At 39.0% G+C, this 72,089-nt stretch overlaps 1 protein-coding gene across 6 annotated transcripts; it reads left to right on the top strand.

The window, feature by feature from the left end:
• Positions 1–23,239: 23,239 nt before the first annotated feature.
• LOC101271235 (sterile alpha motif domain-containing protein 9) lies at positions 23,240–58,916 on the top strand. Of its 6 annotated transcripts, XM_049715126.1 has the most exons (6): positions 23,240–23,394; positions 23,776–23,843; positions 26,962–27,038; positions 28,483–28,615; positions 37,854–37,943; positions 51,254–58,916. In XM_049715126.1, the coding sequence occupies exons 4-6, from the start codon at positions 28,585–28,587 to the stop codon at positions 56,011–56,013; spliced, it is 4,881 nt and encodes a 1,626-aa protein (XP_049571083.1). In that variant the 5' UTR covers positions 23,240–23,394; positions 23,776–23,843; positions 26,962–27,038; positions 28,483–28,584; the 3' UTR covers positions 56,014–58,916. The 6 variants fall into 6 exon arrangements, with proteins under 6 accessions (XP_049571083.1, XP_049571082.1, XP_049571084.1 ...); XM_049715125.1 differs by lacking the exon at positions 23,776–23,843; XM_049715127.1 differs by lacking the exons at positions 23,240–23,394; positions 23,776–23,843; positions 26,962–27,038 and adding an exon at positions 43,141–43,372 and having other exon boundaries at positions 28,565–28,615.
• Positions 58,917–72,089: the final 13,173 nt, after the last annotated feature.

Raw genomic sequence — 72,089 nt, 5'->3', positions numbered from 1 at the left:
GCAGGTTTATTCCTACATATTTAATTCTTTTTGTTGCAATGGTAAATGGGAGTATTGCCTTAATTTCTGTTTCTGAATTTTCATTGTTGGTGTATAGGAATGCCAGAGATTTCTGTGCATTAATTTTGTATCCTGCAACCTTACCAAATTCACTGATTAGCTCTAGTAGTTTTCTGGTGGCATCTTAGGATTTTCTATGTATGGTATCATGTGATTGGCAAACAGTGACAGTTTTATTTCTTCTTTTCCAATTTGGATTCCTTTTAGTTCTTTTTCTTCTCTGATTGCTGTAGCTGGGACTTCCAAAACTATGTTGAATATCAGTGGCAAGAGTGGACATCCTTGTCTTGTTCCTGATCCTAGAGGAAATGCTTTCAGTTTTTCACCATTGAGTATGATGCTTGCTGTGGGTTTGTCATATATAGCCTTTATTATGTTGAGGTAGGTTCCCTCTATGCCCAATTTCTGGAGAGTTATTACCATAAATGGTGTTGGATTTTGTCAAAAGCTTTTTCTGCATCCACTGAGATGATCATACGGTTTTTATTCCTTAATTTGTTAATGTGGTGTATCACATTGATTGATTTGCGTATATTGAAGAATCCTTGCACTCCGTGGATATATCACACTTGATCATGGTGTATGATCCTTTTAATGTGCTGTTGGATTCTGTGTGCTAGTATTTTGTTCACGATTTTTTCATCTATGTTCATCAGTGATATTGGTCTATAATTTTCTTTTTCTGTGATCTCTTTTTCTGGTTTTGGAATCAGGGTGATGGTGGCTTTGTAGAATGAATTTGGGAGTGTTTCTTCCTCTGCAATATTTTGGAAGAGTTTGTGAAGGAACGGTGTTAGCTCTTCTCTAAATGTTTGAGAGAATTTGCCTGTGAAGCCGTCTGGTTCTGGACTTTTGTTTGTTGGAAGATTTTTAATTATGGTTTCCATTTCATTACTTGTGATAGTTCTGCTTATATTTTGTAATTCTTCCTGGTTTAGTCTTGGAAAATTGTACCTTTCCAAGAATGTGTCCATTCCTTCATGGTTGTCCTTTTTTTTTTTTTTTTTTTTCCAGTACGCGGGCCTCTCACTGTTGTGGCCTCTTCTGTTGCGGAGCACAGGCTCCGGACGTGCAGGCTCAGCGGCCATGGCTCACGGGCCCAGCCGCTCCGCGGCATGTGGGATCCTCCCAGACCGGGGCACGAACCCATGTCCCCTGCATCGGCAGGCAGACTCGCAACCACTGCACCACCAGGGAAGCCCCTATGGTTGTCCATTTTATTGGCATATAGTTGTTTGTAATAGACTTTAATCCTTTGTGTTTCTGCAGTGTCAGTTGTGATTTCTCCTTTTTAATTTCTAATTTTATTGATTTGCGTCTTCTCCCTTTTTTTCTTGATGACCCTGGATAAGTATTTATCAATTTTGTTTATCTTTTCAAAGAACCAGCTTTTATTTTTTTATTTATTTATTTTTTTTGCAATACACGGGCCTCTCACTGCTGCGACCCCTACTGCCATGGAACACAGGCCCCGGATGCACCGGCTCAGCGGCCATGGCCCACGGGCCCAGCTGCTCCGCGGCATGCGGGATCCTCCGGACCGGGGCACAAACCTGTGTCCCCTGCATTGGCAGGCGGACCCTCAACCACTGCACCACCAGGGAAGCCCCCAGCTTTTATTTTTATTGAACTTTGCTATTGTTTTCTTCATTTCTATTTCATTTATTTCTTCTCTGATCTTTATGATTTCTTTCCTTCTACTGACTTTGGGCTTTCTTTGCTCCTCTTTCTCTAGTTGTTTTAAGTGTAGGGTTAGATTGTTTATTTGAGATTTTTCTTGTTTCTTGAGGTGAGATTGTATTGCTATAAACTTCTCTCTTAGAACTGCTTTTGCTGCAACCCATAGGTTTTGGGTCATAGTGTTTTTGTTGTCATTTATTTCTATGTTTTTTAAATTTCTTCTTTGATTTCTTCAGTGATCTCTTGGTTATTTAGTGGTGCACTGTTTAGCCTCCATGTATTTGTGTTTTTTACATTTTTTTTCCTGTTATTGATTTCCAATCTCATTACACTGTTGTCAGAAAAGATGCTTGATACAATTTCAATTTTCTTAAATTTTCCGAGGCTTCATTTGTGACCCAAGATGTGATCTATACTGGAGAATGTTCCATGTGCACTTGAGAAGAAAGTGTATTCTGCCACTTTTGCGTGGAATGTTCTATAAATATCAATTAGATCTATCAGGTCTATTGTGTCATTTAAAGCTTGTGTGTCCTTATTTATTTTCTGTTTGGATGATCTGCCCATTGGTGTAAATGGGGTGTTAAAGCTCCCTACTACTATTGTGTTATTGTTGATTTCTCCTTTCATGGTTGTTAGCATTTGCCTTATGTATTGAAGTACTCCTATGTTGGGTGCATAAACATTTAAAATTGTTATATCTTCTTCTTGGATTGATCCTTTGATCATTATGTAGTGTCCCTCCTTATCTCTTGTAGCAGTCTTTATTTTAAAGTCTATTCTAGGGAGGAGCTTCAAGATGGCGCAAGTGTAAGACATGGAGATCACCTTCCCCCCCATAGATACTTCAGAAATACATCTACTTGTGGAACAACTCCTACAGAACACCTACTGAACGCTGGCAGAAGACCTCAGACCTCCCCAAAGGCAAGAAACTCCCCACATACCTGGGTAGGGCAAAAGAAAAAAGAAAAAACAGAGACAAAAGAATAGGGATGGGACCTGCACCAGTGGGAGGGAGCTGTGAAGGAGGAAAGGTTTCCACACACTAGAAAGCCCCTTCGTGGGCGGAGACTGCGGGTGACGGAGGGGGAAAGCTTCGGAGCCGTGGAGGAGAGCACAGCAACAGGCGTGCGGAGGGCAAAGCGGAGAGATTCCCACACAGAGGATCGGTGCCGAGCAGCACTCACCAGCCCAAGAGGCTTGTCTGCTCACCCACCGGGATGTGTGGGGGCTGGGAGCTGAGGCTCCGGCTTCAGTCGTATCCCAGGGAGAGGATGGGAGTTGGCTGCATGAACACAGCCTGAAGGGGGCTAGTGCACCACAGCTAGCCGGGAAGGAGTCTGGGAAAAGGTCTGGAACTGCCGAAGAGGCAAGAGACTTTTGCTTGCCTCTTTGTTTTCTGGTGCGCGAGGAGAGGGGATTAAGAGCGCTGCTTAAAAGAGCTCCAGAGACGGGCGCGAGCCACGGCTATCAGCGCGGACCCCAGAGACGGCCATGAGACGCTAAGTCTGCTGCTGCCGTCACCAAGAAGCCTGTGTGCAAGCACAAGTCACTCTCCACACCTCCCCTCCCGGGAGCCTGTGCAGCCCACCACTGCCAGGGTCCTGTGATCCAGGGACAGCTTCCCCAAGAGAACACATGGCGCCTCAGGCTGGTGCAACACCACACTGGCCTCTGCCGCTGCAGGCTCGCCCTGCACTCCGTACCCCTCCCTCCCCAAGCCTGAGTGAGCCAGAACCCCCGAAGCAGCTGCTCCTTTAACCCCATCCTGTCTGAGCAAAGAACGGACACCCTCAGGTGACCTACACGCAGAGGCAGGGCCAAATCCAAAGCTGAATCCCAGGAGCTGTACGAACAAAGAAGAGAAAGGGAAATCTCTGCCAGCATCTTTAGGACCAGCAGATTAAATCTCCACAGTCAACTTGATATACCCTGCATCTGTGGAATACCTGAATAGACAACGAATCATACCAAATTGAGGAGGTGGACTTTGGGAACAATGATATGTTTTTTTTTCCCTTTTTCTCTTTTTGTGAGTGTGTATGCGTATGCTGCTGTGCATGATTTTGTCTGTACAGCTTTGCTTTTACCATTTGTCCTAGGGTTCTGTCTGTCCGTTTCTTTGTGGGGTTTTTTTGTTTTTTTTTTTTTAGTATAATTTTCAGTGCTTGTTATCATTGGTGTATATCTTTTTTGGTTTGGTTGTTCTCTTCTTCCTTTCCTTTTTTTTAATTACTTAAAAATTTTTTTAATAATTATTTTTTACTTTTTATTTTAATAACTTATTTTATTTTATCTTTTTCTTTCTTTTTTTCTCCCTTTTATTCTGAGCCATGTGGATAACAGGCTCTTGGTGCTCCAGCCAGGCGTAAGGGCTGTGCCTCTGAGGTGGAGAGCCAAGTTCAGGACACTGGTCCACAAGAGACCTCACAGCCCCGTGTAATATTAAACAGCAAAAATCTCCCAGAGATCTCCATCTCAAAGCCAAGACCCAGCCCCACTCAACGACCAACAAGGTACAGTGCTGGACATCCTATGCCAAACAACTAGCAAGACAGGAACACAACCCCACCCATTAGCAGAGAGGCTGCCTAAAATCATAATAAGGTCACAGGCACCCCAAAACACACCAGCAGATGTGGACCTGCCCACCAGAAAGACAAGATCCAGCCTCATCAACCAGAACACAGGCACTAGTCCCCTCCACCAGGAAGCCTACACAACCCACTGAACCAACCTTAGCCATTGGGGACAGGCACCAAAAACAACGGGAACTACGAACCTGCAGCCTGTGAAAAGGAGACCCCAAACACAGTAAGTTAAGCAAAATGAGAAGACACGGAAACACACAGCAGATGAAGGAGCAAGGGAAAAACCCACCAGACCTAATAAACGAAGAGGAAATAGGCAGTCTAACTGAAAAAGAATTCAGAGTAATGATAGTAAAGATGATCCAAAATCTTGGAAATAGAATGTAGAAAACACAAGACATGATTAACAAGAACCTAGAGGAAATAAAGAGCAAACAAACAATCATGAACAACACAATAAATGAAATTAAAAATTCTCTAGAAGGGATCAATAGCAGAATAACTGAGGCAGAAGAATGGATAAGTGACCTGGAAGATGAAATAGTGGACATAACTACTGCAGAGCATAATAAAGATAAAAGAATGAAAAGAATTGAGGACAGTCTCAGAGGCCTCTGGGACAATATTAAACGCACCAATATTCAAATTATAGGGGTCCCAGAAGAAGAAGAGGAAAAGAAAGGGGCTGAGAAAATGTTTGAAGAGATTATAGTTGAAAACTTCCCTAATATGGGTAAGGAAATAGGTAATCAAGTCCAGAGACTCTCATACAGGATAAATCCAAGGAGAAACGTGCCAAGACACATATTAATCAAACTATCAAAAATTAAATACAAAGAAAAAATATTAAAAGCAGCAAGGGAAAAACAACAAATAACACACAAGGGAATCCCCATAAGGTTAACAGCTGATCGTTCAGCAGAAACTCTGCAAGCCAGAAGGGAGTGGCAGGACATATTTAAAGTAATGAAAGGGAAAAACCTACAACCAAGATTACTCTGTGCAGCAAGGATCTCATTCAGATTTGACGGAGAAATTAAAAACTTTACAGAGAAGCAAAAGCTAAGAGAATTCAGCACAACCAAACCAACTTTACAACAAATGCTAAAGTAACTTTTCTAGGCAGGAAGCACAAGAGAAGGAAAAGACCTACAATAACAAACCCAAAACAATTAAGAAAATGGTAATAGGAACATACATATCAATAATTACCTTAAATATAAATGGATTAAATGCTCCAACCAAAAGACATAGACTGGCTGAATAGATACAAAAACAAGACCCGTATATATGCTGTCTACAAGAGACGCACTTCAGACCTAGGGACACATACAGACTGAAAGTGAGGGGAAGGAAAAAGATATTCCATGCAAATGGAAAACAAAAGAAACCTGGAGTAGCAATTCTCATATCAGACAACATAGACTTTAAAATAAAGACTATTAGAAGAGACAAAGAAGGACACTACATAATGATCAAGGGATCAATCCAAGAAGAAGATATAACAATTGTAAATATTTATGCACCCAACATAGGAGCACCTCAATACATAAGGCAAATACTAACAGCCATAAAATCGACAGTAACACAATCATAGTATGGGACATTAACACCCCACTTTCACCAATGGACAGATCATCCAAAATGAAAATAAATAAGGAAACACAAGCTTTCAATGATACATTAAACAAGATGGACTTAATTGACATTTATAGGACATTCCATCCATAAACAACAGAATACACTTTCTTCTAAAATGCTCATGGAACATTCTCCAGGATAGATCATATCTTGGGCCACAAGTCAAGCCTTGGTAAATTTAAGAAAATTGAAATCATATCAAGTATCTTTTCTGACCACAACGCGACGAGACTAGATATCAACTACAGGAAAAAATCTGTAAAAAATACAAACACATGGAGGCTAAACAATACATTACTTAATAAGCAAGAGATCACTGAAGAAAACAAAGAAGAATTCAAAAAATACCTAGAAAAAAATGACAATGAAAACACGATGAACCACAACTTATGGGATTCAGCAAAAGCAGTTCTAAGAGGGAAGATTATAGCAATACAATCCTACCTGAAGAAACAAGAAACATCTGAAATAAACAACCTAACGTTACACCTAAAGCAATTAGAGAAAGAAGAACAAAAAACCCCCAAAGTTAGCAGAAGGAAAGAAATCATAAAGATCAGATCAGAAATAAATGAAAAAGAAATGAAGGAAATGATAGCAAAGAACTAAAAGCTTGCTCTTTGAGAAGATAAACAAAATAGATAAACCATTAGCCAGACTCATCAAGTAAAAAAGGGAGAAGACTCAAATCAATAGAATTAGAACTGAAAAGGGAGAAGTAACAACTGACACTGCAGAAATACAAAGGATCATGAGAGATTACTACAAGCAACTCTATGCCATAAAATGGGCAACCTGGAAGAAATGGACAAATTCTTAAAAATGCACAACCTTCCAAGACTGAACCAGGAAGAAATAGAAAATAGGAACAGACCAATCACAAGCACTGAAATTGAAACTGTGATTAAAATTTTTCCAACAAACAAAAGGCCAGGACCAGATGGCTTCACAGGTGAATTCTATCAAACATTTAGAGAAGATATAACACCTATCATTCTCAAACTCTTCCAAAATATAGCAGAGGAAGGAACACTCCCAAACTCATTCTACGAGGCCACCATCACCCTGATACCAAAACCAGACAAGGATGTCACAAAGAAAGAAAACTACAGGCCAATATCACTGATGAACATAGATGCAAAAATCCTCAACAAAATACTAGCACACAGAATCCAACAGCACATTAAAAGGATCATACACCATGATCAAATGGGGTTTATCCCAGGAATGCAAGGATTCTTCAGTATATGCAAGTCAATCAATGTGATGAACTGTATTAACAAATTGAAGGAGAAAAACCATCTCAATACATCTCAATAAATGCAGAAAAAGGTTTTGACAAAATTCAAAACCCATTTATGATAAAAACCCACCAGAAAGTAGGCATAGAGGGAACTTACCTCAACATAATAAAGGCCAAATGTGACAAACCCACAGCCAACATCATTCTCAATGGTGAAAAACTGAAACCATTTTCTCTAAGCTCAGGAACAAGACAAGGTTGCCCACTCTCACCACTATTATTCAACATAGTTCTGGAAGTTTTAGCCACAGCAATCAGAGAAGAAAAAGAAATAAAGGAATCCAAATCGGAAAAGAAGAAGTAAAGCTGTCACTGTTTGCAGGTGACATGATACTATATATAGACAATCCTAAAGATGCTACCAGAAAACTACTAGAGCTAATCAATGAATCTGGTAAAGTAGCAGGATACAAAATTAATACACAGAAATCTCTTGCATTCCCATACACTAATGATGAAAAATCTGAAAGTGAAATTAAGAAAACACTCCTATTTACCATTGCAACAAAAAGAATAAAATACCTGGGAATAAACCTACCTAAGGAGACAAAAGACCGGTATGCAGAAAATTGTAAGACACTGATGAAAGAAATTAAAGATGATACAAATAGATGGAGACATATACCATGTCCTTGGATTGGAAGAATCAACACTGTGAAAATGACTATCCTGCCCAAAGCAATCTACAGATTCAATGCAATCCCTATCAAACTACTACTGACATTTTTCACAGAACCAGAACAAAAAATTTCACAATTTGTATGGTAACATAAAGAACCTGAATAGCCAAAGCAATCTTGAGAACGAAAAACGGAGCTGGAGGAATCAGGCTCACGGACTTCAGACAATACTGCAAAACTACAGTAATCAAGACAGTATGGTACTGGCACAAAAACAGAAATATAGATCAATGGAACAGGATAGAAAGCCCAGAGATAAACCCATGCACATATGGTCAACTTATCTTTGATAAAGGAGGCAAGAATATACAGTGGCGAAAAGACAGCCTCTTCAATAAGTGGTGCTGGGAAAACTGGACAGTACGTGTAAAAGAATGAAATTAGAACACTCTCTAACACCATACACAAAAATAAACTCAAAATGGATTAAAGACCTAAATGTAAGGCCAGACACTATAAAACTCTTAGAGGAAAACATAGGCAGAACACTCCATGACATAAATCACAGCAAGATCCTTTTTGACCCACCTCCTAGAGAAATGGAAATAAAAACAAAACTAAACAAATGGGACCTAATGAAACTTCAAAGCTTTTGCACAACAAAGGAAACCAAAACAAGACAAAAAGACAACCCTCAGAATGGGAGAAAATATTTGCAAACGAAGCAACTGACAAAGAATTAATCTCCAAAATTTACAAGCAGCTCATGCAGCTCAATATCAGAAAAACAAACAACCCAATCAAAAATGGGCAGAAGAACTAAATAAACATTTCTCCAAAGAAGATATACATATTGCCAACAAACACATTAAAGAATGCTCAACATCATTAATCATTAGAGAAATGCAAATCAAAACAACAATGCGATATCATCTCACACCGGTCAGAATGGCCATCATCAAAAAATCTGCAATCAATAAATGATGGAGAGGATGTGGAGAAAAGGGAATCCTCTTGCACTGTTGGTGGGAATGTAAATTGATACAGCCACTATGGAGAACAGTATGGAGGTTCCTTAAAAAACTAAAAATAGGGGGCTTCCCTGGTGGCGCAGTTGTTGAGGGTCTGCCTGCCGATGCAGGGGACATGGATTCGTGCCCCAGTCCGGGAGGATCCCCCATGCTGCGGGGTGGCTGGGCCCATGGGACATGGCCACTGAGCCAGCGCGTCCGGAGCCTGTGCGTCCAGGGCCTGTGCGTCCAGAGCCTGTGCTCCGCAACGGGAGAGGCCATGGCAGTGAGAGGCCTGCGTACCGCAAAAAAATAAATAAATAAAACTAAAAATAGAACTACCATATAACCCAGCAATCCCACTACTGGGCATATACCCTGAGAAAACCATAACACAAAAAGCGTCATGTACCACAATGTTCATTGTGGCACTATTTACAATAGCCAGGACATGGATGCAACCTAAGTGTCCATCAATAGATGAATGGATAAAGAAGATGTGGCACATATGTACAATGGAATATTACTCAGCCATAAAAAGAAGCGAAATTGAGTTATTTGTAGTGTGGTAGATGGACCTAGAGTCTGTCATACAGAGTGAAGTAAGTCAGAAAGAGAAAAACAAATACCGTGTGCTAACACATATATATGGAATGAAAAAAATATATATATGGTCATGAAGAACCTAGGGGCAAGACAGGAATAAAGACGCAGACCTACTACAGAATGGACTTGAGAACACGGGAAGGGCGAAGGGTAAGCTGGGACAAAGTGAGAGGGTGGTAGTTTATATATGGACATATATACACTACCAAATGTAAAATAGATAGCTAGTGCGAAGTAGTCGCATGGTACAGGTGATCAGCTCGGTGCTTTGTGACCAGCTAAAAGGGTGGGATAGGGAGGGTGTGAGGGAGGGCGACGCAAGAGGGAAGAGATATGGGGACATATGTATATGTATAACTGATTCACCTTGTTATAAAGCAGAAACTAACACACCATTGTAAAGCAATTATACTCCAATAAAAACGTAAAATAAAATAAAATAAAGTCTATTTTATCTGATATGAGTATTGCTACTCCAGCTCTCTGTTGATTTCCATTTGCACGTAATATCTTTTTCCATCTCTTCACTTTCAGTCTGTATGTGTCTCTAGGTCTGAGCTGGGTCTCTTGTAGACAGCATATATATGGGTCTTTTTTTTGTATCCGTTCAGCCAGCCTGTGTCTTTTGGTTGGGGCATTTAATCCACTTACATTCAAGGTTATTATTGATATGTATGTTCCTATTACCATTTTCTTAATTGTTTTGGGTTTGTTTTTGTGGGCGTTTTTCTTCTCTTGTGTTTCCTGCCTAGAGAAGTCCCTTTAGCATTTGTTGTAAAGCTGGTTTTGTTGTGTTGAATTCTCTTAGCTTTTGCTTGTCTGAAAAGCTTTTGAATTCTCCAAGGAATCTGCATGAGGTCCTTGCTGGGAACAGTAATCTTGGTTGTAGGTTTTTCTCTTTCATCACTTTAAGTATATCCTGCCAGTCCCTTCTGGCCTACAGAGTTTCCACTGAAAACTTCGCTAATAACCTTATGGGGATTCCTTTGTATGTTATTTTTTGTTTTTCCCTTGCTGCTTTTAATATGTTTTCTTTGAATTTAGTTCTTGTTAGTTTGATTAATATGTGTCCTGGTGTATTTTTCCTAGGGTTTATCCTGTATGGAACTCTCTGCTTCCTGGATTTGGGTGACTATTTCCTTCCCCATGTTAAGGAAGTTTTCCACTATAATCTCTTCAAATATTTTCTCAGACCCTTTCTTTTTCTCTTCTTCTTCTAGAACCCCTATAATTCGAATGTTGGTGCATTTAGTGTTGTCCCAGAGGTCTCTGATATTGTCTTCAATTCATTTCATTCTTTTTTCTTTGTTCTGCTCCTCCGCAGTTATTTCCACCATTCTGTCTTCCGGTTCACTTATTGTGAATTGTGAAAGAGAAAATCCCACTTAGTGGGATTGTGTTCCTGTCTTACTGGTTGTTTGGCCTGAGGCTTCCAACACTGGAGTTTGTAGGCTATTGGCTAGAGCTGGGTCTTGGTGCTGAGATGAGGACCTCTGTGAGACCTCACTCCGATGAATATTCTCTGGGGTCTGAGGTTCTCTGATAGTCCAGTGGTTCAGACTTGGGGCTCCCACCACAGGAGTTTCCGCCCAACCCCGGACTCTGAAATCAAGATCCTGCAGGCCGAGTGGGGTGGCCAAAAAAAAAAAAAAGAACAATAACAAAGTAAAAAATAAAATTAGACTAGCAAACTAACAGATATGTTAGAAAGAACATAAAAATAGAGATGAATCAACAACCAGAAAGTACATCAGTACCACAATAGTAAAAAAGAGTAGGAGGGAAAAGAAAAAAAAAGGGTAGGGGGAGGGAGAGGCCTTGGCCATGGTGGGCAGGGCCTAAGCCAGGGCGAGGTTTGGACAGTGGGGGGCGCGATCCAATGCTTAGGACCCACAGGGCTGGAAAAGGCCCTGGGAGATGTGGGAGCTGGGGCTTAGGCTCAAGGAACAGAAGGGGCCCATGTGTGCCCCCACCCCTGGTCTCAGAGTGCAGGTGACATCACCTGGGAGCCCAGCAGGCTTCCTGGGCTGGAGTGGGTGAGGCAAATGCCTTCCTCTCCTCTCTTGCTCCTCTGGTCTGGGAGAACCCCTCCCACCTGCCTCTCCTGATCTCCCCAGCCTCCTCCCATGCCTCCAAGGATCCACGCAACCTGGAGAGGGCTTTGGAGGGCAGGGGACCAGCCTGGGAGCTCAGCAGGCTCTGTGGGTCAGAATGGGTGGGGCAGTCGCCCTCTCCTCCTCTCCCGCTCCTCTGGATGGCTCCTCCCACCTGCCTCTCCTGATCTCCCCAGCCTCCCTCATATGCCCCCCAGGTCCCATGCAGCCTGCACGGGGCTTTGGAGTGGGGGTACTGGCTTGGGAGTTCAGCAGACTCCCTGGACCGAGTGGGCCAGGTGATCACCCTCCTCTCCTCTCCCACTCTTCCCAGAGAGTCCCTCCTGCCTGCCTCTCCTGATCTCCCTGGCCTCAGGGGCACCGATCCTCTCTGGCTTCCACTTCCCCTCCCCCCTCAGTCCCCCATGTCCTACCAGTTCACTTTGGGGTTCCTCCCATCTTCAGTGTCAGAGTCCCCCACCAGCAGCTGGCAGGTGCCCCAGTTGTGGGGAGATGCTAACTCCACATCTTCCCATACTGCCATCTTGCGTGTGCCTCCCTTGTTGCGTTTAATGATTTTTCTTTGTCTTTAATTTTTGTCAGTTTGATTACTATGTGTCTTGGCATATTTCTCCTTGGGTTTATCCTGCCTGGGACTCTGCACTTCCTGGACTTGGGTTGCTATTTCCTTTCCCATGTTAGGGAAGTTTTTGACTATAATCTGTTCAAATGTTTTCTCGGGTCCTTTCTCTCTTCTCCTTCTGGGACCCCTGTAATGCGAATGTTGGTTCATTTAATATTGTCCCAGAGGTCTCTTAGGCTGTCTTCATTTCTTTTCATTCTTTTTTCTTTATTCTGTTCCGTGGCAGTGAATTCCACTATTCTGTCTTCCAGGTCGCTTATCTGTTCTTCTGCCTCAGTTATTCTGCTATTGATTCCTTCTAGTTCATTTTTCATTTCAGTTATTGTATTGTTCATCTCTGTTTATTTGTTCTTTAATTCTTCTAGGTGTTTGCTAAACATTTCTTGCATCTTCTCGATCTTTGCCTCCATTCTTTTTCCAAGGTCCTGGATCATCTTCACTATCATTATTCTGAATTCTTTTTCTGGAAGGTTGCCTATCTCCACTTCATTTAATTGTTTTTCTGGTGTTTTATCTTGTTCCTTCTTCTAGTACATAGTCCTCTGCTTTTCATTTTGTCTGTCTTTCTGTGATTGTGGTTTTTGTTCCACAGGTTACAGGATTGTAGTTATTATTGCTTCTGCTGTCTGCCCTCTGGTGGATGACGCTATCTAAGAGGCTTGTGCAAGCTTCCTGATGGGAGGGACTGGTGGTGAGTAGAGCTGGGTGTTACTCCTGTGGGCAGAGCTCAGTAAAACTTTAATCTGCTTGTCTGCTGATGGGTGGGGCTGGGTTCCCTCTGTTGGTTTTTTGGCCTGAGGTGACCCAGCACTGGAGGCTACAGGCTCTTTGGTGGAGCTAATGGTGGACTCCAGGAGGGCTCATGCCAAGGAGTACTTCCTAGAACTTCTACTGCCAGTGTCCTTGTCCCCGTGGTGAGCCACAGCCAGCCCCCACCTCTGCAGGAGACCCTCCAACACTAGCAGGTAGGTCTGGTTCTGTCACCTATGGGGTCACTGCTCCTTCCCCCGGGTCCTGATGAGCACACTACTTTGTGTGTGCCCTCCAAGAGTGTAGTCTCTGTTTCCCCCAGCTCTGTCAAAGTCCTGCAATCAAATCCCACTAGCCTTCAAAGTCTGATTCTCTGGGAATTCCTCCTCCTGTTGCCAGACCCCCAGGTTGGGAAGCCTGACATGGGGCTCAGAACCTTCACTCCAGTGGGTGGACTTCTCTGGTATAATTGTTCTCCAGTTTGTGAGTCATCCACCCAGCGGTTATGGGATTTGATTTTATTGTGATTGCACCCCTCTTGCCATCTCATTATGACTTCTCCTTTTTCTTTGGATATGGGGTATCTTTTTTGGTGAGTTCCAGTGTCTTCCTGTCGATGATTGTTCAACAGTTAGTTGTGATGTTAGTTCAACAGTTAGCTCTCGCAAGAGGGAGTGAGCACACGTCCTTCTACTCTGCCATCTTGAACCAATCTCCCTATCTTTTCTTATTTAACTTCTACATTTTTCATAATTTCTTGTTGTATTTGTGGATATTATCTCTTCATTTCTCTTTGATAATCCTAAACATGCTTATCAAAATTCTAATTATTTTTGTTTGGAATGTATGTATAGTTAATTTTGTTGTCCGTCTCTTTGACATTAGCTGCTTTCTGTGTTTTGGAATCTTGGTTTGTGAATTCATTTTAAGTGAACTCGTTCCCTCTCTCTCTCTCTGTCTCCCTCTATCTCTTTCTTCTCCAGCTTATCATTACCACTTTGGCAAACTTGCAGTTGCTTCCACCTGGCATCCAGAATCCCACTGTGGTGATGAAGTTGTCACTGATGGAGTCCTGGGCCAGTTGTGTTGGCTCAGTTCCTGGTTGGTTTCTGGTTATGAGACGATATCTGTGTTCTCCCAGTTCCCTGAGTAGGCTCAGCTTCACAGAGAGTCTGATCCCATTCCTGCCTTATGTGCTGTGGCTGTGCAATTACCTTGTGGCCTTTTCTTTCTGTGTGGGTGATTCTCAGTGTTAGCTAGAGAGTGGCCCATGGGATTTCCTCATAGCTCCCTGGTGGGAGTGATCTTGAAGAGTGGGCAATATAAACTGATCCCCCAACATCACCTCTTATTTATCAAGTCACCTCTTGGTGCTGGCACAGGGGAACCCTTTGCCAGCTCACTTCACAACGCTTGAAATTACAATCCCTTGGGGGCCAGAGCCTATTCCTTCCTGGCTATCAGCCCTCATGCCCTGGGCTCTACTCCTACTATCCCAGGGAGTAGGAGGGAGCTTCTCCCTGCCCTTCACTCTCTCTCCTGAGATTATCTCAGGAGATACTTTCCTCCAAACCCTTCTCTACCTTCTCCCATCCAACTCCTAGATATCCTTGATTCCAGAGAAGGGTAATTTTTGAAAAATGATTTGACCTGATGCCATCTAATTTTAAATTCTCAATAGTCTGCACTGTCCTTTGAAGCCTGACACAGGAAAATTGAACTTTTTTGAACATTGAAGCTAAAATGAGTAGTACCTTTTGGTTGCTGGGTTCTAATAGTCACCGCCCTCAACATATGCTCCAGGGAAAATAGTGATAATGGATCCCCTTTCCTCCAAAAATCATGATTTGGCTGGGAAACATCCTTGGCAAGGAAGAAAAGTACAGTAGATCATTTTATTTTTCCAGTTATTTGTTTCTACATAGCTTAGCTTGCCATTTAAATAAAACATGCACAGAAACTCACATGAAAAGTTTGATACATGCCATGTTTAAAACTGTCATGTTTTCTGAGAGGGTATTAATACATTTATTTATTACATTTAAATCGTTGAGTCATCTGCAATGTAATTTAATGTAAGGAGATTTAAGTGATCTAATTTTATTTGGTCCTATATCAGGAAGCATGTTATGTAATGGACACCATATGGAAGGGGTACTATTAGTATAATTCTCTTAATCAAGTTAAGCCCAGAAACATTGATTCCAAGAGAGACCATCCCCATCTACCCTGAGATAGATTCCATAGTTATTGTATTTCAAGTATATATACATATTTTTTTTCAGAGTATTAGGTCACCTTTAAAGTGCCTTTTTTTTCACTTGACTCTTCATCAACTGTTCTCATTCTCTTCATAGACAAAGAGAGAAAAAGAGGTGAAACCTATAGATTATAATTACTGATCTGAACTGTGTGTGAAAAGATACTTAACAGAAGCTCTCCGTGTACCATGCTTTCCAGTGTGTAATGCCGTCCATGGATCTTACCTATTACTTTCCTTTTTCGGCTTTCATTGCTAGAGATATTTCACTGAAGTAAAAATCTGATTTTTCTGCCATCTCTTTACTCTCTGGTTAGGGTAAGGATGAAGACATTGAGATGATAGGAAAGGGCTTTTTCTGCATCATTCCTCTTGGTTGCCTGCTGACCTATTTGGTTCTCCATAGGCTAATAAAATTTTCCAGATTTATTATACTCATTCTTCCCTCATTTTGAATTTTAAAAGCAGATGCCACATGTAAATTCTTTTATTATTGTCTCTTTCTCTTCATGATTAACACTTTAAGTTTATGGAATAAGCTTGTACCATTTCCTTTGTCTGTATGTGGTTAGAGATTTTTCCTCTGGTTTTTATTTTCTCTTACTCATTTTATTAAGCTTTGAAAAAGGAAAATTCTTTAATTTGGTTTAAAACTTCTATACACAAAATTTTAAAAGTCCAAAATAGCCAAGACAATTAAAAAAACACACACAAGCTAACAAGACTTTCCTTACCTGCCATCAACACATAAAGTTGTCATAATAAAGTCAGTATGATTTTCATGCAGTGGTAGTCAATATACAATTGAACAAACTATGAAGCCTGGAGATAGGCCCACAAATATTTTGATACTTGAAATATGGTATGACTTTGCAGGTCAGTAGGAAAGGGATGGATTTTTAAAGATATGGTGCTGGGAAATTTTGTTAGCCACGTGGAAGTGAACCCCTTACTTCATGCCCAGTAGAAGGCAAAACTAGAAAGCATTTACAAAATAACATGGGAAAATATTTTATGACCTCAAAGTAGGGAAAATGTTCTAAATAAGACACAAAAAGCATAAGCCACAGGAAAAGACTCATAAATTTAACCACATTGCAATTAAGAACTTCTGTTTATCATCACAAAGTAAGTGAAAAGAGAAACTAAAAGCTAGAATTAAAATTGCAACACATATAGTGAATAAAGGATTAGGATTTAAAACATCTGAAAACAAAACAAAACAAAACAAAATATGACCAAACTGATTTAAAAATGTGCAAAGAACAGGAATTAAGAGGAAGCATAAATAGCCCCAAACATATGAAAAGATTTTCAGCCTATTAGTAATGAGGGAAATGGAAATTAAAATCACAGCAAGATGCAGTTTCACACCCACTTGAATGACAAAAGTTAGAAAGTCTCATAATACCAAGAATTATCAAGGACGTAGAGTAAAGAGAACTCTTAATCCACTACTAATAGGAATGTAAACTGGTACAACTTTGAGAAACACTCGAGTATTATTTAGGAATGTTGATTGCGTGCATCAACCAGGATTCCCCTCCAGGCAATATTTTCTAGAATAGCTCTTGTTCATGTGCATCAGAAGACATGCACAAGAATGTTCAAAACTACATTATTCCACCTTAATATTCATCAACAGAAGCATGGATATGTCAATATGACAAAGTCAAACAATAGAATATTAAATAGCAATGAAAAAAATTAACTACAGTTACATCAATGTGGATGAATCTCAGAAGAAATGCATGAATACAGACAATCCAGTTCCAGTAGACAAAACTAAGCAGTGTATTGTATGTGGATATTTTTATGGGTGGTAAAATCTCCAAAGAAAATCCAGGAATTCTAAACCTCAACCTATTTGCATACTGATGGGAAAGATGCCATTTAAAGTGAGAAATTTTAATTTGGAGTTAAGTCCCTGAGAGTGAAGGAGAGAATGAACTTCAGTTTACTTCTTTCTTTTATTGGGGATTATGAGTGTTATTATACAGGTGATAATTGTATGATTCCTTTTTTATTTTTAATAATCACCAACTTGTAACCCACCAATCAAAAACTTATAGATTGATAGGAAATGCAAGGACAAAACTTTTTAATGAACAGTTGAGTAAGATATTGAATCACTCTCCAGTATTTCAGTGTGTATTTCAACAAACAAGGAAATTCTAGCCACAGTATAAGGAAAGCTAATCACAACACAACCATCCAAATCAAGATGGTTAACTTAAGATGGACACTTTTATTTTTTTTGGTTTGGTTATATTTTATTTCTTAAAAGAAAAATCTGAAGCAAATAATGCAAAATGTGCAGATTTAACAAAGCTGGATTGTATTCGCTGTTGGTTATATAATTTCTGAACACTTGACACATTTATTTTCTTTTGAATGCATTCCTTTTATTTTTTTATTTTATTTAATTTATTTATTTTTTATACAGCAGGTTCTTTTTTTTTTTTTTTTTTTTTGTGGTACGCGGGCCTCTCACCGCTGTGGCCTCTCCGTTGTGGAGCACAGGCTCTGGACGCGCAGGCCCAGCAGCCATGGCCCACGGGCCCAGCCACTCCGCGGCACGTGGGATCCTCCCGGACCGGGGCACGAACCCGTGCCCCCTGCATCGGCAGGCGGACTCTCAACCACTGCGCCACCAGGGAAGCCCAATACAGCAGGTTCTTATTAGTCATCCATTTTATACACATCAGTGTATACATGTCAATCCCAATCGCCCAATTCATCCCACCACCACCACCAGTGCCGCCCTCCCCACTTTCCCACCTTGATGTCCATACATTTGTCCTCTACATCTGTGTCTCTATTTCTGCCTTGCAAACTGGTTCATCTGTACCATTTTTCTAGATTCCACATATATGCGTTAATACACGATATTTTTTTTTCTCTTTCTGACTTACTTCACTCTGTATGACAGTCTCTAGATCGATCCACAACTCTACAAATGACCCAACTTTGTTCTTTTTTAATGGCTGAGTAATATTCCATTGTATATTAACTTAGATATTAATGTTGCTTGTGTTCATCTAATCCTCACACTTCACTCAGGTTTCACCAATTGTCTCAACAATGTCTTTTATAACAAAAAGACCCAGTTTGGAAGCACATGTTACACTTAATCTCCTCCAGTCTGGAACATTTCCTTAACCTTTCCATGATATTTATGACCTTGACACTTTTTAAGATGACAGGCCAGTTATTTTGCAGAATATCCCTCAATTTAGGTTTGTATGATATTCCAAGATCCTTAGATTTAAGCTATGCATCTTGGCAGGAATATCACAGGAGTGGTGCTATGTACTCATTGCATCCCATTAGGTGGTACATTATTCTCATTTGTCCCATATTGATGTTGTTTACCTCAGTGACTTGAAAATACCACTGAAAAAAGAGCATACAGGCCAGACTTCTCCACTGTAAAGTTGTCTTTCCCCATTTGTCATTGGTGGAGAGGTAATTTGAAACTTTGTAAATACACTATTTCTTACCAAATTTTCCATCTATTCATTTCCTTATCTGTATGGACTCGTGGTTTTCCATTTCATTCAGTGAATTATCTGATTATTCAGTGGATAATCTGTTACTATACTATTTATTTTGATGCTCCAATTGTCCTAGATTTGACTAGTAGGAGCTTATACAAGTTGACTAGACCTTTTAATGTTGTCCATATCTTTCTTTGACTTCTTCCTTGCTTTCTGAACAAAAGATGTTCCAAGCTTATCTAATACTTTCTCTGTCCCATCTCTGGAATCAGCTGTCTTTCCAAGGGGCCCTGGTTCTTCATAGAGAAAAATGGCATTTAGAAGACACCATCTGAATTCTAGTTGTGTTCATTGCTATTGTGGTGTCCCTACTCCCTCTCAATCAGCAAGCCTAGACAATATATTCACAGCTATATTTATTTCTGTACATAAATATATTAAAAAACCATGAGTTCACACAGATATCTCCAATTGTAGTTCCATACTGCAAGTTACTCTCTTCTCATATTTGTAAGCCACTTCTCCAACAGTGAGAAATATGGCTTTCATTTCCTTATATATTTCTTTATTTGAGCAGTCCCTCTGTGTAATCTTCTATCTCAATGCCCAGCAATCCCTTGCCCATCACAAGTGTGTTCCTCTCTCAACTCAGATCTGACTCTTGACCAAAGTGGCCTTTAACAATCCCCTAAGCTTTACTAAACTTTGGACAGGCATCTTCTAGATTATAGGTCCCTGACTAAAGGCCTCCCTTTCCTTAGAGCATTTACTTTAGAAAATTTGTAATTGCAAATTTTTTCTCTGTCCCTTTAAAATGTACATAAATCTCGGGACTTCCCTTGTGGTCCAGTGGCTAAGACTACACACTCCCAATGCAGAGGGCCCAATTCAATCCCTGGTCAGTGAACTAGATCCCACATGCCGCAACTAAAGATCCCACATGCTGCAACTAAAAAATATCCCGTGTGCCAAACTAAAACCTGGTGCAGCTAAATAAATAAATAAATATAAATTTTTTTTTAATATTAAAATGAATGTAAATCTTCTCCCACCCTGTTGCCAGTTTTATAACCCAGGATTGTCTTTCTCAAGCACCAGGGAACCAGGTATTTGAAATGTAAACATCAAAGAAGATAGCACCCCTGTCTCCCAGTATCAGTAGGAGGGTGGAAACCTGACTTGGATGCACATCAACTAGCAAACCCAGGTGGCCTAATCACAGAGAAAAACGTTTGCAAACTGAGGAGCAATCCATGCGCTTGACACACCCCACTGACCAACCTACCTGATAGTACTCCAGTTCTTTTCCACTAGTTCATTCCAGGGCTTAAAATCCTTCCCGGGCTTTCCTGGTGGTGCAGTAGTTGAGAGTCCGCCTGCCGATGCAGGGGAGATGGGTTCATGCCCCGGTCCGGGAAGATCCCATACACCGCGTAGCGGCTGGGCCCGTGAGCCATGGCCGCTGAGCCTGCACGTCCGGAGCCTGTGCTCCTCAACGGGAGAGGTCACAACAGTGAGAGGCCCGCATACCGCAAAAAAAAAAAAAAAAAAAAACCTTCCCATGTTTTACTTCAGCTGAGTTGAGTTCTGTCTATCTCCCCTCTATCACCATAGTCTTGAATAAAGTTTTCCTTGCCTGTTTAACTTTGCTCAGTGCAATTTTTGACATTCTTCATTTTAGGATCTTCTCCCAGAAGAACATTGTCTTTTCTGCTTGAGCTCTGATATCCCACACCAGGCCAACCCTCCATTTAGACACTTTGCTCACTGTGCTTGGGCTCTGACACCCACACCAGGCTGCCCCTGTACACCCTCCACGCCTCCTTCAGGCTCTTATTCCCAGCACTGGCTCACTCTTGCAGATGGATACTCCCTTCACACTGTCCAGGTTCTGACTCCTCACCCCAGGTCACCTCTCTGAAGGGCCACCTTCCTGGGCCCTGACTTCCCCACTCTCCCACCACAGACACCTGCCTTTCTCTGCATATGTAATGATTTTAGGACATAATTGTTTGAAAATGGAAGAGAAATAAAAAGGTAAGGGGAAGAGGAAGAGTTCATTTTATTCCAGACATTCTTGCCCTGTCTACATATTAGAACTGCTTAGGAAGCTTTTAAAAATTTATTGATATTTGGCCCTATCCCTAGAGATATGATTGCCCAATAGCAGTCCTGGGCATCATCTGCCTTTTTTTTTAAAGTGTTTCTTTTTTTTTTTTTGGTTGCGCCAGGTCTTAGTTGCAGCTGGCGGGCTCCTTAGTTGCGGCAGGAAGGCTCCTTAGTTATGGCATGTGAACTCTTAGTTTCGGCATGCATGTGGGATTTAGTTCCCTGACCGGGGATGGAACCCAGGCCCCCTGCACTGGGAGTGCAGAGTCTTAACCACTGTGCCACCAGGGAAGTCCCATCATCTGCTTTTTTTGAAAACTCCCCAGATGGTGTTATTGTGGAGTCTGAGTTGAGAACTGCTCTATTAGGTACAGAGAGGAGAGGAATGTAGGGGTGCACGTTTAGGGATCTGGAGAATGGAGCATGTGAGAAAGCCCACCTGATACCTTCAGTTTTGTTCGTTAGGTAGGAAGAGTTGTCATCAGGTGAGAGTGATGGAGGTCAAAATTTTCGGGGGGTGGGAAGTGGAGAATCTAGGAAACTATGCTTATTGAGAGAGGGAGACAAACTGAAATAAGAACGAAAGACTCTGAAAATAATGAATTTGACAAAAACTGTAGCAAGAGTCTTACTGGGGTGAATTGTTCATCTTTAGAATGTTGTAGTACACAGGAGCATGCACATTCTGAAGACCCACGCCTCACTTGGCTTTTAAAACAGCCAGCCAGTTTGGTAAAACAACTGGGAGTATCAGTAGACATTACAGCACCTCTAACAGCTATAAAAATTATCTTCATTTAATAATGAAAAAATGTTCAAAACATTCTTAGAGAATTTTGTTTCTTAACAAGCTAACCAAGATTGTGTGTGTGTGTGTGTGTGATTCAGATTTTATTGCTTATTAATTATATCATTCCATACAATTTTAAGTAAACAGACTGAGAAAATATACTGGGAGTATTAAACAGCTGATGGCAATATTGATGAAAATGTTCAAGTGTTTTACATAAGGTAGTAAGAGGCACCACTGCCACTATCACTCCCCCAAAATTTGTGCATTTCATATAAATGAGTAAAAATAATTCTTTGGCATTTAACTAGCATTATTCTTTGTAATCTATGAACCATGATACACCTGAACAATTTCAGAACTTCAAAGCAGAACAAAGTATTTTCTTCCACTAGCAGATGTAGCAGTTTGTTTCTTTAAAAAAAAAATTAACAAAAACTGTACACACAACCCCAAAACAAAAGTTAGCATATTCCAGTGGTCCTGAATTTTGATGTTCATATCATATTAATTCAAGAAATAAAATGTAATTCAGCTTTTAGCAGGCACTGTTCACTACCTATTTGAAGTTATATGTTTCAAGGTTTGGTAAAATTTCCCAAATATTAAATTTATATATTTTTTAATGTATGAATAGAAAAAAATATAGTGGAAGATAGAGATTGCACTTGGATAATATGGTTCTCCCCGCTTCTTTCCATATTCTGTATTTCTTAAGTTTGAAAATGAATTTTAGTTCATGTTCATAATGAAAAAACTAATGCTTTAATTTTCAAAAAATAATGAAATTAGTGACGACCCAGCACACAGAAGTATTAGTTCGCTGGAGCTGCCATAATAAAGTACCACAGACTAGGTGGCTGAAAAATCAGAAATTTGTTTGCTCACAGAGGCTAGAAGTCCAAGATCAAGGATTTGGCAGAGTTGGTTTCTTTTGAGGCCTTCTCCTTGATTTATAGATGGCTGTCTTCTCCCTGTGTCTTCACCCAGTCTTGTGTGTGTGTGTGTGTGTGTGTGTGTGTGTGTGTGTGTGTGTGTGTGAGAGAGAGAGAGAGAGAGAGAGAGAGAAAGAGAGAGAGCATGCAAGCACCAATCTCTTCTTACAAGGAAACTAGTCATATCTGGATTAGGGTCCACCCTAGTGACCTCATTTTAACTTAATTAACTCTTTAAAGACATTATCTCCAAATACAGCCACATTCTGAGATACCAAGGGTTAGGGCTTCAACATGTGAATTTGGGGGCGGGGCGCAATTCAGTCCATAACAGGCACTTGGATCACACTGAGTTTTTAATATTTTCCCAGTGTTTTTTTCTATAGGTGTTTTTTCACCTTGATTTCTTAACTCTTATAACTTGAAACTCTGGTGAATAGTTTCTCAGCAATGGTTCAACTTTATTGGTAATTTTTTGTGATGTTAATCTTTTAATATTTTATAACCATTAAAATATATTTACATATATTATAAATATATTTAATATTTTATAAACCTAGATAAATACATTCTGAAGCAAAACTGAAACTGTTCGCATTTCTACTTCCTCATTCTGCATCAGCACAGGGGCAGGGCCTCAGGAGACCAGAAAACTTCACAACTTAAAGGCTTATTTTTTAAAAAGGATCCTTACAATCATACATCTCCTACCCATTAGAAGAGGAATAAGAAAGCAAAGATTAAAAACCAACTATTTCAAGTTTCCGACATAAGAAGAGGAAGTTTTCAGAAAAATCCGGGTAAGTTTCTGAATCATTACACTTTTATTTTTTATGCTTGTGAGGAGACAGCTATTTTCATAAACTCCAGCTGTACTTCTTTTTATAATAAAACATGTGTTTGTGCATAAGCCAATTACTTGTAAAACTAATGAAAGTAATTAGAAATTTCAATGGGTTAAATACATATCAGTATATCTAATTGAAGCTAACTTTGTAAATGCTCTTCTACAAAGAAATGGATCATTAAGTATATACATAAGGTGGCGAGAGTGTTTCTGGTCATGTAGGGCAGTGGGAAAAACGATACAGAAACAATGCAAAGAAGTTCAGGAAGTTAAGCATAAAAGATTGTAAAGGAACCTGTGGTTGTGTGCAATTATGCAAAATTCTGTCTTCCAGAACTTGAGATGTTACTAGAAGTTTTACATGTAATCAAAGATAACGTCCTCCAGAGGCTATTTTTCAATGTAAGTGCTTCCTTAACATCCATGTCATACAGCAATCTGGTTTAAAAATTAAAACAAAAACTTATCCTCAGGAAAATAAAACCTAACTTGGCTTATGTGTGGTTTCAGTTCATCAGACCATCAGAGGAGTGTGTGTGTAGCCTTCCTGGGCAAGAGCCAGGATTCTGAATTGTCTCTCCCCACTATCAGCTCTAAGTCCTGTGGAGCAGAACAACTCCTCAGGGCATGGATATCCGGGGTGCTACTGAGGACGCCCCTGAGATGAGGGTGGGTGGACTTACCCCTAAGAGTACTTGTCCCTAAGAGCTCTGCTGATTTGTTACTTCTTGTTTAATACCTCAAGAGAGAAAACTGGAGGAGTCACTTGAGAATGGCATCCTATAGCTACTTTGCCAATAATTAGTTACTACTAATAAGAAGATTTGTGTTCGTGATTATTTCAAAACAGGAAGATGAGGGCCCTTAGGAAGCCAAGAGTTATATCAAGGCATTCTCAAAATTTGTCCAACCCAGTCATTTTAATCTTTATTTATCTCCAATAATATATATACATATGCTCTTAAAATTAATAAAGTATAAACTAGTTTAAAGGCATTCCTGATAGGACTTCCCTGGCAGTGCAGTGGTTAAGAATCTTCCTGCCAATTCAGGGGACATGAGTTCGATCCCCGGTCCGGGAAGATCCCACATGCCATGGAGCAACTAAGCCCATGCGCCACAACTACTGAGCCTGTGCTCTAGAGCCCGCGAGCCACAACTACTGAGCCCACGTGCCACACCTACTGAAGCCTGTGCACCAAGAGCCCGTGCTCCACAACAAGAGAAGCCACTGCAATGAGAAGCCCACGCACAGCAGCAAAGACCCAACACAGTCAAAAATAAATAAATAAATAAATATATATATTTAAAAAAGCATTACTGATAGAATAGGTTCAAATCTTTATATGTTCGCAACAGCTGTCATGTGGGGAGAGGGAAGTTGAGCAACTTTTGACATTATAATCAGTCCAAGGATATTATTGAAGTTTAGTATATAATATTGAGACCAGGTATTCCTGATGTTTCCATTTAACAGAAGAAAAGACTCCATACTTGAGGAATAAATGTCAGTGACCTTATTTGAGAAGAATATTTCTATTTCCCTGGTATCTATTGGCAGAATCAGAACAAAAGGAAGTAACAGAAAACTGTCACCTGTCAGATGGCACAAAGTTCCCTTTGCAACATCCCCTATGTTAGACACAGCACACAGTCACTGGTGGTATGAGGCCAAAGAGCTGTAAGAATAAGGGGCAGACTGCAGAGGGAAATTCTTGATGCACTGCTTCATTTCCAGAAGGTTGGACCCTATTGGAATTTTGTAGTCACTGGTTAAACCAAAAGAGAATATCTGGAGTCTGTCCTCTCAGTCTTTAGGATGTGCAGAGAGAGGGGAATGGTTAAATTACTGAAAGAAGACTCTGGCTAAGAGAAGGTATTGCATCAGACCTAAACAGAGTGTGTCAGTGGAAAGGGGCAGGCCCCTCACCTGGAGATCAGCTTCCCAGAGCAGAGGCAGGAGATTAAAACAGCCGAGGTGCTGAGGACCCAGAGGAAAAAGGAACCCATGCCGGGGAAAACCTGGTATGACAAATGGCTTCATTTGGGGACTGAGAATGACACAGCAGAAAACTGATATGGGCTATTATGGAACTGGGGTATCTAGAAGGACTGGGGGAGGAAATATATTCATTTTCTTTTCCTTTTGATAAAAACTTATTTTTCCTTTTTTTTATATCTTTATTGGAGTATATTTGCTTTACAATGTTGTGTTAGTTTTTGTTGTACAACAAAGTGAATCAGCTATAAGTATACATATATCCCCATATCCCCGCCCTCTTGAGCCTTCCTCCCATCCTCCCTAATCCACCCCTGTAGGTCGTCACAAAGCACGGAGCTGATCTCCCTGTGCTATGCGGCTGCTTCCCACTAGCAATCCATTTTACATTTGGTAGTGTATATATGTCAATGCCACCCTCTCGTTTCATCCCAGCTTCCCCTTCCCCCCGTGTCCTCAAGTCCATTCAATAAGCCTGCATCTTTATTCCTGCCCTGCCACTGGGTTCATCCGTACCGTTTTTATAGATTCCATATATGTGCGTTAGCATACGGTATTTGTTTTTCTCTTTCTGACTTACTTCACTCTGTATGACAAACTCTAGGTCCAACCACCTCATTAAAAATAACTCAATTTCATTCCTTTTTATGGCTGAGTAATATTCCTTTGTATATATGTGCCACATCTTCTTTATCCATTCATCTGTTGATGGACACTTAGGTTGCTTCCACATCCTGGCTATTGTAAATAGTGCTGCAATGAACATTGTGGTACATGTCTCTTTTTGAATTATGGTTTTCTCAGGGTATATGCCCAGGAGTGGGATTGCTGGGTCATACAATGGTTTTATTTTTAGTTTTTTAAGGAACCTCCATACTGTTCTCCATAGTGGCTGTATCAATTTACATTCCTACCAACAGTGCAGGAGGGTTCCCTTATCTCCTCACCCTCTCCAGCATTTATTGTTTGTATGTTTCTTGATGATAGCCATTCGGACCAGTATGAGGTGATACCTCACTGTGGTTTTGATTTGCATTTCTCTAATGATCAGCAATGTTCAGCATCTTTTTTCATGTGTTTGTTGGCCATCTGTATGTCTTCTTTGGAGAAATGTGTATTTAGGTCTTCCACCTATTTTTGGACTGGGTTGTTTGTTTTCTTCATACTGAGCTGCATGTGCTGCGTGTATATTTTGGAGATTAATCCTTTGTCAGTTGCTTCGTTTGCAAATATTTTCTCCCATTCTGAGGGTTGTCTTTCTGTCTTTTTTATGATTTCCTTTGCTGTGCAAAAGCTTTTAAGTTTCATTAGGTTCCATTTGTTATTTTTGATTTTTATTTCCATTACTCTAGGAGGTGGGTCAAGAAAGATCTTGCTGTGATTTATGTCACAGAGTGTTCTGCCTATGTTTTCCTCTAAGAGTTTTATAGTGTCTAGACTTACATTTAAGCCTTTAATCAATTTTGAGTATTTTTGTGTATGGTATTAGGAAGTGTTCTAATTTCATTCTTTTACATGTAGCTGTCCAGTTTTCCCAGCTCCACTTATTGAAGAAGCTGTCTTTTCTCCATTGCATATTCTTGCCTTCTTTGTCAAAGGTAAGGTGACCATATGTGTGTGGGTTTATCTCTGGGCTTTCTATCCTGTTCCATTGATCTATATTTGTGTTTTGGGGCCAGTACCATACAGTCTTGATTACTGTAGCTTTGTTTCAATCTTTTGTGACTAGATGATTGAAGCTAGAGTTAGTTCTGGCCTAACAGGCAGCAAAGAAAAGAAAGTTCCCCAGATTTCAGTCTGGGATTCAAGCCACATAAAATAATTGACCTAGTGAAATGAGCAAAATCCCTTGACCCACAGACACTGCTAACTCAAGGGCTTTCAAAAATTCATTATTTTTTACTACTCTAAGAAAAATATGTTATTTATTTGACAAATTTTTGTTAAGAAGCTACTATGTGTTAAGCACTGTAAAATAAGTGAACAAAACACACAAAAATGTTTGTCCTCATGAATCACACAGCATAATGGGTGGGGCAGAAAATAAACAAGGCAAATACGTTAAAATATATGGAATGGAATAGTTGATTGTGGTAAGTCTTAACTAGATTTTTTTAAAAGCCAGATGAGGGATAGGAGACCTTGGGAGATGGGATAGTTTTCAGTAGGCTGGCAGAGCAGTGCCTCCGTGAGAAGGTGGCACTTGATAAAAGACCCGAAGGAAGTGAAGGAGTGAGCCCTGCAGGTGTCTAAGGACATTCCAGGGATAGGAAGCAAGTATAGTGCTGGAAGCAGGAGCAGGTGCCACATGTGAGGAGCAACAAGGCAGCCAGGGAGCTGTACCAGATTTACAGAGAGGAAAAATAAAACTAAGATTTTATATCAGAGGGGTAACAGGGTGCCAGGTCATATGAGGCCTTGTAGTTCCTAATAAGGAGCTCAGCTTTCACTCCAAGTCAAACGGAAAGCCACTGGAAGGAGTGAACCGAATATTGGTATGTTATTTACATTTGAAAGGATCACTCTAGCTGCTATTTTGAGAAGCTCCCAAAGAGATCAATAACAGCAAGAGGGAAACTCGTGAGACAGCCACTCCTATAATTCAGGAGAGAGACATGGGGACTTGGACCAGCTGGTGGGAAGTGGTAGCTGGTAATCAGATGCTTGTTTTGAAGCAACCTATAGGATTTTCTCCACACTGAATGTAGAATGTGGGAGAAGAGAAAGAGAAAGTATGCCTGCAACATGTTTTGAATGTTTATTTTTTTTATTAAAAGTATCAGTATTTAGGAATATAGGAAGAGATGCCATCTAGCTGAAGGATGTTCTTTTAAATCTTCTATGTTCGAAAATTTTTATAGTAGAAAGTTAAGGGGAAAATCTGTGCTGTAAACAATTTCTAAGCAACAGTCCAATCAACTACATTTTAATTTTGCTGTGATATCTTTTTTTTTTTAATGTAGTAGATTCTCAACAAATATACCCTCAGGTAAACTAGGAAATGACCAGGTCTATTCTTCTCACATATCTACTTCCTCATAGATGCTTTCCGGGATGTGACTCCTGAAAATTCACAAGAAAATGCAACTCATCTAACTGCTGGAGATTAAAGAATCTCTTGAAGAACTATTTCAAGTTGCTGATATGAAAAGTAGAAGTTTTCAGAAAAGCTCTGGTAAGTTTCTAATCATTAAATATATCTGTTTCATCAACTTTCTTTGAAAGCTATCTTTAAAATCTAATTCTAAAAACTAAAGCAGAACTTTGGAAATGAATATACTTCCAAGTGTACATAAGCCATTTCTAGCAAAATGGTTCTAAAAGGAATGAGAAATCTCAGTGCTTTCATATACATATCGCCAGATGCCACTTGTGCTGACTGCAGAGTTCTTCAAAAAAAGAAATCTTCCAGCAAGCAAGGTGCAGAATGTTTGATGGTGGAAGGCTCTGGAGATGAAGCTAGAAGACCTAAGTAAAATGTAGTTCAGAAGATCAGGAATTCAAGCATATGAAACTGTGTAGAAAATTGTGACCACATGCAGCTATGCAAAATTCTGTCCTATGTAACTCAAGATGATATCAGAAGTTTACATCTAGTTAAAGATGAAACCCTCCAAAGTTTAATCAACATTTTATTTAAGGCTTTCCTTCACAATTAGCTTGTACAGAGACTATGAGAAGAATTACATAATTTTAATGTAGTTAAATATAGTTCCAGAAAATGAAAGTAGCTAGGTTTGTAGTTTCAGTCCGGAAGAACATTAGAGCAGGGCATGAGCCTGCTGAACTCCAGCCAGGACTTCGAGCATCCTTCTCTGGAGGTATGACTACCTGCATGCTGCCAAGGCCCAGCCTCCTAAAGATGGGGGTGGGCACTGGTTCTCACCCTGAAAGCTGCTAGTTTGATCCTTCCTTCTCACCCCCCAAATGGAGAAAGTACAAGTCCTTAGGGAATGGATCCTGAAAGTAAGTACTCATAAGGAGACCTCTAGGGTTCAAAATTTTCCCAGAACAGAATAAAGAAGGTAAAGTGTAATTCTTCCCCCAGTTCCAACCAGAGCATTTCCACCTTTACCCATTTAGACACAGAAGTTTCATGTGCATTTCTTTTGAAGAAACAAAACAAACAACGAACAGCACTGGTTCTGGTCCAATTCCCCTATACGCACAATGAATGGGAAAACAGGTTGGCTGAGAGGACACATAATTTAATTATGACATAGTTTTCCTGATCACAACTCCTCCCCCTTTACTTACACTGTGCAGCTTCTTGCCAAACATAAAGGTCCCTCATGTTAAAAAATATGCCAACACTCCAGAACATAAATCTGATCAGATAATGTTCATGAAAGGACTTGGTAAGCCTCAGAACAGTGAACTATATTAAAGTTCTATATAAATATTAACAAACCATCACTGAAAAAAAGGTTGAAGACACTGATGTGCCAAGGAGTTATGTCAAAGCATTATAACCTTTTTGCTCAAATCATTCTCACCTTGAATTAAATACATAGCTCCAAACCAAACATAGATCAGAGACCACATAAGTTGCTCATGTAATTGACAGAGTACAAAATTCATCTGAAGGGGTTACCAAATGTATAGTAGCTTCAGATCATTATATATCTTCTCAGCTCCCATCATAGGAGTGGCAGCTGAGAAATTTTTTAATGTTATAAAGGGTCTTCATCTTTGAATAATGGGGGAACCTTTGAGATAAGGTAGAGATAAAAAGACAGGCTTGGGCTTCCCTGGTGGCGCAGTGGTTGAGACTCCGCCTGCCGATGTAGGGGACACGGGTTCGTGCCACAGCCCGGGAAGATCCCACATGCTGCGGAGCGGCTGGGCCCATGAGCCACGGCCACTGAGCCTGCACGTCCGGAGCCTGTGCTCCGCAACGGGAGAAGCCACAACAGTGAGAGGCCTGCATACCGCAAAAAAAAAAAGATAGGCTTGCGGAGAACAGATGTCAGTCACCCTATTCCATCTCCCTGGATAGAATTCCTCGGAGAATTGAAACAATAAAGGAGAAAGCAAGAAGGAACCTGTTCCCCTGTGAGGTGGCGCAAAGACAAGCCCTCCCACCATCTCCATGTTACACACGGGCACATGCGCGTGCCCATGGGCGCGTGCGCATACGCACGTACAATGTCTCTGGGCAAGTATAATAATAGCCAGTAAGCCGGAAGTCCTTCATACGCTGTTTTTTGTAGAATGCTGAGCTCGGGGGCAATTGCTGCAATCACTGGCTCAAACAGGAGAGAAAACCTAGAGCTTCTCTTTACAGTCTTTGGGGCGCCCATTGGAGCCGGTGGGTAGCTTACTGAGAGAAGACTCTGGCTAAGAGAAGATAGTGCCTCGGACCTGGGCAGAGCAAGTCTGTGGAGAATGATAAGAGCATGTCCAGAGGAAAGTCCGTTTGCCTAGGACAACCAGAGCAGTTCAAACGGCAGAGGATAACGCAGAGACCCTGTGAGTCGAGCTCACTGAGGACCTGGAATATAGAACTCTGAAACAGGGTGAACCAAGACAGCCAGTGGAAGAAGCTTATACTTAGAAAATAGGCTTACAATGCAAGCCCACCTGTGCCAGTCATCCATAAAGTGAGCGTACACAGGTTAAGTTAGAACCCTGTTTTCTCATTTGTCAAATGATAATAAACTTCGTTTGCAGGCGTCTGATGAGGATTAAATTGGGTAGCATAAGTTACATATCTGGCACTTGGTAGGTTCTTATTAGGAGGCAAATTTATTGAGATAATTCACATACCATAAAGTTATACAATTCAGTGGTTTTTGGTGTATCCACAGAGTTGTGCACAATCAATCTTAGAACACTCTCATCACCCCAGAAGAATTCCTGTACCCATTAGCCGTCAATCACCATTTACCCCATCCTCCAGCCCCTGGCAACCACTAATCTACTCTCTTTCTCTATGGAGTTGCTTATTTTGGACACTTCATATAAATGGAATCACACAATATGTGTTTATTTGTAAATGGCTTCTTTCACTTTGCATAATGTTTTCAAGGTTCACCCATGTTGTTTTATCATGATTTCATTTCTTTTTACTGTCAAACAAATTCCATTATATGGATATACCACATTTTGTTTATTCAGTCATGAAAGGCAATTTATTTTTATGAAGCACTAAATGAATATTGCTTTATTGATCTAAGATGGGTGTGTTTTACCAAGTTTGCTGAGGCCTTCTTGAATTTAAATAATAGCTGTCCTTGTCACTCCATTTCAGTCTTTGGTTAAAGAAAGTTATTCACTGACACTCTAGTTCAAGCCCTTTCCCCTAAACATACAACCTTAGTTTTCTCAAACTGTATTGTTTACCCCTTTTCCAATACTCATCTTCACATGTAGATATGTTGCAGTACATCAGTTTATATGATTTTAAATAAAAACAATATTTTCCAAGTAGTTGGAAGACTAATTATCACATTGGAAACAGGGAAATGAACAACTGGATGAAAAAACAAAAAACAAACCCATAGGGTTTTTTTAGTTCATTACTCATACCTAAATTAAGTATAAAATGAAAAAACAAATATACCCCAGAATGTTTCTTCAAACCATTTAAATTTTTTATTTTTTCATTTTTATTTGAGAAAATAAATATCATTCCTGAATATCAAATATGCATGAGTTATCTAAGAGCCAGAATATCTTTAAACATGGTTGGCTTCTACTGAGCACTGTGAAGCCATGTTACAACACTTCCTGAAGGATGGATAAATATAGGCCCTTCGGATCAGCAAATCCTTTAGGGAACAATCATTCTATTTTCCAATATTAACAATACTTCCAATGTTTCTGCAAAACACATGACTAGATAAACAAAGAGACTGGATTAGAGAAAAACTTACAGTAAGCTTGGTATCACTCTGAAGGGATAACTGGTATATTAATTTGGAAATACCTATAATAAGAAATGCACGCCCAATGTGGAATTTTAAATCATGTAAATAGTATTTTAAGTTACCAAAAAGACTCTTAGCAAAGAGATATGTAACAAGAGGCAAGAAAAAAATTTTTTTTGGCTGCACCACACGGCTTGCGGGATCTTAGTTCCCTGACCAGAGATGGAACCCAGGTCCCGGCAGTGAAAGCACCGAGTCCTAACCACTGGACCTCCAGGGAATTTCCAGGAAGAAATTTTTTAACAGACATCAAAGATCAAAGGTCTCTGCTTAAAGCTGAGTAACCTTTGGTAAATAAAGCATACCTATATGCTCTGAGTTTAACCAATTTTTTTTTTAACATTTTGTGGAATAGAGACTCTGTTGTCCAAACATGCCTAGTCCCTGTGGGAAAATTGGGCCTTCCAGGTGGACAGGTGGCAATGCATTATCTATTGCTCATAGGATATAAGCCAGTTCCTGAATGGAGTCAGCTCTTCAAGAAGCTTCATGTGTCCAAAAGACTGAAGATGTGTATTGGGTATAAATAGCCACAGGAAGATTCAATTTGTTCTTACAGTCTTAGAAAAGTGGAAAGTAGCATTCAAATGAGTCATGGCATACAATTTATAAGTCCATCCAGAAAGAAAAAATTAGTAATAGTTAGAGAGTTAATAGGAAATATCCATGTGGTCTGCGGTTATTTAAAAGATATCCATTGTGTGCAAAGGAGCAAGAACTGCCTAGTAGGATCCAATATCCATATGTGACCCTTATAATGTCACTTTACTTTGTTCTTTCAACCAATTGTATTAAATTTCCATCTGCCTGCTCAATATGTATAAAGCAGATTCGCTTTGCTGGCTCATCTTGGAAGTCCTGAAATGATGTTCATTACAGCTATTGTAAAAATATAAAAATTGACTAATGAGTGCCACATCTGACCACTCCTAAGATGGTGAGAACATATTAGACAGTTCTAACATCAGGCCAGATATTATGGGTACCAATTAAACTAAACCCCTTGTACTCACAGGTGTCGTGGGGTAAAATTGTGATGTCTGGCAGCCTTAGACTTTTGATACGGATGTGCCAAGTATCATTATTTCTTTATTCCTAAATTTGCCAGGTGAGATTACACCAGTTCCTTATTTCAGTTTGACTGATAGAGTCGCCTGATACAAAGACTCACCATGCCTTAAAGAGTATTGCTTCTGGTACCAGTTTGGACAAAGGCTTAACAGTTTTTCATAAAGTTAAACACACACCTATTTGATCCAGCAATTCCTTGCCAAGGTTATTTACCTAAGAGAAATGAAGATATATGTCTGCACAAGACTTGTACAGAAATAGTCATAACAGCTTTCTGTGTGATTGCCAAAAATGGAAATAACTCAAATGTCTCTTTAAGGACATTAGATAAGTGTGGTATGTTAATAAAACAGAATACTATTCAGCAATAAAAAGAAACAAACTATGGATACATGCAACATTTAGACCAATCTCAATGACATTATGTTGAATAAAAGAAGCCAGTCACAGAAGAGTATATTCTATATGATTCCAGTATATCAACACTTGGATCAGGTAAAGCTAATCTATGGTGAAAAAAAAAAATCAGCAGAGCGGTTTCCTCTGGAGGGGGTTAGGAGTAACTGAGAAGGGACATGGGGTAACAGAAATGTCCTATATCTAGATTGGGGTGGTTTGTCAAAATTTTACATTTAATATATGTGCACTCCAGTTTTACCTCAAGAGTAGCAGAATGTAAAAAAGAGAGAATGGCAGAAAGCTAATAGCTTTGAAGCTGAGTGATGACTACATGGGGATTCATTATGCTGTCCTGTTTACTTTGTTTGTATTTAAAATTTTCCAAAGAAATTATGCCATAAAAGTCTATTTCATGATGTGGGGAAACAGAAGCCATATTTTGCTAAGTAGAAGAACAAAACATTATAAGGCATATACTTCTACTATTGGGCAAATATTTATCTGAGAGATTATCTATAAAGGACCGAGAGATTGTATACCAAAAATGTTCATAACAATGAATGGGGGATGGGATTCAGGTAGAGCTTGTTTTTCTTCTTTTTTCTAGTTGTTTCTGATGTTTTTAATTGAACACATATTAGCTTTTTAACTAGAAAAATATACTGTAAATATTACTTTCTTAAAAATGAACAATAATAACAACCAAAAAAAAAAAAAGACTCAGTCCTAATTACTCTGAATCAATAACAACAAGGGAAATGTGCTCCGGACACTTGCAAAAATCCTGTCTCATGGACTAAGAGCCTTCTTGGTATTATAATGTGGCAATACTTCCTTCATCTGAGAGAAAGAGGAACATGATCGAATGTAAAATTTTTGCTGGTTCTGTTCCTAAGAGAAATTTTATAAAAAAGAAGGAGAATGGAATGAAAGCATGAGATATTCTACAGAGTGTTTCTAGACCATGACACATTTTTCTGTGCTTGCTACATTATAATAATTTTATTAGAGCATAAGGACCCCAAATGAGTTAAAAGAGAAACATTGATCAGATAGTATCCAGGGAGCTTAACTTTGAACACTCTTCTCTTAAGAAAGGGATCCTCACTCTTTGGATCATTGAAATAATTTAAATAAAAGAGTTTAAAAGAAGGCCTGGAAAAGAGAAGGAACTTCCCCTGATCTTCACCAGAGAATTCCTCTCAAATATAGGACGTGTCCTCTAGTGAGACAGCCCACATCCCAGGATTATTCAGAGGCTTACTTGAAGGAGAGGACTGATGGGTGAAGAACCAGACTGAGATCCTAGAGCACAGGAGGAGAGGGGGAGCTAGGCAACATCAGAATTCACCAGCAGAATCCATCCCCTCAGGTGGAAAGGCATAACTGGTTTCCCCTTTTCATAGGACCGTTTCAGGAAACAGTTGGCCCAAGAAGTTCGTATGCAATAGCAGGACTGAACCAACATGGTGGGTGAAGTAATGAGGAATCCAGGCAAACAATATATGCAAGTCTAGATCATGCATTCTCAACTGGGACACTATCACCTCCAAGGGAGTAAAAATTTGTTCTTGGAAGCAAAAAAAAAACCACAAAAAACCTTTCTTTAAAATAGACTTTATTTTTTTAGAGCAGTTTTAAGTTCATAGCAAAATTGAGAGGAAGGTACAGAGATTTCCCATATACCCTCTGGGGGAGAGGGTATATATTTTCAGAGTGTTCAAAGTTAATCTCCCTCACTATCAACATCCCTCACCAGAGTAGCACATTTGTTACAATTGATGAACCTACACTAACACATCATCACCCAAACTCCATAGTTCAAATTATAGTTCACCCTTGGTGTTGTATCTTCTATGGGTTTTGGCAAATACATATATAATGGCATAAATCCACCATTATAGTGTCATATAGAATAACTTCATTGTCTTAAAAATCCTCTATGCCCCACCAGTTCATTCTTACCTCCTCCCTAACTCCTGGCAACCACTGATCCTTTTGCTATCTCCAAAGTTTTGCCTTTCCCAGAATATCATATAGTTGGAATCATATAGTATGTAGCCTTTTCAGATTGACTTCTTTCACTAAGCAATATGCATTTAATATTCCTCCACATCTTTTTATGGCTTGACAGCTCAATTCTTTTCGGCACTGAATAAAGATTCCATTGTCTGGATATACCAGTTTATTTATCCATTCACCTACTGAAGGACATCTTAGTTGCTTCCAAGCTTTGGCATTTATGAATAAAGCTGCTATAAGCTTGTGTGTGCAGGTTTTTGGTGTGGACATAAATTTTCAACTCCTTTGGGTAAATACCAAGGAGTGTGATTGCCAGATCATACGGTAAGAGTAGGTTTAGTTTTTTTAAGAAACCACCAAACTGTCTTCGAAAGTGGCTGTACCATTTTGCATTTCCCCCCAGCAATAAATGAGAGTTTCTGTTGCTCCATATCCTCACCAGCCCTTGGTGGAGTCAGTGTTCTGGATTTTGGCCATTCTGATGGGTGTGTATTGGTATCTCATTGTTTTTTTGCGGTACGTGGGCCTCTCACTGCTGTGACCTCTCCCGTTGCGGAGCACAGGCTCCGGGCGCGCAGGCTCAGCGGCCATGGTTCACGGGCCCAGCCGCTCCGCAGCATGTGGGATCTTCCCGGACCGGGGCACGAACCCGTGTCCCCTGAATCGGCAGGCGGACTCTCAACCACTGTGCCACCAGGGAAGCCCAGTATCTCATTGTTTTAAGTTGCAATTCCCTAATGGCATATGATGCTCTTTTTTATGTATAAAGCACAGATATACATAAACAGATATACAGCATATCTGTAGTATTACAGTTTCAAGGGAGGGGACAACTAGGTTAAAATTCCCCTCCTTAAGGGGGAAATAGTCTAATAAAGAAATGGAAAAGCACTGTCTGGGTGGTCAGAGAGGCAGCGTGAGGAGGGCGACACAGGATAGAAGAGAAAGGTTGCTCATGCTGAAGATCTGGAACCTGGCCTCACACAGGGAATGTGAGCAATGAGATAAGCTAGGGGAATAAGACTGCTCTGAGACAGCAGAGAAGTTAATTTTTATAACCTGTTTGTATTAGGGTTCTCCAGAGAAACAGAACCAGTAGTACATATTGGAGAAAGAGAAGGAGGGAGGTGGGGGGAGAGAGAGAGGTTATTTAACGTCTCTGCACCTCAGTTTCTTTAGCTGTAAAATGGAAATAATAATAGCATCTACCTCAGAGGATTGTTGTGAAGAGTAAATAAATTAATATAAAGCACTTGGAACAGTGCCTGGTACATAGTATGTGCCCAATAAATGTTCATAAAACATATGAAGCCAGTGTGAATCAACAGTGGAATGTGGAAACCAAATGCTAACTGAGCACACACAATAAATTTTAACACTTGATATCAATTTTTTAAATGCTCACTATTTTCTTCACTCTCACTCAGGCTGTTCTGTGCCTGTCCCTGAGGCTGACATTAGAAAAGAAAATCCCTGCAATGTGGCCACTAGGGGTCCCACCCTGGTCTGCCCTGCAGAACTAACCCAGAGGAATTTAGCATTTATAGGGAGCTCCAAAAAGTCCCCGAAAGCCATTCCTTTACATTATCTTTAGGAAAACAGAGATGGATGGACAGTCCACCCAGGAAGGCCAGTGAAATGCCAACATAAGCTCTTCCCTACCCAAGTTCTGGGCTCTCTGCAGCCCTCAAAACTCTCAAGCAAAGAACAGATTTTAAACCTTTGGCTTCTAACCAATCACACCAGAAGGTGGAAGAATAATGGCTTACCAAAAAAAAAAAAAATCATTTCAGAGAGAAAAGTCATATCTAGGAAAGCGAAACTGAAATCAATTCTGCAGGCTTCCTCCTCCCCCACCTTCCAGTTTCGGCACACCCATTACTGAGAAACACTGTCCTTTCTGAGCCGATTAGAGTTCAGATTGAAGTGGAAGCAGAGGAGAAACTGTCATAAAAACTGGAGTGAAAAAAGTATTTTTATCTAACACAGTAGGAAGAAGAACACAGACGTTTGTTTCCTGCACTGAAATACATGGTTTTCCCCTCATTTATGTAGAAGAACTTGGCAAGAAAAATCTGGGTAAGTACAATATCTGTTATTTATAGTATTATTACTCTCTATAGCAGCATTTTATTGACTAGGAAGGAATCTACTTCTTAATTAGAAAATTGAAATATACTCAAAAAAAATATTTTAAACCTAAAAATATTTTAAGCCTAGACTGTTCATTGCTGTGACAGAGTCTGCTTTATATTAGTTGAGGAAGGAGTCATAACATTCCATAAAAGATGCATGCAGTGGAAAACTAGAGGCACTTTTATTGATGAAATCCCCCAAGGCGTTAGGAGCATCTTCAGAAAGAACATATAATGAAAATTTAAAGATGTACTTTACATTAATCAAAGATCCCTTCCAGCCCTGTGGATGAAAGGCTCTTGGTGCTGCAGCCAGGAGTCAGTGCTGTGCCTCTGAGGTGGGAGAGCCAACTTCAGGACACTGGTCCACAAGAGGCCTCCCAGCTGCACATAATATCAAACAGCAAAAATCTCCGAGAGATCTCCATCTCAACGCCAGCACCCAGCTTCACTCAACGACCAGCAAGCTACAGTGCTGGACATCCTATGCCAAACAACTAGCAAGACAGGAACACAACCCCACCCATTAGCAGAGAGGCTGCCCAAAATCATAATAAGTCTACAGACACCCCAAAACACACCACCAGACGTGGACCTGCCCACCAGAAAGACAAGATCCAGCCTCATCCACCAGAACACAGGCACTAGTACCCTCCACCAGGAAGCCGACACAACCCACTGAACCAACCTTAGCCACTGGGGACAGACACAAAAAACAACAGGAACTACGAACCTTCAGCCTGCAAAAAAGGAGACCACAAACACAGTAAGATAAGCAAAATGAAAAGACAGAAAAACACACAGCAGATGAAGGAGCAAGATAAAAACCCACCAGACCTAACAAATGAAGAGGAAATAGGCAGTCTACCTGAAAAAGAATTCAGAATAATGATAGTAAGGTTGATCCGAAATCTTGGAGATAGAATGGACAATAGAATGGACAAAATGCAAGAATCAGTTAACAAGGACCTAGAAGAACTAAAGATGAAACAAGCAACGATGAACAACACAATAAATGAAATTAAAAGTACTCTAGATGGGATCAATAGCAGAATAACTGAGGCAGAAGAACGGATAAGTGACCTGGAAGATAAAATAGTGGAAATAACTACTGCAGAGCAGAATAAAGAAAAAAGAATGAAAAGAACTGAGGACAGTCTCAGAGACCTCTGGGACAACATTAAACGCACCAACATTCGAATTATAGGGGTTCCAGAAGAAGAAGAGAAAAAGAAAGGGACTGAGAAAATATTTGAAGAGATTATAGTTGAAAACTTCCCTAATATGGGAAAGGAAATAGTTAATCAAGTCCAGGAAGCACAGAGAGTCCCATACAGGATAAATCCAAGGAGAAATACGCCAAGACACATATTAATCAAACTGTCAAAAATTAAATACAAAGAAAACATATTAAAAGCAGCAAGGGAAAAACAACAAATAACACACAAGGGAATCCCCATAAGGTTAACAGCTGATCTTTCAGCAGAAACTCTACAAGCCAGAAGGGAGTGGCAGGACATATTGAAAGTGTTGAAGGAGAAAAACCTGCAACCAAGATTACTCTACCCAGCAAGGATCTCATTCAGATTTGATGGAGAAATTAAAACCTTTACAGACAAGCAAAAGCTGAGAGAGTTCAGCACCACCAAACCAGCTCTACAACAACTGCTAAAGGAACTTCTCTAGGCAAGAAACACAAAAGAAGGAAAAGACCTACAATAACAAACCCCAAACAATTAAGAAAATGGGAATGGGAACACACATATCGATAATTACCTTAAATGTAAATGGACTAAATGCTCCCACCAAAAGACACAGATTGGCTGAATGGATACAAAAACAAGACCCATATATTTGCTGTCTACAAGAGACCCACTTCAGACCTAGAGACACATACAGACTGAAAGTAAGGGGATGGAAAAAGGTATTTCATGCAAATGGAAACCAAAAGAAAGCTGGAGTAGCAATTCTCATATAAGTTATATATATATATATATATATATATATATATATGTAGTTTGCTTGAGTGCAGTGTTTTTTGTTTTCTGTACTGAATTCATTAGCATGGGTCGGTATAAAATTTAGCATATGTCAATATGTAATTTGTAAACTAATAAGGTCTTAAAAGTGAGGAATTAAGTCTTTTAAATTTAATTATTTATTGTAAAGAGCAGAATAGCATACATAAACAGGTGCCTAAGGAAAACTTGTATTCTAATATGGAACTCTCATGAACACCTTTTTTTTTTTTTTTTTTCTTCTAACGGTATGATAGTAGGCCATTTGATTATTTTTATGGCTTTAACTTTACAACAATGAAATATTCGTGAATTTTAAAAAGTATTTTTCTTTATTTGATGCGGGTGGGATACTGGAGAAATGAAAGGTCAAACATTTATTGAGGAATCCATACTTGTCTATATATTGTGTACTTTTATTTCAAGAACTGATTTAAAATTCCTAAAAGGATGCTATAATAAGTTATTATGCCATTTTACAGACTGAATTAAGTAAATTTCAGGGAGGTATGAAACTTGCCTAAGGCTATCCAGCTACCAAGCGGTAGAAGTGAGAATTAAATCCAGGTATACCTATAAAAAAAAAAAAAAAAAAAAAAAAAAAAAGAAGGCGAGGGCAGCACCAGGGTATGGGGTTGTTAGTTTTATAGGGGTGAGTAATTTCATACGCTGATGAGTGGGAGGAGTATTCCAGCTATTTTGGGGAAGGGGTGGGGATTTCTAGGAATTGAGCCACCGCCCACTTTTTGACCTTTATGGTCATCCTTGGAACTGTCGTGGCACCTGTGGGTGTGTCGCTTAGCTTGCTGATGTGTTACAATGAGTGTATACTGAGGCTCAAGGTCTAGTGGAAGTAGACTCGTCCGCCATCTTGGACCTATTTTGTTCTAATCAGTTTATGTTGTGTCCTCGGGCTATGTAATTCTTTTAAAGGTTGTGCCCTGCCCCCTTTCCTCCTGTTTCATATTGAATATATAATATTTACCAGAGTATGTTTTAATAATTAATACATGATATATTGTATAATTAATTTATATATCATATATATAATGATATCTATAGGTATTTGTTCCAATAAGTCATTAAAAATAAATGAATATTCAAAAAAAAAAAAAAAAGATCCCTTCCACCATCTACTCTAAGGAGTTGCCAGAAAATAAAATTCCCTGATAACTTCTCAGATATTAGTGTCAAATTATATGTATAATAGACAGACAGACAGACAGACAGAGACAGAGACAGTGACAGAGATGAAGACAGACTACTACAGGAAGTACTTGAAATTATGACAGCTTTCTTATTTCTTCCTAAAAATCCTGGGTTTACGTCTGATTTCCCCCAAAGTAAGGAACAAGGTAATACAAAGAGTTGGGGGAAATACAGTTTAGATTAAAGGCCTGCTCCTCAACTTCCTTTAGTAAAGCTAAAAAGCCCTACAGTTAACCCTACAGTTCATAAATATATGTAGGTTTGACCAATCATGTAACAAATTATGTTTCCATTTTTTATGGGGTTGCTAAGAAGCTCAGAATGAAATTTTCAGGCCAATTCTAGTCAAGTATATAGAATTGAAAAGTTATTTTAGGCACTGACTTTACTCCATGGCTTCACCTTCTTTCCTCTTCTACCCATATTTAGCCTTCTCCCTGATTATTTTTCTGACTTTTTAATTTCTTTCTTCCAGTTTATTAAGATATAACTGACATATCTTATATGTCATATAAGTTTAAGGTATACAGCGTAATGATTTGACTTACATGCATCATGAAATGATGAGCACAATGAGTTTAGTGACATCCATCATCTCATGTAGATACAAAATAAAAGAAAAAGAAAACAATATTTTTTCCTTGTGATGAAAACTCTCAGGATTTACTCTCTAAACATCTTTCATACATAACATACAACAATGTTAATTATATTAATCATGTTGTACATCACATCCCTAGTACTTATTTATCTCATAACTGGAAGTTTGTACCTTTTGACCACCTTCAAGCCACTTTACCCATCTCCTCTGGTAACCAGAAATCTTATCTCTTTTTCTATTAGTTTGTTTTTGAAGTATAATTAGTTCCTGGTACACAACATAGTGATTCAATATTTCTATACATTACGAAATGATCACCACTGTAAATCTAGTCAGCAAAGATATTACTATTGATATTATTATTGACTATATTCCCCGCACTATGCGTTTCATGCCCAACACATTTATTTTGTAACTGGAAGTTTGTACCTCTTAATCTTCCTAACCTATTTCACTCATCCTCCCACCCCTCTCCCATATGGCAACACCAATTTGTTCTCTGTATATATGACTCTGTTTCTGTTTTCTTAGTTTTCTGGATCTATTGGGATGATCATATGATTTTTATCCTTCATTCTTTTAATGTGGTATATCACATTTATTGATTTGCATATATCAAACAATCCTTGCATCCCAGAGATAAATCACATTTAATTATGGTATAAGATCTTTATAATCCTTATAATGTTCTGTTGAACTTGGTTTGCTAGTATTTTGTTGAGGATTCTTGCACTTATGTTCATCAGTGATATTGGTCTGTAACTTTCTTTTTGTTGTACTGTCCTTATCTGGCCTTGGTATCAAGGTTATGCTGGCCTCATAAAATGTGCTTATAAGTGTTCCCTTCTCTTCTATTTTTTGGAAGAGTTTGAGAAGTATTCACATTAATTCTTCTTTAAATATTTGGCAGAATTCACTGGTGAAGTCATGAAGTCCGAGGCTTTTCCATCTTGGGAGGTTTCAGTTACTGATTCAGCCTCCTTACTCATTATGGGTCTGTTCAGATTCTTTATGCATGATTCAGTCTTGGTAGTTTGTATATTTCTAGGAATTTATTTATTTCTTCTAGACTGTCCAGTTTGGGGGCATATAAATATTCATAGTACTATCTTATGATCCTTTGCATTTCTGTGGTATCAGTTGTAACATCTCTCTTTCATTTATAATTTTATTTATTTGAGTCTCTGCTCTTTGTTTCTTAATCTAGCTAAAGGTTCATTAATTTTGTTTACTTTACAAAAAACAGCTCTTAGTGGTAAGAGAAGATGGATGCCTTGGTCATTAATTTGGCTGGTCTCCTTTTCTTTCTGCAGTGTTATTTCCTTCATGCCCAGCTGCTCTGAGATACAACTATTTTTAAGAAACTTGGTATCAATGGGAAGGTCTTCTCTTGAAGAAGGTGGAGTAGAAGGACCCTAAGCTCATCTCGTCTCAAGAGGACACCCAAATCACAACAATCCGCAGAACAACCATCATTGAAAAAGATCGAAACCTACCAGAAAAGATCCTCTACGACTAAAGACATAAAGAACCACAGTGAGACTGGTAGGAGGGGAGGACTAGTGATATAATCAAACCCCATCCCCCCCAGGTAGGAGACCCACAGACTGGAGAATAATTATATTACAGAGGTTCTCCCACAGGAGTGAGAATTCTGAGCCCCATGTCAGGCCCCGCAGCCTGGGGGGTCCGGCACCAGGAAGAGGTGACATTTTCTATTGTTTTCTAGTTTCTATTTAATTTATTTTGCTCTGATTTTATTATTTCATTCCTTCTGTGAACTTTAGGTTGAGTTTGTTCTTGAGGTGTAACATTAGGTTGCTTATTTGAGATCTTTCTTTTTTCTTAAAGTAGACATTTATCACTATTAACTTCTGTCTTAGAACTGTTCTGCATTTCTTAAATTATGGTATGTTGTGTTTCCATTTTTAAAAGTCTCAAGATACTTTTTGATACCTCTTTTGATTTTTTCTTTGACCTGTTGGTTTGTCAGAAGTGTGTCATTTAACTTCCACATATTTATGAATTTTCCAATTTTCCTTCTATTATTGATTTCTCATTTTATATCATTGTGGTCAGAAAAGACATTTGATATGATTTCAACCTTCTTAAATTTGTTAAGAGTTCTTTTGTGGGCTAATATATGATCTATCCTGGACAATGTTCCATGTGCACTTTGAAAGAATGTGTACTCTGTTGCTATTGGATGGACTGTACTGAATGTGTCTGCTAGGTCTATTTGATCTATGGTGTTGTTTAGGTCTGCTGTTTCCTTATTGAATTTCTGTCTGAATGACCTATCCATTGTTAAAACTGGGATATTGAAGTCACCTACTCTTATTGTATATGTCTGTTTCTCCCATTAGTTCTGCTAATATCTGCTATATTTTTAGGTACACTGAAGTATCTAAGTTTGGGTGCATTATATATTTACAATTGTATATCATCTTGATGAATTGACCCCTTTATCATTATGTAGTACCCTTCTTTGTCACTTTTGACAATTTTTGACTTGAAGTCTATCTTGTCTAATTATAATCACTCCTGCTGTCTTTTGGTTACCATTTGCATGGAATATGTTTTTCCATCCCTTCACTTTCAGTGCATGTGTGTCCTTAAATCTAAAATGAGTCTCTTGTAGGCAGCATATTACTGTTGGATCTGATTTTTTTAATCCATTCAGCCACATTGTATCTTTTGATTGGATAATTTAATCCTTTTACATTTAAAGTAATTATTGATAGGTAAGGATTTAATATTGCCATATTGTTCATTATTTTCTGGCTGCTTTATAATTCCTTCATTTTCCTTTCTTCCTTTCTTGCTGTCTTCCTTTGTGATTTGATGACCTTTTGTAGTGATATGCTTTGATTCCTTTCTCTTTATTGTTTGTATATCTGCTACAGGTTTTTTATTTGTGGTTACCATGAAGTTTACATTATTCATCTTATAGATATAACAGTCTGTTTTACATTTATAACAATTTAATTTAACCACGTACAAAACCTCCACACTTTAACTTAACTTCTTTCACATTTTTATGTTATTAATGTCACAGTTTACATCTTTTATATATGTTGTATCCATTAACACATTATTTTATTTTACCTATAGTTATTTTTAATACTTTTGTCTTAAACTTTTTTAAAAAAGATTTTTTTTAATGTGGACCATTTTTAAAGTCTTTATTGAATTTGTTACAATATTGCTTCCATTTTATGTTTTGGTTTTTTGGCCACAAGGCATGTGGAATCTTAGCTCCCCAACCAGAGGTTGAACCCACACCCGCTGCATTGGAAGGTGAAGTCTTTAACCACTGGACCGCCAGGGAAGTCCCTATCTTTTACTCTTATACCAGAGTTAAGAGTGATTTATCTACCACCATTACAGTATTAGAGTGTTCTGAGTTTGACTATATTCTCACCTTCACTATGTTTCATACTTTCATATTCTTTTCATGCTGTCAGCATACTTTTGTTACAACTCAAAGACACCCCTTTAGCATTTCTTGTAAGACAGGTCTAGTGGTGAAGAACTCTACAACTTTTTTGTTTGTTTGTTTGTTTGTTTTGGTCTTGGAAAGTCCTTATCTCTCCTTCATTTCTGAAGGACAACTTGTAAGGTTCTTAAGTATTCACGGTTGACAGTTTCAGCACTTTGAATATATCATCCCACTCTCTACTGGCCTATAAGGTTTCTGCTGAGGAATCTGTTGATAGTCTTATGGAGGTTCCTTTGTATGTGGGAATTTTTTTCTCTTGCTGCATTTAAAATTCTTTGTCTTTGATTTTAGGTAGTTTTATTATTATGTGTCTTAGAGAAGATCTTTTTGTGTCGAAACTTTTGGGGCACCTATGAGCTTCAGGAACTTGGATGTCCAAATCTCTCCCCACATTTGGGAAATTGACAGCCATGATATCTATAAATAAGCCTTCTGCCCTTTTCTTCCTCTATTCTCCTTGAACTCCAACAATAGTAGATTTTACTGTCAATGGTATCCCATAATTCACATAGGCTTTCTTCACTCTTTTTCATTCTTTTTTCTTTCTTTGCTCCTCTGAATGGAGAATTTCAAATGTACTGTCATCAAGTTCACTGATTCTTTTGCTTGGATGAGTCTGCTTTTGAAGTTTTCTGTTGAATTCATCAATTCATTCACTGTGTTCTGCAATGCTAGGATTTCTGTTTGTTCATTTATATGTTTTTAATGGTTTCTGTTTCTTTGCTGAACCTCTCATTTTGTTCATGCATTGTTTTACTGATTTTGTTTAATTGTATATCTGTGTTTTCTTGTAGTTCACAGACTTTCTTTATGAAGATTATTCTGAATAATTTGTCAGGTAGTTCATAGATCTTCATTTCTTTAGGGTCATTTATTGGAGCTTTATTAGTTTCCTTTGATGGTGTCATGTTTCATTGATTATTGGTAATTCTTCTGGCCTTGCATGTTTCATTGATTATTCATAATTCTTCTGGCCTTGCATTATTGTCTGCACATTTGAAGAAGTAGGCACCTCTTTCAGTCTTTACAGACTGGGCTTAGGCCAGAAAAGCCCTTCACCAGTCAGCTTGTCCAGAGATTGTGGGTGAATTGTCTGGTAGATTCTGAGGATGAGCTTGATCCTCAGGTGGGAAGGTCTGCTGCCTGGGTCAGTGTCTGGGCTGGACTAGTGCTTGGGTCTACAGAGGTAGGCTGGCATTTGGGTCCATGGGGTGGACCTGGCCCCTGAAGTGCTGGTGGTGGGCCTGGATTCTGATGCCCACAGGAGTTGGCCTATAGCCTTGGGGTACAGGTGCTGTCCTGAAGGTTGGGTCCATGAGGTGTAGCCTGACAGTGGGGCTGGCCATGTGCCTGGGTCCTCGGGAGCCAACCTGGAGGCTGGGGCAAGCCAGGAGCCTGAGACTATAGGAACCAATCTGGAGTCTGTGTCCTTGGAACCCAACCCAGCACCAGGGCAGGCAAAGAGCCTGGGTCTATGGGAGCTGGCCTTGCACTGGAGTGAGGCAGGAGCCTGGATCTGCAGGAGACTGCTTTGAGCCTGGGGCTTCAGGGACTGGCTTGGCACTGGGGTGAGGCAGGAGTCTTGGTCCATGGGAGCTCACCTGAAGGCTGGGTTTGCAGAGGCTTTGCTAGTAGGGTAATACGAGCTTCATAAAATGAATTGGGAAGTATTCCGTCTTTTACTGTGTTCTAGAAGAGATTATATAAAATCAGCATTAATTCTTTAAATGTTTGGTAGAATTCTTCAGTGAATCTGTCTGGGCCTGGAAATTTTTCCTTGTAGGGAGATCTTTAAAATTAAAAATCCAGTTTTCTTTAAAGTATGGGACTATTCAGATCATCTGTTTCATACTGAATGGACTGTGGAAGTTTGTTTTTTGAGGAATTGTTCTATTTCATTTGAGTTGTTAAATTTGTGTGTGTGAAGTTATTCATACTACTCCCTTGTTCCCTTTTGATGTCTATGCAGTTCAAAATTATATCCACTGTTTCACTTCTAATATTGGTAAGTTGTGTCTTCTCTTTTTTATTCTTTGCCAGTTTTGCTAGAGTTTTGTCAATTTTACTGATCTTTCAAGGAAGCAGATTTTGTTTCATTGATTTTCTCCATTGTTTTCTGTTTTCAGTTTAATTGATTTCTGCTCTTATCTTTATTATTTCTTTCCTTCTGCTTGCTTTGGGTTATTTTACTTTTCTTTTTCAAGGTTTTCTAAGTTTTTGAAGTAAGATCTTAGATTATTAATTTGAGACGTTTCTTCTCTAACGTATGCATTTATTGCAACAATTTTTTCAATACTGCTTTAACCACGTACCACAAATTTTGGTATGTTGTATTTTCATTTTCATTCACTGCAATGTATTTTTTTAATTTCACTTGAGACTTTTCTTTGGCCCATGAATTATTTAGGAGTGTAGTTTTAGTGTTTAGTGAGTTTCCTCTTATCTTTCTGTTATCAGTTCCTAATAAGATTCCATTGTGGTTGGCAAACATATTCTGTATGATTTCAATTATTTTAAATTTGTTGAAGCTTGTTTTATCATTTAGGTTATGGTCTATTTTGGGCACTTAAAAAGAAAGATTTTCTGCTGTTGTTGAATGGAGTGTTCTATAAATGTGGTTTGGTACCTGTTGGTTGATGGTGTTGAGTTCTTCTGTAACCTCACTAACATTCTGTCTAATTTTTCTTTCAATTATAGAGAGAAAGGTGTCAAAATATCCAGCTATAAATGTGGATTTGCCTAAAACTGAAAAGTTCTGTATTTGTTTCAAACATTTTGAAACTTTCTTGTTTGGCACATACACTTTTAGGATTGTTATGTCATCTTGTTGAATTGAACATTTTATCATTATGTAATATGCCTTTGTCTCTGGTAATTTTCTTTTCTCTGAAGTCTACTTTATCTGACATTAACATAACCATTCCTGTCTTTATTGATTAATATTTGTATTATATGTATTTATCCATACTTTTTTTTTTCAACCTATTTATATAATTTTATTTCAAGTGAGCATCTTACAGGCAGGATATAGTTGGGTCATGTTCTTAATCCACTTTACCAATTCTGTCTTTTAACTTCTGTATTTAGGCCATTTATATTTAATGTAATTAATTATTTATATGTTAGGACTTATGTTTTTCAATTTTCTTTCTTATTTTCCTGATGTCCTGAGGGTTACTTGAAAGTTTTTTTACAATTCCACTTTTATCTAGTGGAATTGAGTATATCACTTTTGAGTATATCACTTTGAGTGTATCACTTCGTATGGCTTTTTTATTGATTGCTCTAGATGTTTCATTATACATACATAACTTATGACAGTCCAATAGTGTTTTTTTTACCAGTTTGAGTGAAGCATAGAAATCCTACTTCCCTTCATATCCCTTTACCCTATCCACATATAATGGTCTTAAATATTTTCACTACATACATTTAGAACCATATCAGCCAGTGCTTCAAAAATCAAACGTAATTTTCAAAACCAAAGAGGAGAAGTCTATTATATTTACCAATATTTTTGCTTACTGTGTTCTTTTTTCTTCCTAATGTACCAGGGTTCCTTCTTTTATTATTTTCTTTCTGTTTAGAAAACTTCCTTTAACCATTCTCTTAAGGTAGGTTGTGTAGGTTGCATCATTTTACATTCCCACCAGTAGTGCACAAGGGTTCCTCCAATTTCTCCACATCATCTTCGCTAATGCTTGTTATTTTCTGGGGTTTCTTAAAATAGTAGTCATCACAGTAGATGTGAAATGATATATCACTGTGTTTTAGGTTTGTATTTCTCTAATGATTAGTGATATTGAACATATTTTTATATGTTTGTTGGTCATTTGTATATCATCTTTGGAGAAATGTCTAAATCCTTTGCTCACTTTTAATCAGGTTATTTGTCTTGTCATTGAGTTGCAGGAGTTTTCTAAAATATATTTTAGATATTAACCCCTTATCATATCTATGATTTGAAAATATTGCAAATATTTTCTCCCATTCCATAAGTTGCCTTTTCATTCTGTTCATTGTGTCCTTCAATGCATAGTTTCTAAGTTTGATATAGTCCCACACAAGGGGCTTACTTTAAAAAGTAGTACACTTAAAGCAATTTCCCACCTCCACTCTTTTCTCTCTCCCCAGCTTATTTTAAATTTGAGCTTCTTAATCTCTATAGGGCAAATAACTGAAAGAAATTTCACCTAGTTCAGTTTTTTTAGAAAGCATTAAATCTCCATGGTTTCTGATTGTCATAGTATTGTAATAGAGTAAAATTTCCATCAGTTGTGCATATCTTTGCCTATTTTTGTTTTAATGTAGCTGTAAGGTATATCTTTTATTCACTTAATATGAATGCAGGAGTTACTAACCAAAAAATAATAGCTTTAACATTGGACAATTGCTCTGGCAGCTTTATGTCTGGACGGGAAGGTAAATCCTAACCTTGATCTTTTATGTACCACTGGTAGGTAATATTCCTGTGTATTATTTCATGGAAGTGTGCCTATATAGTCTATTTTCCACTATTCTCCAGGCTTATCTTCTCTGTTGATTTGATTTCTCCCATGGTGATTTTATAGGAATGGCTCACATTATTTGAGCCATTTTTGGATTGTACTTAAAACTGACTATTATTATCTGGATTCTATTGTGTTTTTTTCTAACCATTGCTATATTTCTGCAACCCAGATTGCCAATAATTTTTCCAAATAGTAGTCTTTCAATCTGAATACCAAATAGTAATGCCATTTGTTACTGCCCAGGAATTAGCTATTACCAAATATTATGTGAAAATTTACATGGATATAATAGTAGCCCCCAAGTTCACTACCCAGCAAGCTATCCCAGAAGTCATGGAACAGAATGGCTCACAGATCAATTTAAGGTATTTGAGGCACATCTTTATTAAATCAATTAAAATACACAACAAAAAGCAGGGGGAAAGAGATGGGTAACACACTTTGGATAAGGTACAAGAGGGGTGGAAGGATCTCATTACCTGAGTTATACAAGTTCACATATCCTCTCTCTCCCTCTCTGCAGTATCAGCATTCTCCACTGATTGTGTGATTTTGAGAACCAGAGTTGAGGTCTGTCCAAGAGGAATCAACAGATACAAGACACCTGTGTCAGTGGCATACACTTGCTCCAATCAGAGAGATGCAGAGGGGCATATATGCCTGACCACAGCTCTAACTCATCAGTTAGCCTGATAAGCTACTCTGGATTTTATTTATGTCTTTTAATTAGAGTATACAAAGGATCAGAATGGGTGTCAACAGTAGGTGGCCCAATTAAGATGTCAAAAATATAAAGTGCTTCAAGTGTGCCGCATGAATATTTAATATCTATTTGGCCCTTCTTTCTCTTCCTAACTATGTTTAACGCTCATATGCTCTATTTACTTTATCTATGTCTATCATAACATGTTTCCCAAACTACTTGCTTCTATACCTTGTTTCATGTATCCTCCTCATATCATAATCCTTCTCTCTTTAGTTTCATATAGCCTCCTTTGGTTTTCTTATTTTCTATAGCAGAATTGAATATTTATAAACAATAGAGCTAACACACATTATAGAAAACAACCATTAAGAAGGATGAAACATCTCTCTCTATATATATATTGACTGGAAGCATCCCCAAGATACAGTTAGTGAATAAAGCAAGCAAAGAGAATTGAGTATAGTATGTTGCCATTTGAATGGAAAAAAGTGTTTATGCTTTTGTATTTGGTAGTATTTCTCTAAAAGGATATAGAAGAAACTGATAATGGTAATTTCCTCTCAGGAGGGTAATTAGTTGGAATGTATATCCTTTTGAGCTTTTTCAGTTTTATAAGACATGTACATATTGTCTATTGAAAAATTAACTGATTAATTTTAAAATTTACTTATAAAAATACTAAATAATTTTTCTTTTTCTATACATAGGTATCAGAATGGCAGCACAACTTAACTTACCAGATAATATAGATGAATGGACAAAAGAGGATGTAAACCGGTGGTTAGAAAGTCAAAAAATTGACCAAAAACACAGGGAAATTTTGACTGCACAAGATGTGAATGGCGCAAACTTGAAGTACTTAACTAAAGATCACCTTGTTGATATGGGCCTAACATTTGGACCAGCTATCCAAATAGAACATCTCTTCAAAGAGTTGCTGGAAACATCCTCTGAAGATCCTTTTCAGACAAGTACGAGGGGGAAAGGCAGTAAAAATGTTCCTAAGAAACAGGAGAAAAATGGAGAAACTTCAAAGCAAAAACAAAAGGAGAAAGAGAAATCAGACATGGTTAATGACTCTACAATGAATACAGTTACTAAAGGTTCTAAGTCACTAAAACATGAGTTCATGAACGATGAAATAGATGACACAGAGGAAGAGCAGCCATCCATAGAACCAACATGTGCATCATACCCTTTTGATGAATTCAGTGATCCATATCGTTACAAATTAAATTTTAATCTACAGCCTGAAACAGGACCACTCAATCTCATTGATCCAATACATGAATTCAAATGCTTCACGAATACAGGAACAGCCACAGAAGAGGATGTTAAGATGAAATTTAGCAATGAGGTTTTCCGGTTTGCTTCAGCTTGTATGAATTCACGTACCAATGGCACTATTCATTTTGGAGTCAAGGACAAACCCCATGGAAAAATTGTTGGTGTGGAAGTCACCACTGTCACCAAGGAAGCCCTCATTGACCACTTCAATCTGATGATCCACAAATATTTTGAAGACCATCAGGTCCAAAAAGCAAAGAATTGCATTCGAGAGCCAAGATTTGTAGAAGTTTTAATGCCAAATAGTACTCCATCTGACAGATTTGTTATTGAAGTGGATGTTGTTCCAAAATATTCTGAATGTGAACATGATTATTTCCAGATTAAAATGCAAAATTGCAGCAAGAAGACATGGACACAAAGTCCAAAATTCTCAGTCTTTGTGCGCGATGGGGCCAGTACTAAGGACATCATGAAAAATAATGCATATTTCACATCATTTAAATTAGATTTAAAAAGACTGGCAGAATCTAGGAAAGAAGCAGAAGAAAAATGCAGAGTAAAAACAAATAAAAAAGAGAGTGAGGGACCAAAGCTTGTTAAACTGTTGACAGGAAATCAGGATTTGTTAGATAATTCCTACTATGAATGGTACATTCTTGTAATAAATAAGTGCCATCCAACTCAAATAAAACACTTAGATTTCCTAAAGGAAATTAAATGGTTTGCTGTGTTGGAGTTTGATCCTGAATCTGTGAGCAAGGGTGTGGTCAAAGCTTACAAAGAAACCCGAGTAGCAAACCTTCACTTCCCAAGTTTATATGTGGAAGGGAAAACTACAAATGAGAAGATTACTAGTCTGAATCTTTATCAACAACTCAGCTGGATTTTCTGCAATGGCAGGTTAGACCTTGACAGTGAAAAATATAAACCCTTAGATCCAAGTTCCTGGCAAAGAGAAAAAGCGTCTGAAGTCAGGAAACTGATTTCATTTCTTACACATGAAGACATAATGCCAAGAGGGAAGTTTTTGGTGGTATTTCTATTACTCTCCTCTGTGGATGACCCAAGAGACCCCCTCATTGAGACCTTCTGTGCTTTCTACCAAGATCTCAAAGGAATGGAAAATATATTGTGTATTTGCACACATTCACGCATATGTCAGGGATGGAAAGATCTACTTGAAGCAAGATTAACGAAACAGCAAGATGAATTATCAAGCCAATGTGTTTCTGCTTTAAGTCTTGAAGAGATAAATGGAACTATTCTTAAGCTAAAATCTGTGACTCAATCTTCAAAGAGATTTTTACCATCTATTGGTTCATCTACTGTCCTTCTGAAAAAAGAAGAAGATATCATGACTGCCCTGGAAATTCTCTGTGAAAATGAATGTGAAGGTACACTCTTAGAGAAGGAGAAAAAAAAATTACTTGAATTCAAAGCATCAAAAGAGGAAGACTTCTATCGAGGTGGCAAAGTATCATGGTGGAACTTCTACTTTTCTTCTGAAAACTATTCTTCCCCTTTTGTCAAAAGGGATAAATATGAAATACTTGAAGAAATTATTCAAAACTGGGCAAATTCTTCAAAGCCAATATGTGTCAAAATTATTCATCTGTTTCATCATCCAGGCTGTGGTGGGACTACCTTGGCCATGCATATTCTCTGGGAACTAAGGAAGAAATTCAGATGTGCTGTGCTGAAAAACAAGACAGTGGATTTTTCTGAAATTGGAGAACAAGTGACTAATTTAATAACCTATGGGACAACAAATAATCAGGAATACTTACCTGTACTACTGCTTGTTGATGATTTTGAAGAACAAGATAATGTCTATCTTCTGCAGGCCTCTATTCAGACAGCTGTAGCTAATAGGTATATTCGATATGAGAGGCCTCTAGTGATCATCCTAAATTGCAGGAGATCACAGAATCCTGAAAAAAGTGCAAAGATCTCAGACAGTATTGCCCTAATACAAAAACTATCTCCCAAAGAACAGAGAGCTTTTGAGCTTAAACTGAAAGAAATTGAAGAGCAACATAAAAACTTTAAAGATTTTTATTCCTTCATGATTATGAAAACCAACTTTAATAAAACGTACATAGAAAATGTGGTCAGGAATATTCTGAAAGGACAAAATACTTCCACCAAGGAAGCAAAGCTCTTTTCTTTTCTGGCTCTTCTTAATTCATATGTGCCTGATACCACCATTTCACTATCACAGTGTGAAAAGTTCTTAGGAATCACAAACAAGAAAGCTTTCTGGGGAACAGAAAAGCTTGAAGACAAGATGGGCACCTACTCTACAATTCTAATAAAAACAGAAGTGGTAGAATGTGGGAACTACTGTGGAGTACGCATTATTCACCCTTTGATTGCCATTCGCTCATTGGAAGAATTGAAGATAAGCTATGACTTAGATAAAAGTCAAATTATGCTGGATATGCTAACAGAAAATGTGTTCTATGATACTGGTATAGGAAAAAGCAAATTTTTAGAAGATATGCATACACTGCTGCTCACAAGACAGCGCAACGAACATGAAGGTGAAACAGGAACTTGGTTTTCCCCATTCATTGAAGCATTACATAGAGATGAAGGGAATGTGGCAGTTAAAAATGTATTACTTGAAGGTATTCGTCGGTTCAACCCAAATGCATTCATTTGCCAAGCCTTGTCAAGACATTTCTACATTAAAGAGAAGGACTTTAACAGTGCTCTATGTTGGGCAAATAAAGCAAAAAAGATAGAACCTGCCAATTCTTACATCTCAGACACACTGGGTCAAGTGTACAAAAGTAAAATTAGATGGTGGTTAGAGGATAATGGAAGAAACAGGAACATTTCAGTTGATGATCTATCTGATCTTTTGGATTTAGCAGTGCGTGCCTCAAATGCATTCAAAGAATCTCAACAGCAAAGTGAGGATAGAGAGTATGAAGCAAAGGAAAGATTTTATCAGAAGTCGAAAAGGCGGTATGATACTTACAATATAGCTGGGTATCAAGGGGAGATAGAAGTTGGGCTCTACACAATCCAGATTCTCCAGCTCATTCCTTTTTTTGACAATAAAAATGAACTATCTAAAAGAGATATGATCAATTTTATATCAGGAAATAATGATATTCCTGGAGATCCGAGCAATGAATTTAAAGTAGTCCTCAAGAACTTTATTCCTTATCTAACCAATTTGAAATTTTCTTTGAAAAAGTCCTTTGATTTTTTTGATGATTACTTTGTCCTTCTAAAACCCAGGAACAATATTAAGCAAAATGAAGAGGCCAAAACTCGGAAAAGGGTGGCTGGATGTTTTAAGAAGTATGCAGATATATTCGGTCCCTCAGAGGAATCACAGAACAAAGATCTTGGACCAAAGCTTAGTTTGCCACTTCAAGTAGAGCTGTATCGGAGAAAGCTAGAAGTTCTAAAAGCAGACAAGTTTTCTGGGCTCTTGGAATATCTTATCAAAACTCAAGAAGATGCTATACACACCATGGAAGATATAATGAACAAATATACTTTTCTCTTTGAGCAGTGCACTGTCAGAATCCTGCCAAGGGAAAAGCAAAATTTCATCTTGGCCAACATCATTCTCTACTGTATTAAACCTACCTCCAAATTAGTGAAGCCAATTAAAAAACTGAAAGATCAGCTTCAAGAAGTCTTGCAACAAGTAGGAATGAATTATCGATTTTCAGAACCTTATTTCCTAGCCTCCCTGTTATTCTGGCCAGGAAACCAACAACTAGATCAAGATTCTAAACAAATGGAAAAGTATGCTCGGTCACTGGAAAATGCTTTCAGGGGGCAATATAAGCATATGTATCGTACAAAGCAACCAATTGCATATTTCTTTCTTGGGAAAGGTAACAATATGAACAGACTTGTTCACAAAGGAAAAATCGACCAATGTTTTACAAAGACAGCTGATATTAATTCCTTGTGGCACAGTGGAGATGTATGGAAGGAGGAAAAAGTCCGAGAACTTTTGCTTCGGTTAAAGGGAAGAGCTGAAAATAATTGTTTATACATAGAATATGGAATAAATGAAAAAGTCACAATACCCATCACACCTGCTTTTCTTGGTCAACTTAGAAGTGGTAGAAGCATAGAAAAAGTATCTTTTTACCTGGGGTTTTCCCTTGGAGGCCCACTTGCTTATGACATTGAGGTTATTTAAGAGTTTGATCTTCTCCCTCCAGGAATGTGGACGCAAAAGCACTTAATTTTTTTAGACCCAAGATCTATACTTTAAATTGGCAAATTTATAGATACAGCCTCTGACTTTTCAGCCCTGTACAGACAATATTTATATTTCCTCTTAAGCATGTTGTGAGTCTCAAATTAGACTGTGTTGGAAAAGGAAGGAATGAGAGATGTGGAAACTATCAAATATCTACCTTGGCTTGGACAACACCATCAAGGGCAAAATAAGGAGCTATGGATGGAATTAGGAGCGGTGAATGTAATCATTCAGCCACACAGAATCCCACCACCTCCCTCAATTAACCAACCAAGGCATGGATTGAGGAAGACTGTCTACTTTCTTCTTAAATGTGAAATTTTTTCAGAATTGAAAAACAATAGTTACGGTACCAAGACATTACAATATCTGGGAAACCGTTTCACAAAAACAGATGAAAACTCTCAATATAAACATTTATTCCTACCAGGCAGACCAGAAAGGTACCATGTACTTGGCACTGAAGGGTCTTTCAAAGGAGAGGACCAACCAGTTCTCTGAAGGTCATACCCATAGAGGTCTGCAGATCTTACCAAAGTAAGTAGGCTGGAGAATTAGGCTTCCTTTTCATGCAGTAGCAGGCAGTTGAGCAAAAATGAATTTTGTTTCTACAGCTGACAAACTCATAGACCTCCAAACAAACAAAAATACACCAAAATTCCAAAGCTAATGAATAAAAAGGACTCTTGTGAAAAGACTAATGAGTCTCCAATCCAGGGGATCCCAGTGTTCTAGCATGTATACATATAGCCTATGCACAACCAGTGAGAGGTAATCAAAATGTAATTTTTCCTAATAAAATTATGGATATGGGAAATCATCCGTGGTTGCTAAAACTGATAAAAAGCTGATAAAGAACTATAACAGATGAATCAAACTGTCCTAAATCCTGATCAATATTAACATTGCTGAGAGAGAACCAGACATCATGGGCCTGGAAGTCCTGTAGGAGTGCACACAACACCTGTGAGACAGTCTCGCCAAATAATTGAAACTGAATCTGATCAAGCCTCTGGATCCTACTTCCAAGTTAAAGGAAATACAGACATTGGATATGCTTCAAAGTAATTCTGTGTATGGGGTATGGTGATGGTGAAAGGAGAGTAGGTGGGCAGTATAGTTGCAACAAGATTCGACAGGAGTTAATAATTGCTGCATTATGAGGACATGGGAGTTCATCAGACTCTTCTCTCTTCTTTGGACTGTGCTTTTGAAGTTTTCTGTTATAAAATACTTATAAAACAAAACAAACAAGAAATGCTATTTGTTTTGTCTTTACAATCCCATTCAAATTTTTTCACTGGAGGAGGTTTTTCCTTTGCTCCTGCATGAAATTTCAGCTTCATAACTTACCAATTCACTCTTGGCATAAAAAAATCCTCTGCTCAAACACAGTCTCAATTTAGAGATGAGAATGTCCAGTTGCATTTTTTTCTCTGGGGCCACTTCCCACTCTGCTCCAGGTTTCGTTCTACTCTAAAGAGGATGGTCTCTGTTGGAGTCCTCTTACCTTCCCAGGTTATCCTTTTGAACTCAAATTAAACCAGCTTAGGCAGATGCTCTCTCCCCCATGATCTACCTGGGGTGCATGAGAAACACTCATGGATGTTTGTTCTCCCATTGGTAGGGAGTGCAGCTAACGTCCAGTCTTGGGAACAACGTGCCCCATAGAGTCAAGAGGATGCATCAAGCACTCCACGTGGTCCTCTTGTAGCCCCCCTCTCTAGGCTCAGGATGAGGTTCTCGTGGTGGTTGGGAGAACTTTCACCAAAAGAACCTCTTCATAAACCCTCTCTTCCTCAGTGCCAGCAGTGGGCAAACTACAGCTCGTAGACCAAATGCAGCCTGTCTTTTACTTTTAAATACAGTTTTATTGGAACACAGCCACACTCATTTTTGTAAGTATTGGCTTTGGCTGCTTTTGCATTGCAACAGAGTTGAGTAGTTGCAACAGAGACCATACAGCCCACAAACCTAAAATATTTACCATCTGGCTCTTTACAGAAAAAGGTTGCCAACCCCTGCTCTATGCTATCAATGCCTTTATGTCTTTATTGTAGGTCAATTGTTTCTTGGACATTTACTTTGAAAGTACACATTTTGGTGTATCACCTAACTTTGGTATTTCTATCATTTTAGGGCCAAAGTTAAAATTTAACAACATTTTGTCTCACTGAATCTGTTTTTCACAGATAAATCTGATTATTCTTCAGGCAGGGGCTCTGTCTGTATGCCTTACTTGTCCACCCTCAGAAAGTCAGAGCCCCAGGCCAGCCCCATGCTACTGTCTCTCCCTGTTTTGGAATTGGGAGGTGGCCCTGCCAGTGCATCTCTCCCTTGCAAGAAACTGTAGATCATCTCTGGAGAGCAAATGGCTATGATGGGGTGGGGTGGGGTGGGGGCTTGTAATGATGTGCCAACACATCCACTTTTTAGGCTGCTATTTACTGAGGTGGCTTTGATGGACCCTCCCTTGCAGCTGCAGTAACTCATGGGTCCTTATCGAGGTGGTGGTCTTGGGGTAGAATCCCTCTTTTATTTTACCACTTGATATAAAACATTTATTTTTGACTAGGCCTGTGGCTTCCATTAGCAATATGTTTCCTTCCCCTAATATGCAGATACTGGCTTTATTTGCTCAGTTTTGTGAGTGCTTTGGAAGTTAGATGATTGTATAACTCAAGAAGATCACGATCACTTTTTTATCTTGCTCAAAATAATAATGATGATAATCATCGTCATCATCATCATCCAAGCCCACTTTACCAAGGAACAGCAGAGTGATAAGTGTGTCAGTTTTTCTTTTGCAAATAAAGCATAGCTGAACCATGCTGGATAAATTTGACAAGCATATTGATTTATCATAATTCTCTTTATTTAGCTTTATATTTTCCTTAGGTCCATGGAATTTGGTCTTGAAAAATAGAAATTTGGAATGTAAGATTTAAATATTAATAATTTACTATTCATAAGCCAGCAGTTCTCAGCTGAACAGAATTCCCCGAGAGGTCTTTCCAAATTGCCTATTCTGTCTCCCAATTCAGATAGAGCCTACCTAGAGTGAGAAGGCATCAGATATTTTTTTAATTTGAGAATCATTGATTAGGTCATTGTAATACAAAAGTTTCACAACTCAGTGTTCAAAAGGAAATGTTAATCAACACTCTCAAAACAAATGGTGACCAGAACAAATGAGCTTTGGAAACTGCATGGGATTCTGCTTCTGGCTGTTTGGAATGTAGATTAGCAAAGAAAACTCTCAGAAAGTAATCCCAAAGGGAAGTTCACTTATTGTATAGACTAAGTTATTTCTCTTAAAAAATTTTATTTTCTCTTTTTTTTTTTTTGTGGTACGCGGCCTCTCACTGTTGTGGCCTCTCCCGTTGCAGAGCACAGGCTCCGGACGCGCAGGCTCAGCGGCCATGGCTCAGGGCCCAGCCACTCCGCGGCATGCGGGATCTTCCCGGACCGGGGCACGAACCCGTGTCCCCTGCATCTGCAGGCAGACTCTCAACCACTGCACCACCAGGGAAGCACCTCACTTATTTTTATATTTCTTGCTCCTCCAAAGGTCTTCCTGCTGCACAACTTAAAACATACTAGAAAAGAGTTCATATGCACTGAAATATTTATAGATTTTTCACCTTCTCTACTGTCAAGAAGCCCAGCTCTAATTAAAGTATGTGTACTATAATTCTCTGTTCTTTTCTGTATTTTTAAAACTTAAATATGTATGTATACCATCATCATAACGTTGTATACGAGTTTCCAATTCCAAGGCAGGCTTTATAGCCTGAGAGTCCTATGTCACCACTGAATACATTCCAAGTAAGTAAAAACTTGCATCTTCTTTCATTAGTGGAAGGAGACAATTGTTCAGTTTGAAATCCAGAAATTTACCCTTTAGGGAAATGCTATCATCATCTCATCCTTGTTGCCGAAAATATAGTTTAAGCCCATATTTTAGTGATTTACTTAAGACGTGTGTCAGTTGGCTAGGGCAAGGTACCCAGATATTTGGTCACCCACATATTATATCAAACAGCCATCTAAATGTTGCTGTGAAGGTAATTTTTTTAAATAAATTTATTTATTTACTTATTTATTTATTTATTTTGGCTGCGTTGGGTCTTTGTTGCTGCGCGCAGGCTTTCTCTAGTTGCGGCGAGCAGGGGCCACTCTTCATTGCGGTGTGTGGGCTTCTCACTGCGGTGGCTTCTCTTGTTGCGGAGCACGGGCTCTAGGCACGCAGGCCTCAGTAGCTGTGGCACATGGGCTCAGTAGTTGTGGCACACAGGCTTAGTTGCTCTGCAGCATGTGGGATCTCCCCCGGACCAGGGATTGAACCCATGTCCCCTGCATTGGCAGGCAGATTCTTAACCACTGCGCCATCAGGGAAGTCCAAAGGTTTTTTTTTTTTAAGATAATGTTAACATTTAAATCAGTAGACTTTGAGTAAAGCAGCTTGCCCTCCATGATGTGGGTGAGCCTCATCCAATCAGTTGAAGGTCTTAAGAGAGAAAAGACTGAAGTCTTCCAAGGAAGAAGAAATTCTAGAGAGGCTGCCTTCAGACTCCAGCTGCAACATACACACACACACACACACACACACACACACACAATATGTGAGTGTGGAGTGTGTGTGTATACATCTCTCTCTATAAATATATATACATCCTATTCTGTTTCTCTGGAGAACTGACTATCACAGTCCTTAAACCAAAAAATCAGCCATCAGGAGTCTCAGATATCCCAGAAACCAGCCTTCCTTAGTATTCTTGCTTTGATAAATCATTGGCTGCAAGAAGCCCATGGAATTTGCCTTGGTTCAAATGTAGGAATGGATTTCAAAGCCCAGCAGCAAAGGCCCTTGGTCAGTTAAGCTCCCTATGGTTAGAGATCTGCAAAGTGCATTCCCATGGCTATCACAAACACCAAACTCAAATAAAACAAAATTAAAGCAGTTCCAAGTCCTAGATAAAAACAGATCCCATTTACTAAACTAAGACAATCTGATTTCTGAATATCTACAAAAAGAGATGTTTCCAAATATAAATATCTGTAGAGAAAGCTCCAAGTGAGCTAAGTGTTTAAAAATAATTTAGCATTAATTCAAAACCATGATACAGAAAAAAAAACATTATAGCTAGTTTATTGGATAAGAAAGAAGTTGATCTGCACATAGTTCAGATTCACTGGCTCATGGTAATGACTAGGTATAGGATGAGAGTGATCATATAAAACAAGGAAAATTAGCCATTCACAGAAATGGGCTGTTTACTTCATTCTGTTAGTGTGTTTCATTCAGCATTATATTCTGCGATCTGAAGTAGGGCTTTAGGATTTCATTGGTTCTTTGAACAAATCCAAACACAGGATCAGCAAAAGAAAAATGATAAACAAAAAGGTAGCAATAATGTTCTTTTAATTTATTTTAGCCTACATTAAATATGGCATCAATAGTTCAGGTACCTTTAGAGTTAGTGAGAAAATCTGTTGCAGTTCACGTTCTTCTGAAAGCAGACTCAGACACATTTTACTGATGTGACCAGTCCCCGAGTCTTCAGAGTGTTTATCTCCCATCCTCTGGGGCACTTGTTTCTTACCAAACCTTCTAATGTGCTGGCCAGCTTGTGCTCATCTGACTTGATTAGCATGATGTTGTCAACATAAGGGATCACAGTGATGTTCAGCAGGATGTCCAGATATGTGCAACTGGTATCATGACAGACGGACCAAGAATTTATGTAGTCCTTGGGCAAAACTATTGACTGTATACTCCTGTCCATTTCTGATCCTTTTTTCTGATAGGGTTAGAATATAAGGCATTGGTTAAAACAGTGCCCTCATACCATGTGCCTGAGATCATTCTAATCTTCTCTAGGAAAGATACCACAACTGTCAATGAAATTGCAATTAGGGCTACTAGTTGGTTGAGTTTCTGGTAATTTATTGTCTAGAGAGGAGGTCTTATCAACTTCAAACAATAAGCATAAGCGATGCACATTCTTGGACTATAATGCAAGGAAGTCTGAAGTGGATAATAAAAATAACTAAATAGAAACACCCTTATATATTTGGAAATTTAAAATCAAACCAAAAAACTTATACACTAAAAAAAGAGGAAATTTTAAAGCACTTATAACTGAATAAAAATTAAAACATTACATTTCAAAACTTGTGAGATGAGGCAAAAGTGTTGCATGGAGAGAAATGTATGGCCTTAATTGCTTATTCCAGACAATAAAACATAACGAAAATCAATTAGGTATAAACTTAGGAAATTAAAAAAATAGAATATCTCAAAGAAAAATTTTAAATATGTTACAATACAGATAAAAGCAGAAATTAATGTTATAAAAAAGAAGAGGGCTTCCCTGGTGGTACAGTGGTTGAGAGTCCGCCTGCCGATGCAGGGGACATGGGTTCGTGCCCCGGTCTGGGAAGATCCCACATGCCGCGGAGCGGCTGGGCCCGTGAGCCATGGCCGCTGAGCCTGCGCGTCCGGAGCCTGTGCTCCGCAACGGTAGAGGCCACAACAGTGAGAGGCCCGCGTACCGCAAAAAAAAAAAAAAAAAAGAAGAAAACAGAAGAGCTCAATAAACCAAAAACTGGCTTTTTGAAACAAACTAACAAAATACACAAACTTCTGGTATGATTGATCATAAAATAATTAAAGAAAAAGAAACATAATTACAGATAAAGCTAAAAATACAGATTTCAGCTTTTATGAAGATGGGTAGGTACATTTTCCCCTATTCTTTTCACTAAGTACAAAAGATGTCAAAAGATGGCTTTTAAAAGTAGAGAATGGAAGGTAAAGTAGCTAGGGACCTAGAGATAAAAAGAAACAACAAGATGCAGGGTGTTATCAGCACCAAATGGGAAACCGGAACTCTCACCCTTGTTCAGTAGTAATGCCCCACTCAGGTGTTAATGGAAATCAAGTGGGAAAGCTGGATTTTTATCCCCAACTGGGAGGAGCAAGGCAAAGGGCACCGCCATTTTCCCTGACAGAGTGATGTCACAAAAGCCAATTAAAACAGAAGCTTTAAATAAGATTTAGATCCTCATAACAGAGTACCCAAAACGTACAGGTTTCAATAAAAAAAAAGTCACTGGGAGAAGGCGGAAGATGGCGGAAGAGTAAGACGCGAAGATCACCTTCCTCCCCACAGATACACCAGAAATACATCTATATGTGGAACAACTCCTACAGAACACCTACTGAAGGCTGGCAGAAGACCTCAGACCTCCCAAAAGGCAAGAAACTCCCCACGTACCTGGGTAGGGCAAAAGAAAAAACAGAGACAAAAGAATAGGGACGGCACCTGCACCAGTGGGAGGGAGCTGTGAAGGAGGAAAAGTTTCCACACTCTAGGAAGCCCCTTCGCGGGCGGAGACTGCGGGAGGCGGAGGGGGGAGCTTCGAAGCTGCGGAGGAGTGCACAGCAACGGGTGCGGAGGGCAAAGCGGGGAGATTCCCGCACAGAGGATCGGTGCCGACCGGCACTCACCAGCCCGAGAGGCTTGTCTGCTCACCCGCCGGGGCGGGCGGGGCTGCGAGCTGAGGCCGGAGCGCAGGGAGAGGACTGGGGTTGGCGGCTTGAACATAGCCTGAAGGGGTTAGTGCACCACAGCTAGCCGGGAGGGAGTCCGGGGAAAAGCCTGCACCTGCAGAAGAGGCAGGAGACTTTTCCTTCCCTCTTTGTTTCCTGAGGCGTGAGGAGAGGAGTTTAAGAACGCTGCTTAAAGGAACTCCAGAGACGGGCGCGAGCCGCGGCTGGAAGCACGGAATCCAGAAACGGGCGCGAGCCGCGGCTGAAAGCGCGGAATCCAGAGACGGGCGCGAGCCGCGGCTGAAAGCGCGGAATCCAGAGACGGGTGCGAGCCGCGGCTGAAAGCGCGAAATCCAGAGACGGGCGGGAGACGTTAAGGCTGCTGCTGCCGCCACCGAGGGGCCTGTGTGCGAGCACAGGTCACTCTCCACACCCCTCTTCCGCGGAGCCTGTGCAGCCCGCCACTGCCGGGTTCCCGGGATCCAGGGACAACTTCCCCGGGAGAGCGCACAGCGCGCCTCAGGCTGGTGCAAAGTCACGCCGGCCTTTGCCACCGCAGGCCCGCCCCGCACTCTGTGCCCCTCCGTCCCCGCCGGCCTGAGTGCGCCAGAGCCCCCAATCAGCGGCTCTTTTAACCCCATCCTGTCTGAGCAAAAAACAGACGCCCTCCAGCGATCTACACGCAGTGGCAGGGCCAAATCCAAAGCTTAGCCCTGGGAGCTGTGAGAACAAAGAAGAGAAAGGGAAATCTCTCCCAGCAGCCTCAGAAGCAGCGGATTAAAGCTCCACAATCAACTTGATGTACCCTGCATCTGTGGAATACATGAATAGACAGCCAATCATCCCAAATTAAGGAGGTGGACTTTGGGAGCAAGATCTATGATTTTTTTCCCTATTCCTCTTTTTGTGAATGTGTATGTATGTGTATGCTTCTGTGTGAGATCTTGTCTGTATAGTCTTGCTTCCACCATTTGTCCTAGGGTTCTATCCGTCCATGTTTTTTTTTTAATCTTTTTTTCTTAATAATTAATTTTAATAACCTTATTATACTTTACCTTCGTTCTTTCTTTCTTTCTTTCCATCCTTCCTTCCCTCCTTTAGACAACGAATCATCCCAAATTGAGGAGGTGGTCTCTGACGGCAAGATTTAGGATTTTTCCCCATTTACCTCTTTTAGTGAGGGTGTATGTGTATGCTTCTGTGTAAGATTTTGTCTGTATAGCTTTGCTTCCAACATTTGTCCTAAGGTTCTTTCCGTCCCTTTTTTTTTTTTTTTCTAAATAAGAAGTTTTTAATTCAATAACTTTATTATACTTTATTTTATTTTTACTGTATCTTCTTTCTTTCTGTCTTTTTTCCTTCTTTCCCTCCTTCCTTCCTTCCTCCCTCCCTCCCTCCCTCCTTTCTTTCCTTCTTTCCTTCTTTCCTTCTTTGCTTCTTTCTTTCTTTCTTCCTTCCTTCCTACCCTCCTTTCCTTCTTTCTTTCCTCATACTTCTACTAATTCCCTCTACTTTTTCTCCCTTTTATCCTGAGCCTGTGGATGAAAAGCTTTTGGTGCTCCAGCCAGGAGGCAGGGCTCTGCCTCTGAGGTAGGACAGCCAACTTCAGGACACTGATCAACAAGAGACCTCCCAGCTCCACATAATATCAAATGGCGAAAATCTCCCAGAGACCTCCATCTTAACACCAGCACCCAGCTTCACTCAACGACCAGCAAGCCACAGTGCTGGAAAACCTATGCCAAACAACTAGCAAAACAGGAACACAACCCCACCCATTAGCAGAGAGGCTGCCTAAAATCATAATAAGGCCACAGACACCCCCAAACACACCACCAGACGTGAACCTGCCCACTAGAGAGACAAGATCCAGCCTCATCCACCACAACACAGGCACTAGCCCCCTCCACCAAAAAGCCTACACAACCCACTGAACCAACCTTAGCCACTGGAGACAGACATCAAAAACAGGAGGAACTACAAACCTGCAGCCTGCAAAAAGGAGACACAAAACACAGCAAGATAAGCAAAATGAGAAGACAGAAAAACACACAGCAGATAAAGGAGCAAGATAAAAATGCACCAGACCTAACAAATGAAGAGGAAATAGGCAGTCTACCTGAAAGAGAATTCAGAATAATGATAGTAAGGTTGATCCGAAATCTTGGAGATAGAATGGACAATAGATTGGACAAAATGCAAGAATCAGTTAACAAGGACCTAGAAGAACTAAAGATGAAACAAGCAACGATGAACAACACAATAAATGAAATGAAAAATACTCTAGATGGGATCAATGGCAGAATAACTGAGACAGAAGAACGGATAAGTGACCTGGAAGATAAAATAGTGGAAATAACTACTGCAGAGCAGAATAAAGAAAAAAGAATGAAAAGAACTGAGGACAGTCTCAGAGACCTCTGGGACAACATTAAACGCACCAACATTCGAATTATAGGGGTTCCAGAAGAAGAAGAGAAAAAGAAAGGGACTGAGAAAATATTTGAAGAGATTATAGTTGAAAACTTCCCTAATATGGGAAAGGAAATAGTTAATCAAGTCCAGGAAGCACAGAGAGTCCCATACAAGATAAATCCAAGGAGAAATACGCCAAGACACATATTAATCAAACTGTCAAAAATTAAATACAAAGAAAGCATATTAAAAGCAGCAAGGGAAAAACAACAAATAACACATAAGGGAATCCCCATAAGGTTAACAGCTGATCTCTCAGCAGAAACCCTACAAGCCAGAAGGGAGTGGCAGGACATACTGAAAGTGATGAAGGAGAAAAACATGCAGCCAAGACTACTCTACCCAGCAAGGATCTCATTCAGATTTGATGGAGAAATGAAAACCTTTACAGACAAGCAAAAGCTGAGAGAGTTCAGCACCACCAAACCAGCTTTACAACAAATGCTAAAGGATCTTCTCTAGGCAAGAAACACAAGAGAAGGAAAAGACCTATAATAACGAACCCAAAACAATTTAGAAAATGGGAATAGGAACATACATATCGATAATTACCTTAAATGTAAATGGACTAAATGCTCCCACCAAAAGACACAGATTAGCTGAATGGATACAAAAACAAGACCCTTATATATGCTGTCTACAAGAGACCCACTTCAGACCTAGAGACACATACAGACTGAAAGTAAGGGGATGGAAAAAGATATTCCATGCAAATGGAAGCCAAAAGAAAGCTGGAGTAGCAATTCTCATATCAGACAAAATAGACTTTAAAATAAGGACTATTAAAAGAGACAAAGAAGGACACTACATAATGATCAAGGGATCGATCCAAGAAGAAAATATAACAATTGTAAATATTTATGCACCCAACATAGGAGCACCTCAATACATAAGGCAAATACTAACAGCCATAAAAGGGGAAATCGACAGTAACACATTCATAGTAGGGGACTTAAACACCCCACTTTCACCCATGGACAGATCATCCAAAATGAAAATAAATAAGGAAACACAAGCTTTAAATGATACATTAAACAACATGGACTTAATTGATATTTATAGGACACTCCATCCAAAAACAACAGAATACACATTTTTCTCAAGTGCTCATGGAACATTCTCCAGGATAGATCATATCTTAGGTCACAAATCAAGCCTTGGTAAATTTAAGAAAATTGAAATTGTATCAAGTATCTTTTCTGACCACAACGCCATGAGACTAGATATCAATTACAGGAAAAGATCTGTAAAAAATACAAACACATGGAGGCTAAACAATACACTACTTAATAATGAAGAGATCACTGAAGAAATCAAAGAGGAAATCAAAAAATACCTAGAAACAAATGACAATGGAGACACAACGACCCAAAACCTGTGGGATGCAGCAAAAGCAGTTCTAAGGGGGAAGTTTATAGCAATACAAGCCCACCTTAAGAAGCAGGAAACATCTCGAATAAACAACCTAACCTTGCACCTCAACAATTAGAGAAAGAAGAACAAAAAAACCCCAAAGCTAGCAGAAGGAAAGAAATCATAAAAATCAGATCAGAAATAAATGAAAAAGAAATGAAGGAAACAATAGCAAAGATCAATAAAACTAAAAGCTGGTTCTTTGAGAAGATAAACAAAATAGATAAACCACTAGCCAGACTCATCAAGAAAAAAAGGGAGAAGACTCAAATCAATAGAATTAGAAATGAAAAAGGAGAGGTAACAACTGACACTGCAGAGATAAAAGAGATCATGAGAGATTACTACAAGCAACTCTATGCCAATAAAATGGACAATCTGGAAGAAATGGACAAATTCTTAGAAATGCACAACCTGCCAAGACTGAATCAGGAAGAAATAGAAAATATGAACAGACCAATCACAAGCACTGAAATTGAAACTGTGATTAAAAATCTTCCAACAAAGAAAAGCCCAGGACCAGATGGCTTCACAGGCGAATTCTATCAAACATTTAGAGAAGAGCTAACACCTATCCTTCTCAAACTCTTCCAAAATATAGCAGAGGGAGGACCACTCCCTAACTCCTTCTACGAGGCCACCATCACCTTGATACCAAAACCAGACAAGGATGTCACAAAGAAAGAAAACTACAGGCCAATATCACTGATGAACATAGATGCAAAAATCCTCAACAAAATACTAGCAAACAGAATCCAACAGCACATTAAAAGGATCATACACCATGATCAAGTGGGGTTTATTCCAGGAATGCAAGGATTCTTCAATATACGCAAATCTATCAATGTGATAAACCATATTAACAAATTGAAGGAGAAAAACCATATGATCATCTCAATAGATGCAGAGAAAGCTTTTGACAAAATTCAACACCCATTTATGATAAAAACCCTGCAGAAAGTAGGCATAGAGGGAACTTTCCTCAACATAATAAAGACCATATATGACAAGCCCACAGCAAACATCATCCTCAATGGTGAAAAACTGAAAGCATTTCCACTAAGATCAGGAACAAGACAAGGTTGCCCACTCTCACCACTATTATTCAACATTGTTTTGGAAGTTTTAGCCACAGCAATCAGAGAAGAAAAGGAAATAAAAGGAATCCAAATTGGAAAAGAAGAAGTAAAGCTGTCACTGTTTGCAGATGACATGATCCTATACATAGAGAACCCTAAAGATGCTACCAGAAAACTACTAGAGCTAATCAATGAATTTGGTAAAGTTGCAGGATACAAAATTAATGCACAGAAATCTCTGGCATTCCTATATACTAATGATGAAAAATCTGAAAGTGAAATCAAGAAAACACTCCCATTTACCATTGCAACAAAAAGAATAAAATATCTAGGAATAAACCTACCTAAGGAGACAAAAGACCTGTATGCAGAAAATTATAAGACACTGATGAAAGAAATTAAAGATGATATAAATAGATGGAGAGATATACCATGTTCTTGGATTGGAAGAATCAACATTGTGAAAATGACTCTACTACCCAAAGCAATCTGTAGATTCAATGCAATCCCTATCAAACTACCACTGGCATTTTTCACAGAACTAGAACAAAAAATTTCACAATTTGTATGGAAACACAAAAGACCCCGAATAGCCAAAGCAATCTTGAGAATGAAAGAAGGAACTGGAGGAATCAGGCTCCCTGACTTCAGACTATACTACAAAGCTACAGTCATCAAGACGGTATGGTACTGGCACAAAAACAGAAAGATAGATCAATGGAACAGGATAGAAAGCCCAGAGATAAACCCATGCACATATGGACACCTTATCTTTGATAAAGGTGGCAGTAATGTACAATGGAGAAAGGACAGCCTCTTCAATAAGTGGTGCTGGGAAAACTGGACAGGTACATGTAAAAGTATGAGATTAGATCACTCCCTAACACCATACACAAAAATAAGCTCAAAATGGATTAAAGACCTAAATGTAAGGCCAGAAACTATCAAACTCTTAGAGGAAAACATAGGCAGAACACTCTATGACATAAATCAAAGCAAGATCCTTTCTGACCCACCTCCTAGAGTAATGGAAATAAAAACAAAAATAAACAAATGGGACCTAATGAAACTTCAAAGCTTTTGCACAGCAAAGGAAACCATAAACAAGACCAAAAGACAACCCTCAGAATGGGAGAAAATATTTGCAAATGAAGCAACCGACAAAGGATTAATCTCCAAAATTTACAAGCAGCTCATGCAGCTCAATAACAAGAAAACAAACAACCCAATCCAAAAATGGGCAGAAGACCTAAATAGACATTTATCCAAAGAAGATATACAGACTGCCAACAAACACATGAAAGAATGCTCAACATCATTAATCATTAGAGAAATGCAAATCAAAACTACAATGAGATATCATCTCACACCAGTCAGAATGGCCATCATCAAAAAAATCTAGAAACAATAAATGCTGGAGAGGGTGTGGAGAAAAGGGAACACTCTTGCACTGCTGGTGGGAATGTGAATTGGTTCAGCCACTATGGAGAACAATATGGAGGCTCCTTAAAAAACTACAAATAGAACTACCATATGACCCAGCAATCCCACTACTGGGCATATACCCTGAGAAAACCAAAATTCAAAAAGAGTCATGTACCAAAATGTTCATTGCAGCTTTATTTACAATAGCCCGGAGATGGAAACAACCTAAGTGCCCGTCATCGGATGAATGGATAAAGAAGATGTGGCACATATATACAATGGAATATTACTCAGCCATAAAAAGAAACGAAATTGAGCTATTTGTAATGAGGTGGATAGACCTAGAGTCTGTCATACAGAGTGAAGTAAGTCAGAAAGAAAAAGACAAATACCGTATGCTAACACATATATATGGAATTTAAGAAAAAAATGTCATGAAGAACCTAGGGGTAAAGCAGGAATAAAGACGCAGACCTCTTAGAGAACAGACTTGAGGTTATGGGGAGGGGGAAGGGTGAGCTGTGACAGGGCGAGAGAGAGTCATGGGCATATACACACTAACAAACGCAGTAAGGTAGATAGCTAGTGGGAAGCAGCCACATGGCACAGGGATATTGGCTCGGTGCTTTGTGACAGCCTGGAGGGGTGGGAGGGAGGGAGACGCAACAGGGAAGACATATGGGAACATATGTTTATGTATGACTGATTCACTTTGTTATAAAGCAGAAACTAACACACCATTGTAAAGCAATTATACCCAAATAAAGATGTTAAAAAAAAAAAAAAAAGTCACTCATCATACCAAGAACCAAAATTTAAAAAACCTCAGAATGAATGAAAAAATACAATTGATTGATGCCAACACCAAGATGCCAGAGAGATTCGAATTCTCTAACAAAGACTTTAAAACATAGTAAAAGTGCTTCAGTGAGGAACTGTGAAGGCACTTGAAACAAATGAAAAAAGAGTTTCAGCAAACAAATAGATTCAGCAAACAAATAGAAGATGTAAAGAAGAACTATATGGAAATTTTAGAACTAAAAGCACAATAATTAAAATAGGCAACACAAAGGATTGACTCAACAGAATTCAGGGGACAGAGGAAAGAATTAGTGAACTTGAAGATAGAATAATAGAGATCACCAGTCTGGGGCTTCCCTGGTGGCACAGTGGTTAAGAATCTGCCTGCCAATGCTAGAGGACACGGGTTCAAGCCCCGTTCCGGGAAGATCCCACATGCCGCAGAGCAACTAAGCCCGTGTGCCACAACTACTGAGCCCGAGTGCCACAACTACTGAAGCCCACACGCCTAGAGCCCATGCTCTGCAACAAGAGAAGCCACCCAATGAGAAGCCCGCGCACCACAACGAAGATTAGCCCTCGCTCGCTGCAACTCGAGAAAAGCCCCTGCACAGCAACAAAGACCCAACGCAGCCAGAAATAAATATAAATAAATAAATTTTAAAAAAAAGAAATCACCAGTCTGAAAAATTGCAGAGAGATTCAGGAACTGTGAGACCATAAAAAAAAAAATCTATTATTCATTTAACAGTAATTGTAAGAGTGGAGAAAGAGGGTGGGACTGAAAAATTACTGGAAGAAATAATGGCTACAAACTTCCCAAAGTTGGCAAAATATATAAATGTACAGATTCAAAAAGCTGAGCAAAGGAAACCTCACTTGAATAAACCCAAAGAAAGCCACACCAACACATACTAGAGTCAAAGATAAGAGCAGAATTCAGTGAAATTGAAATCAGAATAGAGAAAATCACCTTTTAAAAAGCTACTAATTAGAAAAGGTCAATAAAATTGACAAACCTCTAGCAAGACTGACAAAGAAAAAAAAGAAAATTACCAATATCAAGAATGAAACAGGGATATCATTATAGACTCTGAAAACATTAAAATGATAATAAGGGAATACTATGAACATCTCTACACAAATAAATTTTACAACTTAGATAAAGTTGACCAATTCTCAGAGAAGTACAAACTACTATATCTTATCCAGTGTAAATTAGATCATTTGAATAACTTTATAACCCCTAAGGAAATTGAATA

Source organism: Orcinus orca, chromosome 9 (assembly GCF_937001465.1).
Source record: "Orcinus orca chromosome 9, mOrcOrc1.1, whole genome shotgun sequence".
Taxonomy (NCBI): domain Eukaryota; kingdom Metazoa; phylum Chordata; class Mammalia; order Artiodactyla; family Delphinidae; genus Orcinus; species Orcinus orca.
The sequence above is the reverse complement of the archived record's forward strand: the minus strand, read 5'-3'. Positions and strand labels throughout refer to the sequence as shown.

What these genes read in the sequence shown, in the direction of transcription:
- LOC101271235 (XM_049715125.1), top strand. Translation starts at nt 28,585, where the DNA reads ATGAAAAGTAGAAGTTTTCAGAAAAGCTCTG. An exon ending in AAGTTTTCAGAAAAGCTCTG is followed by an intron (nt 28,616 to 37,853) that starts GTAAGTTTCTAA and finishes TATCTAACACAG; the next exon opens with TAGGAAGAAGAACACAGACG. An exon ending in ACTTGGCAAGAAAAATCTGG is followed by an intron (nt 37,944 to 51,253) that starts GTAAGTACAATA and finishes TTCTATACATAG; the next exon opens with GTATCAGAATGGCAGCACAA.